This window comes from Bos grunniens, chromosome X, assembly GCF_055505025.1.
Source record: "Bos grunniens cultivar Pamir isolate PY7600 chromosome X, Bosgru_T2T1.0, whole genome shotgun sequence".
NCBI classification, from domain to species: domain Eukaryota; kingdom Metazoa; phylum Chordata; class Mammalia; order Artiodactyla; family Bovidae; genus Bos; species Bos grunniens.
This window is the reverse complement of record NC_141194.1, coordinates 93,442,245-93,514,333: the sequence shown is the minus strand read 5'-3', so window position 1 is coordinate 93,514,333 and position 72,089 is coordinate 93,442,245. Positions and strand designations below refer to the sequence as shown.

The following is a 72,089-nucleotide window of genomic DNA, read 5'->3' as shown; positions in this document are numbered from 1 at the left end:
ACGGGTGTAATTTTCAGTAGATACTCTAGATGGTAGCATTGTGTGTATTATTCTTTTACTTCCTTCTTTGGTTTTCTAATTCACCCTTTTATATATCAAGAAATCCAAATGTGTGGAGGGGTGATAGATGGTCAAATATTAACTCATTTTAATAGAAATCCATAATAATGTGAAAATTAATAATATAAAGTTTCCAAAATTCTATTGCTTTTCAAACCAGTTTCCCATCTCTTTTTTCCTCATTGTTCATATTCTCAGAGGGATTTCCTGGATGGCTCAGTGGTAAAGAATCCACCTGCAGTACAGGAAATGTAGAAGACATGAGTTTGATCCCTGGGTCAGGAAGATCCCCTGGAGTAGGAAATAGCAACCTACTCCAATATTCCTGCCTGAAAAATCCCATGGACAGAGGTGCCTGGTGGACCATGGAGTCACAAAGAGTTGGACACAATTGAGTGACTGATTCTCATAATTGAAGTTCAGACTATTCTCAATATTCTCAAATATTCTCATAATTGAAGTTCAGACTATTGACTCGACTGCCTCACCTCCCACTCACTTGCCAACCCTTTGCATCTGACTTTGCCCCCCTGCTTCCACACCCCTTTTAAAAATCATTTTTTTAAAGATTTCCAACGATCTTCTGTTCTATAGGGTTCATACCAATTCATTTCTCTGAAACATTTGCAACCTGATTACCCCATTCTTTTTTTTCCCACAATTTCCCCTACTTCTTTATCTTGAAAAATTTTGAGCCCACAAAAAGTTGAAAGAATACTACAATGAGCAGCCACATATCCTTCACTTAGCTTCACCAGTTAACATTTCACCACATTTCCTCCATCCCTTGGACCTCACCCTCTTTCCTCCCCTTTCTCCCTCCCTCCTCCTTTCTCTCTCCTCAGACTTCATGACATTCTAAATACTTTGGCATACATTTCTTAAGTTGCAGATACCATTACACTTGAAACCTAAGTTTTTCATCATGCATCTCTTAAGAATAAGAATATCCTCCTACAACACTCTTCTTAATACCTGAATGCACTTTGGTTCTTCTACCTCTGATCACACCTTTGTAGATGTGTAACACAGAGTGCAGGAGAGCACGAAGACTCTAGTCCTGGTTCTGCCACAAACTAGCTCTTTGCTTTGAAAGAAAAAGAAATTTCAGGAATTCCTAGGCAGTTAAGTGGTTAGTTCTCTGTGCTCTTAGTACCAAGGGCCCAGGTTCAATCCCATAAGCCAAGTAGTGCAGCCAAAAAAATAAAATCCCTTAATTATAAAAGTAATATATGCTCATTGTAGAAAACAGGAAAAATACAAAGTTAAAAGAAACTTAAAATAGAAAAGATACAGTATTCTATTTTTTAATTTAAAATTGAAACTATTATAAAAATTTCATAAAATCTTTTTATTGACTGTATATTATTCCACTGGGGCTTCCCTGGTGGCTCAAACAATAAAGAATCTGCCTGCAGTGCAGGAGACCCGGATTAAATCCCTGAGTGGGGAAGATCCCCTGGATAAGGGAATGGCTACCCACTCCAATATTCTTGCCTGGAGAATTCCATGGACAGAAGAGTCTGGCAGGCTACAGACAATGGGGTTGCAAAGAGTTGGACGCTACTGAGTGACTAACACACTTTGCACTGAATATATACAATACTGCACTGAGTATATTTGTTCTACTGGATATCTCTGGTAGCTCAGCTGGTAAAGAATCCTCTTGCAATGCAGGAGACCCCAGTTCTATTCTTGTAGGGAAGATCCCCTGGAGAAGGGTTTGGCTACCCACTCCAGTATTCTTAGGTTTTCTTGATGTCTCAGATGGTAAAGAATCTGCCTGCAATGTGGGAGACCTGAGTTCAATCCCTGAGTTGAGAAGATCCCTTGGAGGAGATCATGGCCACCCACTCCGGTATTCTTGTCTTGAGAATCCCCATGGACAGAAGAGCCTGGCAGACTAAAGTCTATGTGGTCGCAAAGAGTCGAACATTACTGAGTTACTAAGCAAGCGAGCAAATAGTCTTGAAGAAAAAGATAACACTTTCATTTTTAAAGGACCAAAGGACTTAAAACAAGCAATTAATAAAGGAATGTAAACAGCCAAAGGTCCATGAAAATGTGTTCAACTTAATTAGTAATCAAAAATAATTTTAGATTAAAATAAGATACCATTTTCAGCTACAAAACTAGCAAAGGTGTTTTAAGAAAAAATAATAACCAGAGTTGGGAAAAGATAAGGGAGACTAGGTACTCCACAAATGCTGTTGATTAGAGTACAAATAAGCATTTATTTTTTTAATAAAATTTAGCAGTATATAACACTAAAACTAAAAAAATGTACATTCATTCACTTTAATGAGTAAATACATTTGTAAGAATTTATTCTAACAAGATATTTGGACAATTGCATCACTGTGTGCACAAAGATACTCATAGCAAGGGGATTTATTAGAGATTGTTTCTAATTTAATACTAAATAGAAAATAATATGAAATTAACTCAGTAAATTATGATGGAGCCATACAGCAGATTACTAAGCAGCCATTAAATATATCATTGTAACTACTGTTAATAGAATTCTGAAGAAATAATAAGATTATGTGAACACTTTGATATTCTATATTAGACATTTCTATATTGTTTTTTTCAATGAATATCCATTACTTCTATAATTGATAGGAAATAAAGATTTTAAATATTGTAGAAATACATTAGCAAGAAATATATTAACAATAAATTTATAATTGAATAAAGTCACTATAGAAAGCATGTATTGTTTGATGCTATTTTAAAATTTTTATTTATTTCTTTTTGGTTGCATTGTCTTTGTTGCTGCACTTGTGCTTTCTCTAGTTGCAATGAGTGGGGGCTACTCTGGTTGCAGTGTCTGGGCTTCTGATTGTGGCACATGGGTTCCAGAACATGTGATCTTCAGTAATCATGGCGTTCAGCCTCAGTAGTTGCTCTGCATGGGTTCTAGAACACTGGCCCAGTAGTATCAGCACATGGGCTCAGTTGCCCAGCAGCATGTGGAATCGTCCTTAAGCAGGGATTGAACCCACATTCCCTGCACTGGCAGATGAACTTCCAACCACTAGACCACCAGGGAAGTCCATATGATAACATTTTTAGTAACAGTAATGAGATATAATTTACATGCCATAAAATTCACCCATTTAAAGTATACAACTCCATGTTTTTATATATTTACAGAGTTGTGCAACCATCACCATAATCTAATTTTAGTATATTTTTCATCAGTAATTTATTCCCTTTATGACTAAATAATATTTCATTGCATGGATATACCACATTTTGTTTATTCATTCATCAGCTGATGGACACCTGCCTTCTTTCCATTTTCTAGATATTATAAATAATGTTACTATAAATAATCATGTGCAAATTTTTGTGTAGACATGTTTTCATTTCTCTTGAGTAGCTAAGTAGCAGTGGAATTGCTGGATCATGGGGTTAAATATGTTTAACTTTTTGAAACACTGTCAAACTGTTTTTCATAAAAGTTGTGCCATTTTACTTACATATCAATAATATATGAGATTTTTATGATTTATTTTCTTCTACTAACTTTGGGGGGTTGTTCTTTTTCTGGTTGCTCTAAGTGTAAGGTTAAATTGTTTATTAGATGTTTTTCTATTTTCTTGAGGTGTACTTGTATTGCTATAAGCTTCCCTCTTAGAACTGCTTTTGCTGCATCCTGTAGGTTTTGGGTCATGGTGTTTTCATTGTTATTTGTTTCTAGGTATTTTTTAATTTCCTTTTTGATGTCTCCAGTGACCTGTTGGTTATTTAGAAGAGTGTTGTTTAGCCTCCATGTGTGTGTTTTTCACGGCTTTTTTTTTTTTTCCTGTAGTTGATATCTACTCTTAGAGCATTGTGGCCAGAAAAGATGCTTGATAAGATTTCAATTTTCTTGAATTTGCCAAGACTTGATTTGTGACCCACTGTACTAAAAAGTTACAGTACTCAAGGCTGTAAACTGGCACAAAAAGAGAAATATAGACCAATGGAACAAGATAGAAAGCCTAGAGATAAACCCACACACCTATGAGTACCTGATGTTTGAGAAAGGAGGCAAGAATATACAACAGAGCAAAGACAGCCTCTTCAGTAAGTGGTACTGGGAAAACTGGACAGCTACATGTAAAAGAATGAAACCAGAACACTTCTTAACACTGTAAAAAAAAAATAGACTCAAAATGGATTAAAGACCTAAATGTAAGGCTGCATACTATAAAACTCTTAGAGAAAAAGAAGCAGAACACTCTTGAAAGCTACCATGCTGCTAAGTCACTTCAGTCGTGTCGAACTCTGTGCGACCCCATAGACGGCAGCCCACCAGGCCCCGCCATCCCTGGGATTCTCCAAGCCAGAACCATATGATGCAGCAATCCCAATACTGGGCATATGCCCTGAGAAAATCATAATTCAAAAAGACTCATGTATCCCAATGTTCATAGCAGCACTATTTATAATAGCTAGGACATAGAAGCAACCTAGATGTCCATCAACAGATGAATGGATAAAGAAGTTGTGCTACATATATATAATGGAAAATTACCTATTCATAAAAAAGAACACATTTGAGTCAGTCCTAGTAAGGTGGATGAAACTAGAGCCTATTGCACAGTGTAAAGTAAGTCAGAAAGGGAAAAACAAATATATACTAACACATATATATGGAATATAGAAAGACGGTACTGATGAACCCAATTGCTGGGCAGCAATGGAGAGGAAGACATAGAGAACAGACTTGTGGACACAGTGAGGGAAAGAGAGGGTGGGATAAATTGAGAGAGTAACATGGAAACATATAAATTACCGTATGTAAAATAGCCAGTGGAAACTTGCTGTATGACACAAGAGGCTCACATCATGTGCTCTGTGACAATCTAAAGGGGTAGGATAGGGTGGGACATGGGAGGGAGGCTTCAGAGGGAGGGGACATATGTATACCTATGGCTGATTCATGTTGATGTATGGCAGACCAACACAATATTGTAACACAATTATCCACCAATTAAAATTTGAAAAAATAATGTATGAGAGTTCCAACTTCTCCACATCCTCACCAATACTTGTTGTTATCTATTTTTTTTATTATTATACCTAATAGCCATTCTACTGACTATGAAGTGACATCACTTTATAGTTTTGATTTGCATTATGCCTAATGATGTTGACCATCTTTTCATGTCTTTGTTAGCCATTCACAGATCTATTCTGGGAAAATGTTTATTCAAAATCTTTCCATATTTAAAAAATTTTTTTGGTTTTTTTTTTAATCATTGCATTTTAAGAGTTCATGTTCTGGATACCACTTCCTTGTCTTATGCAGTTGATCATTGAACAACATGAATTTGAATTGCATGGGTCCTCTTATACGTAGATTTTTTTCCAATAGTAAATACTATAGTACTACACAATCTGCAGTTGGTCAAATCCATGGATGTGGAATCACAGATATTGAGGAACTGCATAAACAGAGAACCAACAATGTTATACATGGAATTTTGACTACATAGAGGATGGGTGCCCCTCAGTTCAGTTCAGTTCAGTTCAGTCCCTCAGTCATGTCTGACATTTGCCAACCCATGAATCACAGCATGCCATGCCTCCCTGTCCAGCACTAACTCCCGGAGTTTACCCAAACTCATGTCCATCGAGTCGGTGATGCCATCCAACCATGTCATCCTCTGCCGTCCCCTTCTCCTCCTGCCCCCAGTCCCTCCCAGCATCAGGGTCTTTTCCAATGAGTCAACTCTTCTCACGAGGTGGCCAAAGTATTGGAGTTTCAGCATTAGCATCAGTCCTTCCAATGAACACCCAGGATTGATCTCCTTTAGGATGGACAGGTTGGATCTCCTTGCAGTCCAAGGGACTCTCAAGAGTCTTCTCCAACACCACAGTTCAAAAGCATCAATTCTTTGGCGCTCAGCTTTCTTCACCGCACAACTCTCACATCCATACATGACCACTGGAAAAACCATAGCCTTGACTAAATGGACTGTTGTTGGCAAAGTAATGTCTCTGCTTTTCAATATGTTATCTAAGTTGGTTATAACTTTCCTTCCAAGGTGTAAGCGTCTTTTAATTTCATGGCTGCAGTCACCATCTGCAGTGATTTTGGAGCCCAGAAAAATAAAGTCTGACACTGTTTCCCATTCTATTTCCCATGAAATGATGGGACCAGATGCCATGATCTTCGTTTTCTGAATGTTGAGTTTTAAGTCAACTTTTTCACTCTCCACTTTCACTTCATCAAGAGGCTTTTTAGTTCCTCTTCACTTTCTGCCATAAGGCTGGTGTCATCTGCGTATCTGAGGTTATTAATATTACTCATGGCAATCTTGATTCCAGCTTGTGCTTCTTCCAGCCCAGCGTTTCTCATGATGTACTCTGCATATAAGTTAAATAAGCAGGATGACAATATACAGCCTTGACGTTCTCCTTTTCCTATTTGGAACCAGTCTGTTGTTCCATGTCCAGTTCTAACTGTTGCTTCCTGATCTGCATATAGGTTTCTCAAGAGGCAGGTCAGGTGATCTGGTATTCCCATCTCCTTCAGAAATTGGCTGCTTCCCTGGTGGCTCAGAGGTTAAAGCATCTGCCTGCAATGCAGGAGACCTGGGCTCGATCCTTGGGTCAGGAAGATCCCCTGGAGAAGAAAATGGCAACCTACTCCAGTATTCTTGCCTGGAGAATCCCATGGGTGGAGGAGCCTGGTGGGCTACAGTCCATAAGGTCGCAAAGAGTCAGATACGACTGAGCGACTTCACTTTCTTTCACTTTCAGAATTTTCCAGAGTTTATTGTGATCCACACAGTCAAAGGCTTTGGCATAGTCAATAAAGCAGAAAGAGATGTTTTTCTGGAACTCTCTTGCTTTTTCGATGATCCAGTGGATGTTGGCAATTTGATCTCTGGTTCCTCTGCCTTTTCTAAAACCAGCTTGAACATCTGGAAGTTCACGGTTCACGTATTGCTGAAGCCTGGCTTGGAGAATTTTGAGCATTACTTCACTAGCGTGTGAGATGAGTGCAACTGTGTGGTAGTTTGAGCATTCTTTGGCATTGCCTTTCTTTGGGATTGGAATGAAAATTGACCTTTTCCAGTCCTCTACCCACTGCTGAGTTTGCTAAATTTGCTGGCTTATTGAGTGCAGCACTTTCACAGCATCATCTTTCAGCATTTGAAATAGCTCAACTGGAATTCCATCACCGCCACTAGCTTTGTTCATAGTGATGCTTTCTAAGGCCCACTTGACTTCACATTCCAGGATGTCTGGTTCTATGTGAGTGATCACACCATCGTGATTATCTGGTCGTGAAGATCTTTTTTGTACAGTTCTTCTGTGTATTCTTGCCACCTCTTCTTTATATCTTCAGCTTCTTTTAGGTCCATACCATTTCTATCCTTGATTGAGCCCATCTTTGCATGAAATGTTCCCTTGCTGCTGCTGCTGCTGCTGCTAAGTCGCTTCAGTCATGTCTGACTCTGTGCGACCCCATAGACAGCAGCCCACCAGGCTCCCCCGTCCCTGGGATTCTCCAGGCAAGAACACTGGAGTGGGTTGCCATTTCCTTCTCCAATGCATGAAAGTAAAAGTGAAAGTGAAGTCACTCAGTTGTGTCTGACTCTTAGCAACCCCATGGACTGCATCCTGCCAGGCTCTTCCATCCATGGGATTTTCCAGGCAAGAGTACTGGAGTGGGTTGCCATTGCTTTCTCTGAAATGTTCCCTTGGTATCTCTAATTCTCTTGAAGAGATCTCTAGTCTTTCCCATTCTGTTATTTTTCTCTATTTCTTTGCATTGGTTGCTGAGGAAGGCTTTCTTATCTCTTCTTGCTATTCTTTGGGACTCTGCATTCAAATAGGTATATCTTTCCTTTTCTTCTTTGCTTTTCACTTCTCTTCTTTTCACAGCTATTTGTAAGGCCTCCTCAGACAGGCATTTGCTTTTTTGCATTTCTTTTCCATGGAGATGGTCTTGATCCCTGTCTCCTATACAATGTCACGAACCTCCGTCCATAGTTCATCAGGCACTCTGTCTATCAGATCTAGTCCCTTAAATCTATTTCTCACTTCCACTGTATAATCATAAGGGATTTGATTTAGGTCATACCTGAATGGTCTAGTGGTTTTCCCTACTTTCTTCAATTTAAGTCTGAATTTGGCAATAAGGAGTTCATGATCTGAGCCACAGTCAGTTCCCCGTCTTGTTTTTGCTGACTGTATAGTTTCTCCATCTTTGGCTGCAAAGAATATAATCAATCTGATTTTGGTGTTGACCATCTGGTGGGTGCCCCTAACCCTCACTTTATTCAAGGGTCAACTGCCTATGGCTTTGCAAGTGTTTTCTTGCAGTCTTTGCGTTGTCTTTTTCTTTCACGGCTGGTGCTCTTGATATGATATCTAAGAAAAACGCTGACTAATCTGAGATCATGAAGATTTCTTCCTATGTCTTCTTGTAAGAGTTTTATATTCTTAGTCTTTATTACATTTAGGTCTATGATCCACTATGAGTTAATTTTTTTATGGGAGATAATGTAAACAATCCTAATTCATTCTTTTGTGTGTGGATAGCCAGTTGTCTCAACACTATTTGTTGAAAAGACTGCTCTTTGAGTGGACCCAGTGAATTGTCACTGCTTCTTTTTCAAAGTCAATTAATTACAAATATTAGGGCATATTTTTGGACTCTCAATTTTATTTAATTGATATATATATATATATATCCTATATCAGCACAACATTGAGTTATTATTTTTAACCATGTATACATATGAGGAGAAAAATAAGCAAAAAATAAATACATCAAATTATTTAAAATAAAATGTTCTATTGTATTGCTTACCATATGCATTTAAATATTTTCCTCTTGTTTGGCATTTTAAGCTGCTTCCACATTTCATTTATTATAATTAACACAAAATAATCTATTTCAAAGTATTCCTATCAGTGGACTTACTGAATCAAAAGTAAGAATATTTTTAAGATAGATGATAGATAGATATGAAAATAGGAAGGAGGAAAGGAAGAAGGAAGGAAGGAAAAGAGGAAGGAAATATAGATTTTGAAATTACTTTACATAAAACTTGTATTGATTTACATTCCCAGCAAGACTCATTATTTAGAGCAAGTCACTTATCTCATGTGTCAGGTTTCTTATTTGTCAAATAAGGTTAGCAAAGCAAGCCCTCCTCTGTTTATAAGGATACTGCAAGCATGAAATGAAATCCTTGATATAACAGAGCTTTAACAAGTTTTAAAAGTGCTACAGACATATAGCATAGTATTATTTCCATTTATTTTGTCCAATTATATTCAAAGAGAATTTACCTGCCTTCTATAGAGAACTATGAGAGACATATAAATAAAAGAAAAAGAAATTTTAAAAGTAAAGAAATATCTATTTTGGACTGTAAGCTGCTTGAAGGCAGAAACCATATCAGGAAGAGGATATTAAAAAATTATAGTATAAGAGAATGTGATAGATGCTATAATAAATGTTATAAAAATCCTTTTAATTCACAGGAGATGAGGAGGTTAATTTTAGAAGGGGGAAATGGAAAAGACTTCTCAAAAGAGGTAGTATTTGAGCTAGGAATGGAAAGAGGATTATTACGCTGGGTTTTCCTGCCCCACTAAGAAGGCAACATTTCTGCAGAGAAGTCTATTCTACCTCTGACTCTGTTTATAATTTGTATAGTAAAAGTTGTTTATTACACTTGTTTTATTGTAATAAGGAAACAATTGTTGTTGTTCAGTCACTAAGTCGTGTCCGATTCTTTGCAACCGCATGGACTACAGCATGCCTGGCTTCCCTGTCCTCCACTATCTGCTGGAATTTGCTCAAGTTCATGTCCACTGAATCGGTGATGCTATCTAATCATCTCATCCTCTGTTGCCCTTCTCTTCCTGCCTTCAATCTTTCCCAGCTTCAAGGTCTTTTCCAATGAGTCAGCTATTCACATCAAGTGGCCAAAGTGTTGGAGCTTCAGCTGAAAGGAAACAATATAAAAAGGTAAAAGTAAAATTTTACAATTTTTTAAAGTTACTCTCAATATGATTTGTTTTTATTATTCTTTTTTTCCCTCATTATTTTATTCATCTAACTAGAAAGTTAGGCTTACCATATCAGACCTGGAGTTGTTAAACACGTGTTAGTGGTCAAGTAGAATACAGAAGTTTGGATATGCCTTCCCCCACAAATCTATTCTAGCCTTTAATACAATTTGAAAGGGTCCATTTGTATGATTTGACTTCATCCATCATAAGAGGAACTGTCAAAATTATTGACTCTGATTGATCAGGTAAGTTCTCATTTTAACATATAGCTATCATAATCTTACAGAATTTTTACTACCATCATCAAAATACAGTTGTTCTGCAATACTATTGTCTTTGTACTGGAAGACAATTATGCATGAGTCTCTCACATTTCCACATGTCTTGCAAGCAGAGGCTCTTGCAAGAATGTTTATATAGCAAATATCCATGAAAGACAAAGATAGTATCCCCCTCTGGGGTAAAATTCAGATTTGTTTATTGTCCAGTATAATCACATCTTCCTAAAGAAACCTGGGGACACCTCATCCTCTTGATACCACAAAGCTTGCCTCCCACAGCCCCTGGTTGTTAACTGTGTTCCTGTATGCAATCCCGTGTGCCCTGCAGAGCAGGTCATGTTCTCCTACCCTGAGCTGTGAATGTGTGTGGCTAATAAAGTGCTATAGCTCTCCTCTGTGCAATGTTGGGTGTCACATTTGCTGTTGTTGTTGTTGTTCAGTCAAGTCGTGTCTGACTCTCTGCAACCCCATGGACTGCAGCACATGAGGCTTTCCTGTCCTTCGCCAATTCCCGGAGTTTACTCAAACTCATGTCCACTGAGTCAGTGATGCCATCCAACCATCTCATCCTCTGTTGCCCCTTCTCCTCCTGCCCTTAATCTTTCCCAGCATCAGGATCTTTTCAAATGACTCGGCTCTTCTCATCAGGTGGCCAAAAGTATTGGAGCTTCAGCTTCAGCATCAGTCCTTCCAATGAATATTCAGGACTGGTATCCTTTAAGATTGACTGGTTTGATCTCCTTGCAGTCCAAGGGTCTCTCAAGAGTCTTCTCCAGCATCACAATTCAAAAGCACCAATTCTTTGGTGCTCAGCCTTCTTTATGGTCCAACTCTCACATCCATACATGACTTCTGGAAAAACCATACAACAAAGTGATATCTCTGCTTTTTAAAATGCTGTATAGGTTTTTCATAACTTTTATTCCAAGCAGTAAGTGTCTTTTAATTTCATAACTGTAGTCACCATCCACAGTAATTTTGGAGCCCAAGAAAATAAAATCTGTCACTGTTTCCACTTTTTCCTCATTTATTTGCCATGAAGTGATGGACCCAGATGTCATGATTTTAGTTTTTAAATGTTGAATTTTAAGCAAATTTTTTCACTCTCCTCTTTCATCCTCATCAAAGTGTTAGTCACTCAACTGTGTCTGACTCTTTGCGACCCCATGGACTGTAGCCCACCAGGCTCCTCAGTCCATGGAATTCTCCAGGCAGGAATACTGGAGTGGGTTGCCATTCGCTCACCCTCATCAAGAGGCTCTCTAATACCTCTTCACTGATATTATCTGCATATCTGAGATTGTTGATATTTCTCCCCAGTTCAGTTGCTCAGTCATGTCTGACTCTTTACAACTTTATGGACTGCAGCACACCAGGCTTCCCTGTCATCACTAACTCCCAGAGCTTACTCAAACTCATGTCCATAGAGTTAGTGATGCCATCCAACCATCTCATCCTCTGTCATCCCCTTCTCCTCCTGCCTTCAATCTTTCCCAGCATCAGGGTCTTTTCCAATGAGTCAGCTCTTCACATCAGGTGGCCAAAGTATTGGAGTTTCAGCTTTAGCATCAGTCCTTCTTGTGAATATTCAGGACTGATTTCCTTTAGAATGGACTGGTTGGATCTCCTTGCAGTCCAAGGGACTCTCAAGTGTCTTCTCCAACACCACAGTTCAAAAGCATCAGTTCTTCAGCACTCAGCTTTCTTTATAATCCAACTCTCACATCCATACATGACAAATGGAAAAACCATAGCTTTTACTAGATGGACCTTTGTTGGCAATGTCTCTGCTTTTTAATATGCTGTTTAGGTTGGTCATAACTTTTCTTCCAAGGAGCAAGCGTCTTTTAATTTCATGGCTGCAGTCACCATCTGCAGTGATTTTGGAATTCCCCCAAAAATACCAAATGGATATTTCTCCTAAAAATCTTGATTTAAGCTTGTGAGTCATCCAGCCCGGCCTTTCACATGATGTGCTCTGCATAGAAGTTAAATAAGCAGGGTGACAATACACAGCCTTGATGTACTCTTTTCCCAATTTTGAACCAGCCCATTATTCCGTGTCTGGTTCTAACTGTTGTTTCTTGACCTGCCTACAAGTTTCTCAGGAGACAGGTAAGGTAATCTGGTATTCCCATCTCTGAGAATTTCCCAAAGTTTGTTGTGATCCATATAGTCAAAGGCTTTAGCATAGTCAGTGAAGCAGAAGTAGATGTTTTTCTGAAATTCCTTTGCTTTCTCTATGATCCAGCGTATGTTGGCCATTTGATCTCTGGTTCCTCTGCCTTTTCTAAATCCAGATTGTTTGGCCACATCCATAACTCTAGGGTGAACTCCCTCTCACCAATGGAGTGAAGAGGAGGTGATTAAAACTTCCAGGATAATAAACAATGTTTCCCTATAAAGTAAAAGTTGAACAGGTTAATGTGCAGCCAATTATGAATGACTCAATTTCCCTAAGCTCAGGGTTCCTTAGCTGTGATGCAAACCCACCGTGTGCACAGCTTTCACTAAGCCCCCTCTTCATCATCTTGAGGGAAGAGGAGTAGGTGTGGCAAGGGTGCTTGATATGAACATAAAGCTCATGTTGATTGCTGTGCAATAAGTAATGAAGTCCTCTGTTTCTGACCCAGGGGTTTCATATCTTCTGCCAATATCCTTGAAACTGGCATGCAAATAAGTCTCAGGGCCTTCAGAATTCTTGACATTTGTAAAGCCTGATATACCTACCTTGCAGTGCTTTCTTGAGTGTCTTTTCTTTTCAATCAACCAATGTAAGCCCATTTTGCAGCGTTTCTAGGTAGGACATAGTCTGGTTCATTTCAAGTTAAAGCGTTTGATCAGTCTGGTTCATTGATATCAGAAGTTTTCTTTCTCATACATTATTAAGACCTACAACACTGACTTCTATTGGTTTAAAAATATTGCTACCACTAGTACACTGAATAATAAATCAGTTTTTAAATCATAGATTGATGCTTATGGTAAAATAATCCTAATTAAATAAAGATGGAATTTATTGGATGTTCAGAAAGGTTCTTATTATCCAAGTGTTCATTATTTGAGTCTACACAGTAATTTCCTGCAGGGAGCAAAATTTTCCATAACACAAAAAATTTTCATCAATGTGTTGGTGCTAAGTTGCTTCAGTTGTGTCTGACTCTTTGCAACCCTATGGACTGTAGCCCACCAGGCTCCTCTGTCCATGGGATTCCCCAGGAAAGAATACTGGAGTGGATTGCCATTTCCTTCTCCAGGGGATCTTCCTGACCCAGGGATGGAATCCATGTCTCTTCAGTTCAGTTCAGTCGCTCAGTTGTGTCCAACTCTTTGCGACCCCATGGACTATACAGTCTGTGGAATTCTCTATGACAGAATACTGGAGTGGGTGGCCTTTCCCTTCTCCAGGGGATCTTCCCAACCCAGGGATTGAACCGGGGTATCCTACATTGCAGGCGGATTCTTTACCACTGAGCCACAAGGGAAAATGATAGGTATATATCACAAAAGTTACAACTATGACACATAAAGGACTCAGCTCAGATGATAAAGAATCTGCCTGAAATGCAGGAGACTCAGGTTCAGTCCTTGGGTTGGGAAGATCCCCTGGAGAAGGGAATGGCTACCCACTCCAGTATTCTTGCCTGGAGAATTCCTTGGACAGAGATTACAGTTCATGGTGTCACAAAGAGTTGGACATGATTGAGCGACTTTCACTTTTAACTTTCAAGGTATCAGACACAAGTGTCAGGCATCTTCAAAAGATGATATCCAATGGCCAAGGGTGTGTTGAACAACAGAGTCTCATATTAGTGATTGGACAGGACTTTTCACATTGTAATCATTAAAACAAGACCCAAGTATCCAGACACGTGTAAAACTTTCCTGAAACAATAGTTAAAAAAAAGTTAAGGACAGTTTTTTTTTTTTTTTTCCCCGTCTCTCTTCTCCCTTCTATGTATGTCACTGCATTTTTCTCTACTTTTAATCACCCTACACCCCCATCCCTCCACATTCTTACCCTTCTTAACTGAAGGCTTGACCCTATCACACTTTCTTACAGCTATTCAGTCTGGAGGTGCAGAGTACTTTAAAAGCTTCAGTACTGACCATCCCAAACATCAAGAAAGCAAAATGGCTCTCCCTCTAAGTGCAGACATGTGTGTGTGTGTGTGTGTATATTGTGGGAAATAGTATGCAGGAAGTCATGGTCATGGGCTTCTATCTTTATTTTCAGTTCAAATGCTTTTTCTAATAAATTAGTTCTTACATCAATTGTTGCAGGAAAGGGAAGCTCTGATGAAAACTTCACTAAGGCTTTTGAAACATTAATCAAGAATGTAGGGGGAAAACTTGATTTTAAAGCTTTACAATATAGTGCTTTCAAGTTTTCCAAACTTCAGTCATCTATCAACTCTCAGTTTTTGCTATGTCCAATTATCTGTGCTATAATTCACTTAATATTTTTCTTTAAATCAAGTAAATTTTCTTACTTTGCTTCACTGAAGCACGATACTTGTGAAATTATAGTTTTTTGCCCTAGTTACATCTTCTATACAATTTAAAATATATAATATCCAACATTTACTGAATGAGTACCATGAGACAGATACTGTTCTAAGTGCTAATATGTGCTATGTTAAGTCACTTCAGTTGTGTCCAACTTTGTGTGATCCAACTTTTTGCGACCCAACTTTTTGCAACCCTATGGACTGTAGCCCACCAGGCTCTGCTGTCTATGGGATTCTCCAGGCAAGAATCCTGGAGTGGGTCACCATTTCTTTCTCCAAGGGCTTTTCCCAACACAGGGATTGAACCCACATCTCTTAAGTCTCCTGCACTGGCAGACAGGAAGCCAAGTGCTTATATTAATTACTTCATATAATCTACACATCAAGCCTATGAATTAGATACTACCATTATTTTCATTTTACAGATGAGAAAACTAAGGCACAGAAGATTAAGTAACATGCTAAAGGCCACATAGCTGGAAGTCTGCAAGAACTAACAAATGAATTGCACGAAGTTACAAGAAAATCAACACAGAAAAAAATCAGTTGCTTTCCTATACATTAACAATGAATTATCTAAAAAGTAAGTCTACCCAAACCCATGTCCATAAAGTCAGTGATGCCATCCAACCATCTCATCCTCTGTCGTCCCCTTCTCCTCCTGCCCTCAATCTTTCCCAGCATCAGGGTCTTTTCAAATGAATCAGCTCTTCACATCAGGTGGCCAAAGTATTGGAGTTTCAGCTTCAACATCAGTCCTTCCAATGAACACCCAGGACTGATCTCCTTTAGCATAGGCTGGTTGGATCTCCTTGTAGTCCAAGGGATGCTCAAGAGTCTTCTCCAACACCACAGTTCAAAAGCATCAATTCTTCAGCTTCCATTAAAAAAAAAGAGACTTTTTAAAAGCTTACATTAATATCCCTAGAAAATTAAGAAATTATCATATCCATAGTACAAGAGCAGAATTCTTTGGAAAAAGAATAAAAAATAAGAAGATACTTTTGGAATTAAAAAAAATCAATTTCATTAAGATGTTAGAAGATAAAGTAGAGCAAATCTTCTGTTTAAAAAGCAAAACAGCCAAAAGTTACACAGGAACAAACACTCTATTTGAATAGCCATATACATATTAAAGAAATGGAATCAATAATTAATAACCTTCCAAACCAGACAGTACTATGCCCAGAGGTCACTGTTGAATTCTGCCAAACATTAAAGGAAGAAATTGTACCAATTCTATATGATCTCTTCTAGAAGATAGAAGCAGAAGGAATACTTCTTAACTCATTCTGTGAGACCAACAACATCCTAATACAAATACCAGACAAAGATATTACAAGAAAAGAAAGCTACAGACCAATATCTCTCATGAACATCAATTCAACCAATACAATATTGTAAAGTAAAATAATAATAATAAAATTTAAAAAAAAAATCCTCAACAAAATAGCAGCAAATTGAATCCAATAGAGAATTGAAATCCAATATAGAAAGGATTTTACACAATGGCCAAGTGGGATTTATCTTAGGTATGTAACACTGGTTCAACATTTGAAAATCAATTAATGTAACCCACCAACAAGCTAAAAAAGGAAAAATCAAACAAAATCAATAGACGTAGGAGGAAACCAGAATTGAAAGAGACACGTTTACCCCAATGTTCATCACAGCACTGTTTACAGAAGCTAGGACATGGAAGCAACCTAGATGTCCATTGGCAGACGAATGGATAAGAAAGCTGTGGTACATATACACAATGGAATATTACTCAGCTATTAAAAAGAATGCATTTGAATCAGTTCTAATGAGGTGGATGAAACTGGAGCCTATTATACAGAATGAAGTAAGTCAGAAAGAAAAACACCAATACAGTATATTAATGCATATATATGGAATTTAGAAAGGTGGTAATGATGACCCTATATGTGAGACAGCAAAAGAGACACAGATGTAAAGAACAGACTTTTGGACTCTGTGGGAGAAGGTGAGGGTGGGATGATTTGAGACAATAGCATTGGAACATATATATTACCATATATGAAATAGATCACCAGTCCAAGTTCAATGCATGAAACAGGGCACTAAAAGCTGGTGCACTGGGACAACCCTGAGGAATGGGATGGGGAGGGAGGTGGCGGGGGGTGTTCAGGATGGGGGCCATATGTACACCCATGGCTTGTTCATGTCAATGTATGGCAAAACCCACTACAATATTGTAAAGTAATTAACCTCCAATTAAAATAAATTAATTAATTTAAAAAATAGAGGTAGAAAAAGCATTTCACAAAATCCAAGAATCATTCATGATTAAAACTCTCAGCATAGTAGGACTATAGGGTGACTCAATAAAGAACATCTATAATAAACCTACAACTAACATCATATTTAATGGTAAGAAACTAGAATCTCTTCGGCTAAGATGAGGAACAAGACAAGGACATATGGTCATCACTTCTTTACAACATTGAACTGCAAATTCTATTGATCATTAATGCGATAAGACAATAAAAGGATCTAAAAGGTAAACTTATAGAGAAAGAAGTAAAACTTTCATTGTTTGCAGATGAAATGACAGTCTATGAAGAAAATCCAAAAAAATTGACCTAAAATTCCTGGAATTAATAAGTAATGATAGGGAAAATATAGGATACAAGATTCACATAGAGAGGTCAGCCACTTTCCTATATACCATCAATGAACAAGTTAAATTTGATATTAAAAACACAATACCATTTTTTAAAATCTCTTATGTTTTATTTTAGATTCCTCTGTTTTGATGATTTTCCCAACCCACCCACTGCTACTACTTCTTTTTTTAATTTATTTATTTTTAGTTGAAGGATAATTGCTTTACAGAATTTTGTTGTTTTCTGTCAAACCTCAACGTGAATCAGCTATAGGTATACATATATCCCTTCTCTTTTGAACCTCCCTCCTATCTCCCTCCCCATCTCACCCCACTAGGTTGATCAGAGTCCCTGTTTGAATTTCCTGAGCCATACAGCAAATTCCCATTGGCTATCTATTTTACATATGGTAATGTAAGTTTCCACGTTACTCTCAACATACATCTCACCCTCTCCTCCCCTCTCCTCACGTCCATAAGTCTATTCTCTATGTCTGTTTCTCCATTGCTGCCCTGCAAATAAATTCTTCAGTACCATTTTTCTAGATTTCGTATATATGCATTAGAATATGATATTTATTTTTCTCTTTCTGACTTACTTCACTCTGTATAAAAGACTCTAGGTTCATCCACCTCATTAGAACTGACTCAAATGCATTCCTTTTTAAAAACACAATACCATTTACATTAAAACCAAAAAATGAAATACTTAGATGTAAATCTGACAAAATATGTACAAGATATATATGAAGAAAATTACAAATCTTTCTAATGAAAGAAATCAATCAAGGACTAAATAAATGGAGAAATATTCCATGTTTATGGATAGGAAGACTCAAAATAGCCAAAATATTGGTTATTCTCAGCTTGATCTATAGATTCAATGCAACCCCAATCAAAACACCAGGACTTTATTTAGTGAATATTGACAAACTTACCCTACTGTTTTTACAGAGGGGCAAAAGACTCAGAATGACCAGAGAAATATTGAAGTAGAAGAACAAAGTTGGATGACTGAACCTATCCAACTTCAAGACTTACTGTAATCACGACAGTGTGGCACTGGCAAAAGAATAGACAAACAGATCAATGGAACAAAATAAAGAGCCCATAAACTGACCTAGATAAATACAGTTAACTGATATTTCATAAAGGAGGAAAGACAGTACAAGGGAGCAAAAACAGTCACTCCAAGAAATGGTGCTAGAGCAATCAGACATCCACATCCAAAGTAACATCTAGACACAGATCTTCCACTCTTCATAAAAAGTACTGCAAAATGCGTTATAAACTTCAATGTAAAACCACAGATTAAGATTAAATACTTGCAAAATACATTTGATAATGTTCTGTTATCTAAAATACACAGACTCTTAAGACACAACAATAAGAAAACAAACAAGATTTTAAAATGGGCCAACAACTTTAACAGACACTTCACCAAAGAAGATATACAGATGGGAAGTAAGTACATAAAAAGTTACTCACATCATATTTCACCAGGGAAATGAAAATTAAAACAACAATGAAATACCACTATACAACTATTAGAATGGCCAAAATCCAGAGCACCAACACCACCAAATGCTGACCAGGATGTATAGCAACAGGAGCTCTCATTTATTGCTGGTGGGAATACAACATGGCACAGCCACTTTGTAAGACAGATTGGTAGTTTCTCACAAAACTGAACATGCTCTTACCATACAATCCAGCACTCCTCATTATTTACTCAAAGGAGTTGAAAACTTATGTCCACACAGAAACCTGCACACAAATGTTTATAGCAGCTTTATTCAAGATTGTCAAAACTTGGAAGCAAGTAAGATATCCTTCAGTAGGTGAATGTACAAATAAACTGTGGTAGATTCAAACATTGAAATATTACTCACCACTAAATATAAATGAGCCATGAAGCCATGAAAAGACATGGAGGAATAGTAAATGCATATTATTAAGTGAAATAAGCCAATCTAAAATGCTACATATTATATGATTCCAACCATGGGACATTCTTGATAAAGCAAAACTATACGGACAGTGAAAGGTGGCTTCTAGGAGTTAGTGAAGAGGGAGAGATGAATAGGTGGAGCAGAGAGAATTTTTAGGGAAGTGAACCTATTCTGTATGATACCATAGTGGTAGACACATGTCATTGGCATTTTTCAAAACCCATAGTGTATACAACACCAAGCATGAACCCTAATGTAAAGTGTGGACTTCAGGTGATTATGATGTGTCCATGTAAGTTCGTCAACTGTCATAAGCGTACCATTCTGGTAGGGGATTTTGAGAGTGTGGGAGGCTATGCATGCATAAGGGCCAGGGGTACATGGGCAACCTCTGTACCTTCCATTCACTGATGCTCTTACCCTAAACTGCTCTAAAATATAAAGTGTATTTTTTTCAAAAAGCAAAACCAGAAGATAAAGAGGTAAAAAGAAGAGAAAGATAATAAAATTTGAGGGCCAGAGAGTATAATACCCACCTAATAAAAGTTCGGAAAGAGTGAAAATGAAGGGCATGAAATTATCTAATACTGCAAGAAAATTTTCCAAAATTGAGGGATACAAGTCCCTAGTATACTTGGTAAGTACCTGCTGAGCCCACCAAATGCCCAGCAACATCCATGAAAAGAGCTTGACCATTTGGAAGTGATTTGCCTATCATCAATTAAGCTTATGGAGGTTTCTTTTTTTGATTTATTTTTAATTGGAGGAAAATTGCTTGCCAATGTTGTGTTAGTTTCTTCCATACAACAATGCAAATCAGCCATAATTATACATATATCCCCGTCCTCTTGAGCTTCCCTCCCCTCCCCCATCCTACCCCTCTAGGTCATCACAGATCTTGTGTTATAAAAGATAATTGTTCTTTTTCAGTAGCTCCCACGTGGTACAGCGGTAAAGAATCTGCCTGCCAGTACAGGAGACACAAGAGACACAAGTTCAGTCCCTGGGTCAGGAAGATCCCCTGGAGCAGAGCATGGCAACCCACTCCAGTACTCTTGCCTCAAGAATCCCATGGACAGAGGAGCCTGGTGGGTTACAGTTCATAGGGTTGCACAGAGTAGGACACGACTGAGTGACTGAGCACGCACACACATAATATAAGGCTTTTGAATACATTACAGCCACTTCAGTGGAGTTTTCATTAGAATCAGTTAGCTGGATCAAAGTGCTAATGAGGCCCCAGTCATCGGCTAAAACCCTGGGTGGGCCATTCAATTAATTCTGTTCCATGCCCAGCCTCTTAACATTGAACACGAGGGAGGCAGTGTTAGTACAGATGGGTCAGTTCAAAACCCACCCCCAGTAAAGCATTCCAACTACCTGTCCTAGTGGAAGTTCTGTATCTTCATGTATAAAAGGCAGACCCCTAATTTTGGATAATCAAAATTTACTAATTATTTTATATAGTCAACTACTATCCATATACTGGGTTGGATCTGGGTCTTGAAATATTCTCTGGAGAAGGAAATAGTTGGATTCTCTGTATTTTTTGGTGGTTTCCTAGTTTTCTTTATTCATGTAAAAATTCAAGCAAGAGCCCAAAAGTTATTTTTCATGCTAGTATTTCCAAGCACACGAATTTTATATGCCAGTCAGATTTATTGTAATAGAAATAGAATGAATTAAGTCAGCTGCTTCTAGATGTTTGTGATTGATTTTCCAGAGCACCTTGGAGACTGCCCATTTATCTCCTACTGTTCTTAATTAAAAAAAAAAAAATACATCTTTGGTAAGGCCTATGCTATTTTCCATCTATCCTCCTTGGCACCTACTACTACATAGCACCACATGTTCTTTTCATGCGAGTTGCTTGATTTTACCACGTTTCTCTGAGGTTCTTTTTTTCTCCCTATGATCACTGTTTTTTTGTCAAATTCTCTTTGAATGATCGCTTTCTTTTCCTGTCTCTATTTCACGCTCACTTTTGAATGATACTTTTGGTAATATCCAAAAGGCTTATTTAGAAAGAAAAAGATCAGTAGGAAGAAAAACATTTTCTCTTACTCTAGGTTTTTCTCACATCTTAAAATATGATATTCTATTAATCTTGAAGATTTTTTAAAGTTTTCAAAAGTGAATATTAGTCAAGCCACAGTATAAGGCAATGCAGAGTCCGTTTACCTTTCTATGGCTCAATTTTATTCTTTGTAAAAGGCAGTCACTAATTTGTCCAGAGGTGATTCTCCTGGAATATAAGTAACTTCTTTCTTTTTTTTGTTACTTCTTTCTCACTGGTCTCTGCCTAAGCACTCTGAGCAGAGTCTGTCCTGTAAGATGAAGAAACTGAGGGACAGAGACCCATTGTGATTTGATGAAGGTCACATGGCTTGTCTGTGGCATTCAGAAATAGTTTGGTAAATTCAGTACACCAGTCTTCCCACTCAATTGTAAATCATTTAAACTCAGATTTAAGTATAATACCTTGCCTTGCTTACAGTGCCACAGCAGTCATTTTATTGTTACTGGCAGAGAAGGGGAGGGGGGGGATGAAAACTAATACAGTGGTTGAAAGTTAAATCTCTTTAACAGGCTAAGCTTAAAAACAAACTTACTGTTTTCCTTCAGTTCTTCGTTTTGCACCCTAGATTTGGTCTTTCTTGAAGAACATATGAAAAATTATTCCTTTGTCTTCTCTAGGGACAACTATCCCTGCTATAGTGAGAAGAGCCCTATAAAAGCCCTGATTCTAGATGGATCATTAGCTATGTTCCTTTGGGTAAGTTGTTTCATGACTGGCCTTCAGTTTTCTTGCCTTTAAAAATGAGGATTAGAGCAGAAAATTGCCAAGATCATTTTAGTCCCAACTTTTCTTCATGCTAAAATAAATAAAAGAAACCACACTCTGTGAGTGAGCACATGGAGTAAATAGAGAAGAAAGAAAAGAGACCAACCTTTGGTCAGGACTCTACACAAAGAAAAGTCCAAAGAGGTATGAAGCTGAGAAGTATGAGATGCTGTTAGCAACCTAGAAATGGATTTAGATATCATTTGGTATAGGTTCGTCATTTTACAGAGAACCTAAAGACTTGGATTAGATGGTCAAATTCCACCCCTAAGCTGTACTTTTTTGTTTATTGGTGTAGTTACCAATCAAAGGGAATATAGGATGAGCTGGAAGCAAGGACCTTAAGAAGTGAAGAGTATGGAAAGACAGAGTCTGACCATAATCTACAGAAAATGGACACCACTCTTTCAGCCAAACACTGATAACATCATTCGTAACATAACAGAATGTTTGACACTTGGCAAACATTCTGTGAGGCTATGCACCCATGAACACAGAGGCAGACAAATAAACTCATATTTCTCAAATTTAGGAATGCATGAGAATGATCTGAGGAAACTTGTTAAAACACAGATTCCAGGGTATGGCTCCTGGGATTGTGATTCAGTAGGTCTGTAATTACACCCACCAATCTGTATCTTTAAAAAAGTATTGCTGGTGATTCTAATGCAAGTCAGAACATACTGTAAGAAACTCTGGAGTAGAGAGAATAGATCAGACTGCTTCTATCTGGCACCCGTTCGTATATGGCCCATTAGAACAAGGTCTTCCAAGAAAAGAGTGCTCTACAGTGAGTTTTCTTTCACGTTAAAAAGTCAAAAGCAATACACAGAAAATTCAGGTATAATCCAAATCCAAGAATAGTATTTACTGACTGAAATAGATATAGGCTGCTAATTATCCCCTCTATCTTTAGCATCTTCATCATCACCTTTAATTATCTTTGCCCCTTGAGCATTTTAATCTACCATAGACATTATTTTACTAAACTTTACAGCAGCATTTGAAACATTTCGTATACTCTAAAGTAATGACCACCTCCACTTTTTTGAAATTCTTGCTTCACTTGACTTGCATGACATCAAGTTCTCAAGATTTAGCTCTTAATTTTCTGGCAGTGACTACTTAGTTTCCTTTGTGATACCTTCTTCCTATTCCCATTCCTGATAGGATGCTGATCTCCTCTGTTCTGGCCCTCTTCTCATTCTAAATTAGGAAAGAAAAGAAATAAATGGCAGCAGAAATGGAAAGAAAGAAAGTGAAATAAAACTGACAAATAAAGCTATTTGTAGATGACATGACCATATAACGGAGAAAAATCTAAATAAGCCACTAAAAAAACTATTGGAACTAATAAACAAGTTCAGCAAGGTTTCAGGATATAAGATCAATATACAAAAGCTAGTTGTATTTCTATACACTAGCAATGAATGATATAAAATGAAATTAAGAAAATAATTCCATTTACAATAGTATCAAAAAGAATAAAATCTTAGGATGTAATTTAACCCAAAAATGCAAGACTTGTACACTGGAAACTAGATAACATAATTGAAAGACATTAAGGAAGACCTAGATAAATGAAAAGACATCATTCTATGTTTATGGATTGGAAGAGTTAATACTGTTAAGAAGGCAGTACTGCACATAGGTCTACAGAGTCAAAAATAATCCCCATCAAAGTTATAACATTCTCTTTTGCAGAGACTTAAAGGCCAATCTTAAATTTTATATTGAAATTCAAGGGACACATAACATCCAAAACAATCTTGAAAAACAACAACAGAGATGAAGGAGTCACAATTTCTGATATAAAAACTTATTACAAAAGCTACAATAATCAAAACAATGTAAAACTGGCATAAGGATAGACCATTTAGATGACCATCCATCATATCCATGGATATGATATTCCATTTAGACCAATGGAATAGAATTACAATAAACCCAAACCTCTTTGGTAAGTTGATTTTTGACAAAGGTGCCAAGACCATTAAATGAGAAAGAACAATCTTTTCAGCAAATGGTGCTATATACACTGGATATCCACAGGCAAAAGAATGAATTTAGATCTGTACCTCACACCACATGCAAAAACTAATTCAAAATGAGTCAAAGACTTAAATAAAATGGCTAAAACTGTAAAACTCCTAGGAAAAAATCATAGGGATAAATTTTCTCACCTTGGATTTGGCAAGGTACTCTTAGATATGACATCAAAAGCATAAGCAACAGAAGAAAAATATGTAAGTTGAAAATTAAAACCTTTGTGAATCAAAGGACATTATCAATAACTATTAAGGTCATCCATAGAATGGGAGAAAATATTTGCAAATTGTATGCTTAACAAAGGATTGGTATCTATAATAGATCATAAAATCTCTTCTAACTCAAAAATAAAAAGACAAATAACACCATTTAAAATGATCAACGGATTTGAATAGACATTTAAAGGATATACAAATGGCTAATAAGCACATAAGTCTCCTTAGTTAAAGTCGCTCAGTTGAGCCCAACTTTTTGTGACTCCATGGACTATATAGTCCATGGAATTCTCCAGGACAGAATACTGGAGTGGGTAGCCTTTCCCTTCTCCAGGGGATCTTCCCAACCCAGGAAACAAACCTAGGTCTCCCACATTACAGACAGATTCTTTGCCAACTGAGCTATCAGAGAAGCCCTGACAGAAGCTTCTTCTTCTGACAGAAGCAGAAGATATTAAGAAGAGGTGGCGAGAATACACAGAAGAACTGTACAAAAAAGATCTTCATGACCCAGATAACCAAGATGGTGTGATCACTCACCTAGAGCCAGACATCCTGAAATGTGAAGTCAAGTGGGCCTTAGGAAGCATCACCACGAACAAGGCTAGTGGAGGTGATGGAATTCCAGTTGAGCTATTTCAAATCCTAAAAAATGATGCTGTGAAAGTGCTACACTCAATATGCCAACAAATTTGGAAAACTCAATAGTGGCCACAGGACTGGAAAAGGTCAGTTTTCATTCCAATCCCAAAGAAAGGCAATGCCAAAGAATGTTCAAACTACCACACAATTGCACTCATCTCACACGCTAGCAAAGTAATGCTCAAAATTCCCCAAGCCAGGCTTCAACAGTATGTTAACAGAGAAATTCCAGATGTACAAGCCTGATTTAGAAAAGACAGAGGAACCAGATATCAAATTGCCAACATCCGTTGCATCATCGAGAAAGCAAGAGCATTCCAGAAAAATATCTACCTCTGCTTTATTGACTAAATCAAAGCCTTTGACTATGTGGATCACAACAAACTATGGAAAATTCTTAAAGAGATGAGAATATCAGGCCACCTTACCTGCCTCCTGAGAAATCTGTATGCAGGTCAAGAAGTAACAGTTAGAACTGGACATGGAACAACAGACTGGTTCAAAATTGGAAAAGGAGTATGCCAAGGCTGTATGTTATCACCCTGCTTATTTAACTTATATGCAGAGTACATTATGAGAAATGCTGGGCTGTATGAAGCACAAGCTAGAATCAAGATTTCAGGGAGAAACATCCATAACCTCAGGTATGCAGATGACACCATCCTTATGGCAGAAAGCAAAGGCTCTATAAGAAGAGTCTCTTGATGAAAGTGAAAGAGGAGAGTGAAAAAGTTGGCTTAAAACGCAACGTTCAAAAAACTGAGATCATAGCATCTGGTCCCATCACTTTATGGCAAATAGATGGGGAAACAATGGAAACAGTGACAGAATTTATTTTCTTGGGCTCCACTATCACTGCAGATGGTGATTGCAGTTACGAAATTAAAAGACACTTGCTCCTTGGAAGAAAAGCTATGACCAACCTAGACAGCATATTAAAACACAGAAATATTACTTTGCCAACAAAGGTCTGTTTAGTCAAAGCTATGGTTTTTCCAGTAGTCATGTATGGATGTGAGAGTTGGACTATAAAGAAAGCTGAGTGCAGAAGAATTGATGCTTTTGAACTGTGGTGTTGGAGAAGACTCTTGAGAGTCTGTTGGACTACAGGGAGATCCAACCAGTCTATCCTCAAGGAAATCAGTCCTGAATATTCATTGGAAGGATTGATGTTGAAAACGAAACTCCAATACTTTGGCCATCTGATGTGAAGAACAGACTCACTGGAGAAGACCCTGATGCTGGGAAAGATTGAAGGCAGGAAGAGAAGGGAATGACAGAGGATGAGATGGTTGGATGGCATCACCGACTTGATGGACATGAGTTTGGGCAAACTCATGTCACTGCCCAAAAATGTTAGATGGTCCCTCAGAAACTTAAACATAAAATTATGAAATGGTCCAGCAATTCTCCTCCTAAGGACATACTCAAGAGAATTTTAAAACATATGTTCACACAAAAACTTTTACATGAATGTTCGTTCATAGCAACATTTGACTTCTTTTATTTAGGGTAATGTTTTCAAGATTCAGTCACGTTGTACCATGTAGAAGCATTTCATTCTTCTTTATTGCCTAACAATATTCCATTGCATGTCTATACTATATTTTACTTAATCATTCATCAGGTAGATGGAAATTTTTATTGCATTGTTTATGGAATGCTGTTCAATTGTCAATACGGTTCTTGTATTGAAAAGTAAGGATATCTGTGATATATTTTTAAATGGCAATTCACATAGAAGACAAATATGAATATTTTATAAGATGATATATTTTTCAGACTATTAATAAAGTATATATACACACATACATGTGTATGTGAGTGTGAATTTTCACTTGAAGAGTTCAGTTCAGTTCAGTCGCTCAGTTGTGTCCAACTCTTTGCAACCCCATGAATCGCAGCACGCCAGGCCTCCCTGTCCATCACCAACTCCCAGAATTCACTCAAACTCACGTCCATCGAGTCGGTGATGCCATCCAGCCATCTCATCCTCTGTCGTCCCCTTCTCCTCCTGCCCCCAATCCCTCCCAGCATCAGAGTCTTTTCCAATGAGTCAACTCTTCACATGAGGTGGCCAAAGTACTGGAGTTTCAGCTTTAGCATCATTCCTTCCAAAGAACACCCAGGACTGATCTCCTTTAGGATGGACTGGTTGGATCTCCTTGCAGTCCAAGGGACTCTCAAGAGTCTTCTCCAACACCGCAGTTCAAAAGCATCAATTATTCAGTGCTCAGCTTTCTTCACAGTCCAATTCTCACATTCATACATGACCACAGGAAAAACCATAGCCTTGACTAGACGGACCTTTGTTGGTAAAGTAATGTCTCTGCTTTTGAATATGCTATCTAGGTTAGTCATAACTTTCCTTCCAAGAAGTAAGCGTCTTTTAATTTCATGGCTGCGATCACCATCTGCAGTGATTTTGGAGCCCAAAAATATAAAGTCTGACACTGTTTCCCCGTCTATTCCCCATGAAGTGATGGGACCAGATGCCATGATCTTCGTTTTCTGAATGTTGAGCTTTAAGCCAACATTTTCACTCTCCTTTTCACTTTCATCAAGAGGCTTTTCAGTTCCTCTTCACTTTCTGCCATAAGGGTGGTGTCATCTGCATATCTGAGGTTATTGATATTTCCTCCCCGCAATCTTGATTCCAGCTTGTGCTTCTTCCAGCCCAGCATTTCTTGTGATGTACTCTGCATATAAGTTAAATAAGCAGGGTGACAATATACAGCCTTGACGTACTGAAGAGTAAAGGATATTAAAATAATACTCACTAAACTATTAATGGTTAATTTGTGGATTGTAGAGGTAAGGAATAAACTTTCATTTTTTTTTTTACTTCTTACTTTTGATTGATTATTTCCCAGTGAAGATGTACTTCTTTTGTAACAGAAAAAATTTTAAACACTCCTTCCACACTAAAATTCTTTCAGTTGCTCAAACGTTCCATTCTCTTTCACATTTTCAAGATTTTATCCATGATTTCCTTCTGCCTAAAACACTATTTCTCTTGATAGCTTTGCCTGCCTATTCATCTTGCAAGTTTTGATTTCTCCATCATTTTCTCCTGGAAGCCTGCCCTAAGTACCCTTCCCTTGAACTGAACTAAACCTCCCTGTAACCTTGCAGAGCAGGCTTTCCTCTGCATTCCAAAGCACCCCATACTGCCTTAAGATAGCACTTAGCACACACTGGGCTGTGATAGTTGCATTCCCTGTCTTCACCATTATACTGTTTTATATACTACAGCATTCTCAATAGATATTCAATATTTATTGAATTGATTTATTGATTTTTGGACAGGACATTACTGAAAATCCCATTTTTTTTTATTCCAAAAAATAAAGAAATATAGAAGACATTGACCATCCGGTCAAAGCTATGGTTTTTCCAGGAGTCATGTATAGACGTGAGAGTTGGACCATAAAAAAGACTGAGCACCAAAGAATTGATGCTTTTGAACTGTGGTGTTGGAGAAGACTCTTGAGTGTCCCTTGGACCACAAGGAGATCAAACCAGTTAATCCTAAAGGAAATCAATCCCAAATAATCATAATTGGGACTGATGCTGAAGCTGAAGTTCCAATATTTTGGCCACCTGATGCAAAGAGCTAACTCATTGAAAAAGACCCTAATGCTGGGAAAGTGGAAAAGACTGAAGGCAGGAAGAGAAGGGAATGATAGCAGATGAGACAGTTGGATGGCATCACCGATTCAATGGACATGAGTTTGAGCAAGCTCTGGGAGATGGTGAAGGACAGGGATGCCTGGTGTGCTGCAGTCCATGGGGTTGCAATGAGTCGGACAAGACTGAGCAATGGAAAAACAACAAATGGAAAACAACAATGGAAAAACAACAAAAAAAGACACTAAAGAAGGGAGCAAGAGAAAGCTAACTCAGAGATATCTTTCTTTAATCCAGATGAAGAGCTAGGTGGACAGGCAGAAGGAAAAAAAAAAAACAAAGCGGCCTGATAGAAAAAGAGATCTGGGCAACATGGTCTGTCATAACTTCATCTTTCCCCTGAAATCAATTTTCCACCCACAATGGACTACTCAGTACTCCCACAATCCAAACACATACTTATACACCTATAAAATTTTCATTTATTATTGCAGCCCCAAATGCTCTTCCACATTCTCTGTATCCACCCAAATCCTATTTTTGACAGGCTTTTGACCTTGTAGAGGCTTCTGACAGAATTCACTACTGCCATCTTTGTCAAACCTAACCTTCTCTTGGCTTTTGTGACACCTCAGTGTTTTCCTCCCTTTTTCTTGGCTACACTATTTCAATCTCATTTGACAGCTCCTCCTCCTCCATCATTTGACTCCTAACGCTGGAATTTCTGCAATGAAATCCATCCAGCCAATGGACGAACGGAAGAGGCCATGATGAAAAGACCAGTGTAGCCCACAGTGCCATAGACAGTGGAGTGATAATCAACAAACTCCCGAGGGAACCAAAGTGTGACCCAAGAATTTTCTATCCTATCAGTTTGCACTTCAACACACAGATATTCTCAAGCCTGCCAAAGTTCAAGAAATGCAACACTCATGAGGGCTGGTTTAAAAAAAATAACTAGCATCTTATAAAACCTAGACAACCAAGAGATACATGAAAACAAAGAACTCAGGAATAAAGAAGCTGTAATAAAAGGAGTAGTGTTAGGCACTGAATTCATTTAAACACAGAAGCAGGACCGAACAACTTAGAGAATTCTAGGTGGAGAACAGAATACAAATGTTATAAACTATGAGAAGGTAAAAATAATAATATAGCTAACAAAAATCATGAGATGGAAGGAAAAGTGTATTTCATCACATTATATAATGATAACTTATTTCCTCATATTTATAATAATAGTTCATTATGTACCAGGCACTGTGTCAAGTATTATGTATGTATTAACTCTTTTATTCTTTACAATCCAGTGAAGTAGGAAATTTTTTAACATTTTATTTTATATTGAAATATAGCCAAAATGTTGTGATAGTTTCAGATGGACAGCAAAGGGACTCAGCCATACATACACATGTATCCATTCTCCCCCTTATGAAGTAGGCACTTTTTAGTCTTCGTTCTAAAAACGAGAAAACTGAGGCAAATAGAGATTAAATTATTTGCCTACCTTATAGCTAGTAAGTTGCAGAACTGAGCTTAACCCAAGCAGGCTGTCTTCAGAACCCATATCCTTAATCAACTAGCCAGGGAATCAGTCTAACACTCTCAAGAACTGAAACATGGAGATAAAAATATAGTAACTATAACTTCTTTGTATTTTCCAAATCTTTAATCTTAACTTTAAAAGTCTTTCAGAGACTACTATTTCTTGAGAGGGAAGAAACATTTATCTGAAATTTGTCAGTTTCTTTACTTTCACTTTAATCTATTAGTCTTTTGTTCAACTTCTGACTTTTTGAAAGAGCATGTATATTATTTCTATTAAAATTTTATATCTATCCATTCCTTAATCCTTTATAATAAAAGTGATGTCCAGAATAATGTTCATTAATCTTAGTAATTAATGTTTATGAACTATTTACTATTTGCCAGATAGCAAAGTAAGCACTTCAAATGGATTATCTTATTATCACAGCAATCTTATAGTTACTATTTTTATCCTCTTTTATTCAGATAAGCAAATTAAGGCACATACTGATTAGTTCTATTTCCTGCAGGTTTCTGGAGGTATTTTTTCCCTCCTTTTTGTACTTCTCTATATTGCTGGCTTATTTTATAATGAATACTGCATGCATTTTTTAATAAAATGCAAAAACCATTCTAAAAGCATATTTTTAAATAAATAACTCTTGAAGATTCCCAGTGGTCAGCCTTAAGCCTTTCTCTCCTGTTCTGTACTCATTTTCTAAACCATGTCATCAACTCCCATAGTTTTGAATACCATTCACAGGTAAATGGCTCCCAAATCTCTATTTCTACTTCAGGGCCCGTCTTTTCAATTCCAGACACATATGTTCAACTGCCAACAAGATATCCCCTTTTTATGCTTCATAAGCACCTCAAATTCAACATGTCCAAAATCATACTCATCACCCCAATCTGGTCCTCCATGTTTCATAATCTAATAGATGATAGCACTCTCCATCCAAATGCATAATCCACAAACACATGAATCATTTTTTATTCCTCTCCTTCTCTCACCCTGTGGATCCAATTTCTCACCAAAAGCATGCTACCTCTACTTCTCTCTACTGTCTACTTATCTCCATCTCTACTACCACTTCCTTTATCCAAGGCATCATAAGCTCTTGCAATAACCTTCTAACTGGTCAACCTTTAAACCACTCTTGCCCCCCTTACAATTCATCCTTCTCACAACAGCCAAACAGATGCTAATCAACATAAAAGGAACTGTGTATCTCCCCTGCTTAAAACCCTTCAATGAATTCCCACTGTTTTTAGAATAAACTAAGAAATCCCACACACTTTGTGGTAGCAACTGCAAATTGCCTACCTAATGTGTTTTCCCCTTTTCTAATAAAACCAGTAGATTTTTTTAGGAGTAGTAATAGACTAAATTGAAAATGAAACCTCCTCATACTCTATTGTAGCTAAAGGTGGCCATCCAACCCAGTTCTATCTAATAGATAAATGGGGCTTCCAGGAAAACTTACTTTCCTGATGGAATGAGACAGACTTAGCTGTCATATGTTTGTTTGTTTGTTTTGTCCTTTGCATTCTTTCCTTTTGCTTCCTGTAAGTAGAACAGCAGGAAGCCTGAAGATAGAAGCCATGCTCACTGGATCATAGAACAAAAAGATAGATGCTTGAGTCCTGAAACTTATGAGTCCTGAACTGTTGACATTGAGGCTCCTTTATGTTAGAAAAATAAAGTTTTTATTTTGTTAAACCACCATAACTTGGTTTCTGTTACATGCAGCCTAAGAGTCCTAATAGATACAATCTTGTATGATATAGTCCCTGCCTACCTCTTCAGACTTATCTCAAGCAACTCTCCTCCACATTCACTATATTACCACCACACTGACTTTCCTTTTATTCTTCAAACACAATCTCTTTTCTGCTTCAAGGTATTTGGATTTGCTGACCCCTCTGCCTGGAATAATCTCTTTCCCACTCTTCACAGGCTAATTTCCACTCATTATTTAGATCTGAGCTTAAGGGACTTCTCTTTAGTGTGGGCTTCCCTGACCACCCCCTCCCAATCTAAATTAGGTGTTTTCATAATATTCCTTGAACTTTTCCTTCTTAGCCTGTTTTGTTATTTATATATTTTTTTTATTTGCAGGGTTTTCCCCCTTTAGTTTAACTTCTGTCTCCCTAAATAGCTTCTGAGCTCTATAATGTCAGGGACTGTGTTTGTCTTGTCCACTACTGAGTATGTATCTAGCCCCTACAACAGTGCTTGCCACATGGAGTGCTAGTAAGTGAACAACCTACTGAAATTTCAGGTGCTTTGTGTCATTTTCCCTGCTCTCCTGAATCAGGATTAATCATTCCTCTTTCTGTGCTTCTATGGCATATCAATTGGACCTTTATTTTATTTCATGTTTTAAAGGATCTCAAAGTCTACTCAGAAGAAAAATACAGAAACTACTTATAATACAGTGTAACAAGTGCAACATTTGAAGTATGAGCAAGATACAAAAATAGAGCAAGGGAAAGGCCTATGAACTCAGTGAAGTTGTAGAGATGAGATCAGTGAAGTCTGTCAGGAACTGGTAACATCTAGGCAGTGTTTTGAAGACTAAATGAGAATTTTCAGGTAGACAAGGGGAAGAAGGGAAACCCAAGCAAAGACTGTAGCCCAGCAATCACACTGCTGGGCATATACACAGAGGAAACCAGAATTGAAAGAGATGCGTGTACCCCAATGTTCATCGCAGCACTGTTTCTAATAGCCAGGACGTGGAAGCAACCTAGATGTCCATCAGCAGATGAATGGATAAGAAAACTGTAGTACATATACACAATGAAGTATTACTCAGCCATTAAAAAGAATACATTTGAATCAGTAATAATGAGGTGGATGAAACTGGAGCCTATTATACAGAGTGAAGTAAGCCAGAAAGAAAAACACCAATACAGTATACTAACGCATATATATGGAATTTAGAAAGATGGTAACGATAACCCTGTATGTGAGACAGCAAAAGAGACACAGATGTATAGAACAGTCTTTTGGACTCTGTGGGAGAGGGAGAGGGTGGGATGATTTGGGAGAATGGCATTGAAACATGTATAATATCATATGTGAAACGAATCACCAGTCCAGGTTCAATGCATGATACAGGATGCTCGGGGCTGGTGCACTGGGATGACCCAGAGGGATGGTATGGAGAGGGAGGTGGGAAGGGGGTTCAGGATGGGGAACACGTGTATACCCATGGCGGATTCATGTTGATGTATGGCAAAACCAATACAATATTGTAAAGTAAAAAAAAATAAAAAATAAATAAATGAAAAAAAAAAAAGAAAATGCATTGCAGGGTAAAAAAGCAAAGAGTGCTCAGAATCAATAAAGCACAAAGTGTAAGGAAGGTATTAGAAGCATAGTGTGAGTAACATTGTTGAGGGGGAAAAAAATCTAACACAATAAACATGGATTTCTTCATAAGACTGCTCTCATAGATTCATTTTGTTTTAAGTTTGGCCAAAGAATTGTAGAACAAATAGAACCATGATTGATATTTCATAACTTCCATAATCAATTCATGCGTGCTCATGTCTGCAACAAATTAGAAAAATATTTTCCTTTGAGACATTAGGATGTGGGTGAAGTCACACATATATATTCCATAGCTCTGCCCAGCTAAGACACCCAGTTGTCTCCATTTCTACAGAAGAAATTGTCCAAAAGCAAGGCTGGGGGTATTAGACACAGTCAAGACCTTGAAGTGCCTATGATGTCACCATAATGAGTTTTGATGTTTATAGACAATGAATAAACACAGAAAGGTTTTAATCATGGCAGAGATTATCCTCAAATCTGAGTCCTAGAAAAGACCATTGAAGGTAAGGGGACCAGTAAAGACTCTATTGCAACAATAAAAGCAACTATGAGAACCTCAACTAAGACAGTGGAACTTGAGGATGGAAGGAATAAAACTGGGAAGATAATTCAGAGGCAAAAATGACTGGATTTAATAATTCACTAGTTATGGAGGCCTAATTAGGCAAGAGAGGAAGAAATAAAGGATCATTTGGAGGTTTCCATTCTAGAAACTGATCATCATGCCATTTAGTGAGAGAGAGAATATAGAAAGAAAGGTATATTTGGAAGGAGAGATAATTAATTCAGTTTGAGACATGTGGGTCAGGAAGATCCCCTGGAGGAGGAAATGGCAACCTATTCCAGTATTCTTGACTGGGAAAAATCCCATGGATAGAGGAGTCTGGAGGGCTGCAGTCCATAGGGTTGCAACGAGTTGAAGATGACTGAGTGACTGAGCATGACACAGCAGAGGACATGTGGTATTTGAGGCATCTCTGAGATATCCAAGTGGGAATATCTAGCAGGTTAGATGGACCCATGAGTCTGGAGCCCTAAACAGACTGGATAAAAGATATGGATTTGAGATTTATCAGAGAAGAGGACAACCTAAACTAAGGCTTTAGAAGTCAATATAGGGAGAAAAGAATGGCCTTGATAGATTTACAAATTTAGAATAAGAAATACCTAGTCACTGATTGGATAAGGGAATGTGACAGAGAGGGAAGTCTAGGACAAACCATAGATTTTTGGTTTTAGAGCCTGAGTGAGTAATGGTTCCAGTGTTACAAACTAAATTGTGCCCCCGCCACCATCCAAATTCATATGTTAAAGCCCTAATATCCATTATTTTTTAATGTGATTGTATTTGAAGACAGGGCCTTTAAAGAGGTAATTAAGGAAAAATGAAGTTGGATGGCCTAATCCAATATGACTGGTGTCTTTATAAGAAGAGAAGATTAGGACATATATAGGCATAGAAGGGGAGTACCACGTGAACATGAAGGCCATCTACAAGTCAAGGAGGAGGCTTCAGAAGAAGCCAACTTTGCTGAGGCCCTGATCTTGGACTTCTAGCCTTCAGAGCTGTAGAAATATAAGTTTCTGTTGTCTAAGCCACACAGTCTGTGGTACTTTATTATGGCAGCTCTAGCAAACTAACGCAGCCACCAACTGAGATTAACATTGTGGGAAAAAAAGTAGGTTGGAAGAAAGTGGTGTTGAAAGGTTTTTTTTTATTTAAATTTATTTTAATTGGAGGCTAATTACTTTACAATATTGTAGTGGTTTTGCCATACATCAACATGAATCCGCCATGGGTGTACACGTGTTCCCCATCTGAACCCCCCTCCCACCTCCCTCCCCATACCATCCCTCTGGGTCATCCCAGTGCACCAGCCCCAAGCTTCCTGTATCCTGCATCAAAACTGGACTGGCGATTCATTTCACATATGATATTATACATGTTTCAATGCCATTCTCCCAAATCATCCCACCCTCTCCCTCTCCCACAGAGTCCAAAAGACTGTTCTATACATCAGTGTCTCTTTTGCTGTCTCACATAAAGGGTTATTGTTACCATCTTTCTAAATTCCATATATATGCGTTAGTATACTGTATTGGTGTTTTCCTTTCTGGCTTACTTCACTCTGTATAATAGGCTCCAGTTTCATCCACCTCATTATTACTGATTCAAATGTATTGTTTTTAATGGCTGAGTAGTACTCCATTGTGTATATGTACCACAGCTTTCTTATCCATTTATCTGCTGATGGACATCTAGGTTGCTTCCACGTCCTGGCTATTAGAAACAGTGCTGCGATGAACATTGGGGTACACACGTCTCTTTCAATTCTGGTTTCCTTGGTGTGTATGCCCAGCAGTGGGATTGCTGGGTCATAAGGCAGTTCTATTTCCAGTTTTTAAAGGAATCTCCATACTGTTCTCCATAGTGGCTATACTAGTTTGCATTCCCACCAACAGCGTAAGAGGGTTCCCTTTTCTCCACACCCTCTCCAGCATTCATTGCTTGTAGACTTTTGGATCGCAACCATTCTGACTGGCTCGAAGACCAGAAACGATAAAACTCCTAGAGGAGAACATAGGCAAAACACTCTCCAACATAAATCACAGCAGGATCCTCTATAACCCACCTCCCAGAATATTGGAAATAAAAGCAAAATAAACAAATGGGACCTAATTAAAATTAAAAGCTTCTGCACAACAAAAGAAACTATAAGCAAGGTGAAAAGACAGCCTTCAGAATGGGAGAAAATAAAAGCAAATGAAGCAACTGACAAACAACTAATCTCAAAAATATGCAAGCAACTCCTGCAGCTCAATTCCAGAAAAATAAACGACCCAATCAAAAAATGGGCCAAAGAACTAAATAGACATTCCTCCAAAGAAGACATACAAAAAAAAAAAAAAGAAGACATACAGATGGCCAACAAACACATGAAAAGATGCTCAACATCACTCATTATCAGAGAAATGAAAGAAGATTTTGATGTGGGACATGTTGCATTTTGAGATTCTTGAGATCCATCGAGGTAGAGATAGTCAAATGACTTTGAAATTCAAAAGACATATTGGAGTTGTAAGTATAGATTTAGAAATCATTGGTATGTAAGTTATATTTTAAACTGTAGAAGTGGATGAGATCATCTAAGAAGGGTATATATAGTGAGAGGATCATCAGTGATAGAATCATAAGGAATATCAACATTATGGAACAGACTAAGGAAGACAGTGTAGGAAAAGAAAATAATCAGAGAGACAGAATGAAAAGAGAGAGAAAACTTGTAATTAACCATTTAAATCTTGTTTTTAATTATAATTTGTTGACTACATATTGATCTTAGTCCTCAAAGAGCTTTAATATAGAGAAAAAGGCACTATCTTATTCATTTCTGAATCTCCTATACTAAGCACAGTGCTTGACATTTAATATCCTTGCAGTAAATATTTGTTAGATCAAATGGAATTGAAATTAGGTCTCCATTCTTTTCTTTGTTTTGTTTGCTTATTTCTGGAGTATGCAGCATGCATTGCCACTGATATTTTAAGTTCATAGTGAAAAATCATTTCAAAGTGTCCTAGGCTTGGTCCCCTTCCAAACCAACCCCCAGGACAATAGTTTTCATTATAACCTTCTGTCTTTGCCATTCTGGATGGAATTCTGTGCACAGAAGTTATATACATATATGGGTATATCGATGCAACAAATCGCAGCACAGGAGCCCCCTGGGCTCCCTCAGGCTCTGGTATGACATATTTGAGCCATATAAATTCAGCTTCTCCTCTGGCATCTGTTAGTCGACTCACTTGCAACTCCACCTCAGCAGTGGTCTCTCAGTCCTCTCAAAGCAGGGAAAGAGTGCTGTGTGCTGAGAGATCATGGCAAAGAATCCTCCAGAGAACTGTGAGGACTGTCACATTCTAAATGTAAGTTGATTCATATTTTTTCCCCTTTTGAGCAAAAGCATGGCTTTACAGAGATATCGTATTGCTATGTGAACATTAAAAAGTGAAATTAAAAGTGACTTTGAATTACGGCTTGCATTTTTAAGGGCTATTGTTTATTTTTTGTTGTTGTTCTCTTTGTATTTTGCTTAGGCAGAAGCTTTTAAATCCAAGAAGATATGTAAATTACTTAAGATTTGTGGATTGGTATTTGGTATCCTCGCCTTAACTCTAATTGTCCTGTTTTGGGGGAGTAAGCACTTCTGGCCTGAGACACCCAAAAAAGTAAGTAAATGAACACTATTATCCAAAGATTCTGTTTTGAGTTTATTGAATTTAATTAGTGGTTGACATGTATATTACTCTGAAAATGAAAGTCACTGTTTGTTTTACATTTATTTTTTGGTGACGTGAAAAACTGAACCAAGATTTCGGTTCACTCTTTTTCTGCCTAATTATTTTGGCAAAATGGAGAACAAAGTTTTCTCTGTATTTCAGTTAGTAATGATAAGATGTAGAATTATCCATTCTTTTTTAATGCTTGGTTTTAAGGAGTTAAAGTTCCTCCTAGAAGAAAAATTCTTACTGTAAGAAAAAATAGTTTTCATCTTTCTTTCAATTATCTGGGCAGAAACTGATGGAAAAGTAATTATGCTACCACATAAGAAGAAACCACCAGAAATGGCAGCAAAAGATTTTCAGGGATTACGTTTCTGACTTAATGCATCTCCTGTGAGGACAGGCAGCAAGCTCCTTTTCAGAAGGAGTAATTCTCGTACCTGAATTCACATTTATTTGTGACTCAAAAAAAAAAAAAAAAAACTAGAGCTTTTCAGCTTCTCACTACAGGTTAGTGTTATGTTAGGGTTTAGCCACAGTTGTTGCTGTCCCAGTGAGATAGTAATGCCACAAGGTAGAAAAGTGACACCAAGTCATTAATCACAGATGTCTCAGAATGCTTCTGATATTAGGGTTATTTAGTGAAGCTTAGCAGGCCACTGTAGTTGATATTAGTGTACCTTAGTGTTATTGTCACCCCTGGGCTCATACACAATGAGCAAGTTTAGCTGTGACTCAAAGGAAATCATAGCCCCTTCATGCCAACAATTTCCATTTGAAAGAGAATTAATAAATTTACAAGCTGTACAGTGTGAAGATGATTTTCTGGTTTTATCACATTTTTTTTCAGGGTGTAGGATGTTGCTGTTGTTACCACTGTTATTAATTATTTGCTAGCAGACATAGGAAGGGAAAGGCACACATCTAGGAGGCAGGATGAAATAATGGGGAAGGGAAGAAGAAAATAATGGGTTGTTATGAACCATTAGGGAGCTTCCCCAGTGACTAAGTGATAAAGAATCCACCTGCAATGCAGGAGAAACAGAAGGTGCAGGTTTGATCTCTGGGTCAGGAAGATTCCCTGGAGGAGGGCATAGCAATCCACTCCAGTATTCTTGTCTGAAAAATCCCATGGACAGAGGAGCCTGGCAGACTACAGTCCGTGGGGTCACAGAGTTGGACACAACTGAAGTGACTGAGCATGAACCATTAGGAGCCAAAGGAGTGATAGGAGCAAAGAGAAAATAATATGGATTAATAAGGAAGGACACTGGGGGTATAGAAAATAGAAAGTCAACTGGAAAGTGAAAGTCGTTCAGTCGTGTCCGACTCTTTGCGATCCCACTGACTATACATTCCATGGAATTCTCCAGGCCAGAATGCTGGAATGTGTAGCCTTTCCCTTCTCCAAGGGATCTTCCCAACCCAGGGATTGAACCCAGGTCTCCCACATTACAGGCGGATTCTTTACCAGCTGAGCCAGAAGTCAACTGGACAAATGTCTAAAAAAAAAAAAAAAACAGAGAAGTAAGACATAACACCCTTTGGATTCTTCACCTCTGCTGCCATACTGACTTTCATTTAGTCCCAGGGGCTACCTTATCAAGTTTAAACAGGAGAAAGAATAGTGAACTTTCTTTGCTTGTTTTTTTTTATACCTTGCTCCAGAAAGGATTTTTTGCATCATCCATTGCATATAGTTAGCCCTTTCTCTTATCATTCTCACTGTTCTCTGCTTCTCAACTACTTTCTGTTCACATGTTTTTCTAGAGAAGCCATCTAACGTTGAGGCTAGCAAAGTTGGCAAAGTAATTAAGATCAGGAAAGAAATAGTAAATAAATAAGAGTGCCAAGATACATTCTGATCCAATTTTGCTATTACATAACTCATTCCCAAGGTGACACGCTGCCCCACAAATTGAATCTTGGGTCCTCTTGACAATTACAGATGGGACAGAGAAGAATTGGTCTTCCCCAGTGGCTCAGAGGTAAAGAATCTGGCTGCAATTGCAGAGATGCAGGAGATACAGTTTCAGTCCCTGGGTAGAGAAGATCCCCTGGAGGAGGGCATGGCAACCCACTCCAGCATTCTTGCCTAAAGAATCCCATGGGCAGAGGAGCCTTGTGGGCTACAGTTCCTAGGGTCTCAAAGAGTTGGACACGACTAAAGTGATTGAGCACGAGCACAAGAGGAGAATAAACTGTTTGTCCTTCATGACCATAATGTACTTAACTGGGTGTAGTCAGTCACTAGCCCTTTCAGCCACCAATATGTATGTGCCTAAATATGGGGCTCTATGACTTTTCTGGTTTTATTGTAGCCATTGTAATTGCAAATCTTATTCTGAAAAATTTTGTATTTTCCTAAAACTGCAGTGCTATTTGTCTCAGTGTAATTATAAATGACTGTGTGGGGACCTCGCTTTTATCTAACAAGGTGTCAAGCTCACTAACAGAGCCCATGGTCACCTCTGCTTTTGTATTATATCATCTTTGCTTCTCACTCCAGTTTGCTTTTTAATGCAATCCTGTAATTTCCTCAAACCAAATGTCAAATCTTGTCACTGTGGGCAAAGAAGAGGTGGGGTATGTTAGTAAATAAAGTTTATCAGGAACCAAATCTCTCAAGAAGTAATCCATTTGAGTATGTAACTTTTTAGCAAAGGAATTCTCAGAAATGAACGCAAAGCAATCTGGTAAAAGATAATACATAGGTGTCTCCTGAGGTAACTTTTTTCTACTGTGAACAAAGGTTGTTTGTTCTTCATTCCAATGGGGAGTTGTGATTTATTGCCTTTGATATTGAAGTCCAGGCCTTGCCCCAGAAGACCAGGTTAGGTCCACTGCAAACCAAGGACCCAGTTGGAGATGTGGATGCTCCACTAAGTCCACTACCTTCAATTCCCAGACAAAGAGCCCCAGGGAACATCTAGGTTTCCGATGGCTAGGGCTGCTAATAAGGCTGCCTCAGAGAGGACTTAATAAATGCTGGGAAGTGAAGAGAAGTCAGACTAGTCTTGGAAGAAGATTTGCAGAGGAAAATGATCCAGGCATCTTGCACAAATTAAAGAGGCTCCCCTTAAGAGTATGGTCTGGCAAGAATCATCAGTTAGCAGATGAAAACCCAGGATCTTCTGGACTTTCCTTTACAAGACTGTGGGACCTATGGAGACTGTGGGGACCTTGGTGGAGAGAACTGGTGATGCTGTTATGCTCATGGATGACAGTGATGTGTTTGGCATCCCAGGACTCCCTCCAAGTTTTTAATGTTTGCTCCTCTAGCCTCCAACCACACCTCATTTTTATTTTGCTTTTTGACATTTGCTTATAATAAAGTGTTTATTTAACATTCCACATCTGGTGTTGACATTTCCATGCCAGTAAGTTCTCCCCTCCTCCTCCCATTACCTCCCACCTTGATGTGGACAAAAGATCCAGATTTTTGATCTGAAATGGGAAGTAAGCTATGATGGACTCCTTCTCTCCACACACCTCAGGCATGAGCACATGCACACAGAAAAGAGAGAGGAAGGGATGAAAATAAAGTGAAACAAGGAAGACTAACTTTGAGAGAACTGCTTCACTCCCTTACAGGCTACAGATCCCCAACCCACAGCCACGTATAGAAGCCACTCGAGCTGAATGAAAGCCAGTCCATTGAGTTCTATATGCAGCTTTCTTAAACCGAGCAGAGGGTACCTATTCAGTCCCAGAGGTTTCAAGAGGGCATCACAAGGCTCCACTTCCATGCAGTGACTGCCCAGTCATCTTTGAAGCAGATTCCCTAGAGATACATTCTTGCTTAAGGCTCCCTGTATCACACATAGAACTTGAAACAAGGAGAAATCAACTCTCCAGCTAATTTATTCAATATGGAGAAAACAAGGCAGAAAAATCCCAGCTTTTAAACCAACAGTTGATAGATATAGCACAGACCTTGTAGCCTATCCTCCCTCCAATCCTTTGTAGAATGAGGCAGAAGACTAATTAATTAAATAAATGAAAGGCTGCCCTTCCTGCCATATATAGGAACTGCCTGGTGATTTTAGGGCTATTTGGAAAGCCTAAGTCCTAAGACCCACATGGCAATCCGCAGATTCCTGGAGATGTCCCCTCAGCTCCTGCATATAAACAGGATGAAATGAGAATGGTTAGGATAGGTGGGCATCTGTCTGCCCTCCCCCTCACATCAACTGCAGATGACAATTCAAAGAGTTTCACTCAGGACTGCAAACACAACAGCATTCTAGCCTGAAAATCCTTTGCTCAGAAAAAGCACTTTCCTGATAAGTCAGGATCTGGCTTTTTTGAGGCTATTTCTCTAATACTAATATTGGCCAGGGCCAACTTTATTCATTCCCCTTGTAGGCACACAGGGGATACAACTTTCTTCCCTGAGTTCCCCGGGTTTTCCAGTTTGGTGGGTGAAATGTGGGTCTGGAGAAGCATTTCATCCTCTCAAGTGAAAGATGGAGCTGGAATCTATTTAGCAGGGGAACTGAACTTTACCAGATGGTGCCATGTCAGCATTTTAAAATTTTATTTTCCTCCCAAACCATGCAAAAGTGAAGTCCACCGTTGTCTAGAAACTCTCTTGAGTCAGCTCTTACTCTGTGTTGTTGAGGGTCCGCATCAATCACATAGGTTAGGACTCTGGCTCCTAGGAACACATTTGTATTCAGTCTCCTTATTCTCCTAAGGCAGCATTGCTGGCAAATCACATGGTACCAGCCAGAAAAACCCTAGGTCTTCAAAGGGAGCTATCCTTTAGTGGCTAAGAGAGGGGCTGTGGCTACTGTAAGGAAGTAGCTCAGGAATCAACAGGTAGTAGTAGTTCAACAGTTCAACTTGACCTCTGTCTATCAAATCTGAAAAGAATTCATTTTGCCAAACTACTGTATATAAAATAGATTAACAACACGAACCTACTGTATGCATAGGGATATATTCTATATCTTGTATATATATATTCTATATCTTGTAATAATCTATGATGGAAAAGAATCTGAAAAGCTGAATCACTTTCCTGCACACCTGAAACTAACACAACATTGTTAGTCGTAGCTACCAGTCTATCAGTCGGTGGCTCAGTCGTTGTCTTCGACTCTTTGTGACCCCATGGACTGTAGCCCACCAGACTCCTCTGTCCATGGAATTTTTCAGGCAAAAATAATGGAGCAGGTTGCCATTTCCTACCCTAGAGGATAAAATCAACTATACTTCAATTTAGAAAGACAATTAATTTTGTCAACTATTCAACATTGCATATGGCAAGGGGTGAGAGATAAAGATGGGACCCAAGCCTCCAGAGACATCTGGTGACTTGTCCAAAGTCACACAGCTTGTAAGTGGCAGAGTTGAGGCTAGGACTAGAAACTGGTCTAGAGATTTTTTCCACTATTCTTCATCTGCATTTAAGAATAAGGAGTGGTAAGGGTAGTGGGTAGGAAAAACTTCCAAGTCAGCTTGAATCTCTAGATGAAAGAAATGTGGGTTTTTTTTTTTTTTTTTTTTTTCTTTTTGAAAAAGAGGAATGTCTGTGCTGCCTAGTCAATTTTTTTTCCAGGGGTGAGAACTGGTGATTGAAGATACAGAAGTCCAACTTTGCATAAGAAACAATGTGTCTGCTCTGTGTTAGTTAAGGAAATACCCAGAGGCCCTTTAATTCCCACAAGCTAGTTCGGTAATAATACGGCACAATACATTCCCTTCCCTTCCTTCCAGCCTAACATCTGCTAGCCAGCTATTCTGAGCATGTATTTCACCTTTGGAGGGTGTATGTACCTCATAAACAGACAGTAAAGAAGGACGGTGGAGAGAAGAACAGCTAGATTAATCACAGGCTTCAAAAAACAAACCTAAGCCAAATGTGCTCAAATACTTTTTCAGGACAAGCTAAAGCTACTTGCCCCCAAACAGATCTATCACACTGAGGTCTCAGGCAGCTTCACTCTTTATAAAAAGCTTTTTTTTTTTCTTATCTCAGAGATTGTCACAAATGGAGGCTTGAAAGCACAGCAAACTGTGAAAGAGGGATGTTAGGGCTCATTTGCTGCCTGAGTGGAGGATTTAACTGCACTGAGGAAAGAATTCCTGGGCAAGGAAGAGAAATGAGTCTGTGTTTTCTCCATGTTTTATCAGTGCACTCCTCTTATATCTCTCACTCCTTGGACTTCACCACATATATATCTCACTTTACTTCTGAGTCATATCTCATCCCATTGGTTTACCTGTCCCACTCCAGTGTTCTGGTCCTTGGTATTTGAGATCAGCCTTACCTGTGGATGGAGCTGGAGCCCATTTGAGTGGTGCAGGAAAGATGCCCTTAAAATATCTCTTATTCTTGTTGCCATTGTGTTTAAAATCCACCAGTAGTAATTCTTTCCTTTGAGTTAAGTATCAAACTCAATTTTTTAAACAAATGCCCATCACTAATATCTTAGTGTGAAATCATTTGCCAGATAGATTTCTTTGATATAAAGTATCAGAAAAATCACGAAATTCCTAGATGTCTAGACAGGAGACAGAGGAATAGAGGGAGATGGGAAGAGGAGGAAGGCATAGAAAGGCGCAAAAGGAACAGGATATAAAAAGTACAGAAAAGGGAAACTAGAAGCACCAAAGATTAACTTGCCCTAATTTGCCAGTTTGGCAGAAGTGTTCTTATCATACTCTGACCCTGCTCTGTCCTTCCTGGAATAAAGCTGACTTAGAGGCAGTCTGAAATGAGGTATGAGGAGCCCACTCACACTTCTCTCAGACAAGTCATCCTGTCTCTGCTTTAGTTTACACCCAGAGTGGACAAAATCATTTATTCCTTCATCTCCAGAAAGACCCTTAGCCCCTTAGCCAGTGAGCTTAGTAGAAAGAAAAGTACTTCTAAAGCCAGAGGCATGAGCTCAGTCTTCATATGGGCCAGTTAAGCAATGTGCTCCATGGGGACTCGGACAAGACAGCATGTCTGGATTTGCTCAAACTCATCCCTAAGCAGTCCAAAGTGGGCCACCAGCATCATCTTCTAGACAAAGTTTGTTCCAAAAGGACACCTTTGATAATGGAATTCCATCTGAGTGAATATATAGCCCCCACCTCCCACCCAGAATTCACATACAAATGAAGTCATTCTGATCCCACTATCATTATTAACAAAAAGGCAACATGCTGGTTAATAATTACAATCAGAATGGATGCCTCCTCCCCCAACAACAACAACAAAACTCTTTGAAAGAATGCTGAAAATAATCAGGATCTGCTGAGCGTGGCAGTTTCCAATAGTTTTCATCTAGCAAGGTGTCCAAGTGAAGTGCATTGCCAACAGTGCAGGAAAATTCATTCCACAGAAGTACACTGAAATCCTAAATGTCACCAGTATGGTTCCATAGTCTTCTCCCAATGATTGAAAATACAGCCTGTATTTTCTCTTTTGCCCAGGTAGGCAGCGTTCCAACAGCCCCTAGTCTCTAACCTCATTTTTCCGTGCAATAATCCATCAGTTGTGCTACTGATGAAACAAACACCCCACCCCACCCCCAGTGACTGGTGGTGTCGACATTTGTCTCAGCAATGGATAGTATTTCTAAAGAAATTCCACCCTGTTGAGAGATCTGACAAGGCTGAATCTGCATTAGATGCCTCTCTCCTCTACTTAGGTCAGGCCCACTGAGAGCTCAATTTGTTGCCATAAGGTAGAAGTTTCTCAGGCTGGCCGCAGAGCTGCAACTCAGAACAAATTTATAACTAGAAGCAAATAACAAGTCTAAGGGAATTTGCTACCTGTCACAAACCAACTCAGACTCACTGTGTTAACTCTGCAGTTGCTGGAAAGTTCTAAATAGTGTTTTCCTTCCCCTTTTAAAATGTTGTCTCTTAAAAGACCTTGCCAATGCTCAAATTTCTTTAGGAAGCCAAGAATTTGCCATTGGTGATAAAAATGTATTCAACAATTATTTCAGCTCTGACCATGTCTAAGTTACTGTAGGGCAGCAAAGAGGTCAATATCATTGTCTCTTGCTTTCCTATTCAGTAACTAAATCAACTTTTCACACTTGAGGTAACAGTGCTTCTACAAGCCCTTCCAACGTGTTTTTCTACTTGAGGTGGGGAAAATTTGACCAGGTTAATCTAACATTCAGTCACAGACACTGGCAGACATTAAAAAACAACCCAACCCAGTGCAAGCTCTAAAAGACTGCCACTGGGAACAGAATCATTAGAAAGCAATGTTGGCTCTGTGGATGACTTGCTTTTCCAGGCTTTCAGTTTACCAAATGCTTTTCATAAAGAAAAATGAATATGAAGAAACGTGATAGCAAAAGGCCTCCTAACAACAGGGATAAGATAGACTTCCACATGACACCATCAGGGCTGCCCTGGTTTGTGATAGCAAATTCCTTCGGGTTTTTCTTATGCTTCTAGCTGTAAACACATCTGGCTTCCCTGGTGGCTCAGCAATAAAGAATCGGCCTGCAGTGCAGGAGACCCAGGTTTGATCCCAGGGTTGGAAAGATCCCCTGGAAAAGGAAACGGCAACCTACTCCAGGATTCGTGCTTAGAGGATTCCATGGACAGAGGAGCCTGGCGGGCTACAGTCCACAGGTTCTCACAGAGTCAGACACGACATAGAAACTAAACAACAACAACGTAACACGTCCTCAATTATAAGCAATGGGCTTGTTAATAGACTGGGATATTCTACGGGCCTTAGAAAGAGGACAGTCTCTTTTAGAGGTTAGCAGAGAGTCTGGGGTTTTGTTTCAACCATTCAGGAGTAACCTGATATTTAGCTTTGCCAAGGCGCTCTTCTTGGAAGATACCATATTACATAGTGCATATTACAATTCATGGTTATTAAATTCTGTATGCAGGAGAACCTGAAGACTTAAAGTCAGCTGAATCGAGTTTGGAAAAGAGAATTCAGTAATAAACTGAATAGATTTTGTTAGCCCATAACAGAGAAGGTTAGGGGAAGGCAGTAAATGTTTCCTGGAGTTTAAAGGGCAAAAGGAAGCAGTTGAGGTCGGGGTAAGACTCTTACTTGATATTCGCCAAAGACAATGGTCTTCAGTGCTTAAAAAGGACATATCCAAGACTGGTAAGGCAATATTAAATCTCTTGGTAGATAAGGAGATAAAGAGCATTCTAAATCTGTTCAAATCTCTTTCTCAGCCCTACTGAATTTCACAGGAAGAAAGTGGGTGACCTTTGAGTACTTAGAAAGGGAAGTGGCAGTTTAAAGAAGCAGTAGAGGTCTTTGGCAGTTCCTTTTCTTACCATAAGGGAAAAACACCTTATAGACTGCTTTGCAAAATATCATTTGCTATTTAGTCAAGGCTGCCAAGAAAAACTGTTGGAATTCTTAGTAATTAGTTCAACAACTTGGCTTGAATACAAAATACTAACTCTGAAGGGATCCCCGTATCAGCTCTAGTGCCAAAAAACACCTCACTTTAATCTCAAGTCTCAGAGAATTCCCAACAGCAAGCTGCTGAGACAGCACCTCTCTACAAAGGCTCTGGAAAAAGAATGTGCCCCAGATATTACCCAATTAAAGTGTCTTATGAACAAACATGCTTCCCTAGTGGCTCAGTGGTAAGGAATCTGACTGCAATGCAGGAGACCATCCCTGGATGGGGAAGATCCCCTGGAGGAGGAAATGGCCACCCACTCCAGTATTCTTGCCTGGAGAATCCCATTGACAGAGGAGACTGGCAGGCTAGAGTCCATGGGATTGCAAGAGTCAGACACAACTTAGCTACTAAACCACCATCACCATGAACAGACATCTGTGTGTGTGTGCTAAGTTGCTTCAGTTGTGTCCGATTCCTTGTTACCCTGTGGACTGCAGCCTGCCAGCTTCCTCTGTCCATGGGATTCTCCAGGCAAGAATTCTGGAGTGAGTAGCCATTCACTCCTCCAGGGGATCTTCCTGACCCAGGGATCAAACCCATGTTTCTTACATCTACCTGCATTGGTGGTCATACTGAGTATCTTACAGCTTGTTTTCCTTTGTTCTCCCAGACATATGACATGGAGCACACTTTCTACAGCAATGGAGAGAAGAAGAAGATTTACATGGAAATTGATCCCATTACCAAAACTGAAATATTCAGAAGTGGAAATGGCACTGATGAAACATTGGAAGTACATGACTTTAAAAATGTAAGTTGGATGTTTTCTCCCTAAGGCTTCCCACTTAAAATATTAGAACACTTGAGTCAAGTTAAAAATAACCTGTAGCCTCCATTTAATTTATAAGAGAAAGCTTTCCTTTTGAATTCAAATTTTGCCAGCCTGGGGCCCTAACAAATCATGACACTCATTAATTGTGGCTACTTCAGAAAGTTTTCTTATTTTTTTGTCTGTTTTATAGGGATACACTGGCATTTACTTTGTAGGTCTTCAAAAATGCTTCATCAAAACTCAGATTAAAGTGATTCCTGAATTTTCTGAACCAGAGGAAGAAATAGATGAGGTATGTAAGAATGACAGTAGTAGTAAAAGCCATAATTTGTTGGGGACTAATTATGTGTCAGACTTTGTACTAAATGCTTTACTCTTATTTGATTCTCACAATGATCCTATAGACAGGTACTATTATTGTCCCCATTTTCAGATGTGAACCAAAAAGTAACTTGCCCAGTGTTACACAGTTAGAGAAGAGCAGATTGGGATCTTGAACTCAGACCTTTCAAAAACTAAAGTTGATGCTTTTAGGTCCAACATTGTACTTTTCTTTTTTTTTTAGTTTTAGTTTTTTTTTTAACTTTTTATTTTATGTTGTAGTACAGTTGATTAACAGTGTTGTGTAGTTTCAGGTGTACAACAAAGTGATTCAGTTATATATATACATATAACTATTCTTTTTAAATTATTTTCGCAATTAGGTTGTTACAGAATATTGAGCAGAGTTCCTTGTGCTATAGAGTAAGTCCTTGTTGGTTTTCCATTTTAAATATAGCAGTGTGTACATGGCAATCCCAAAGTCCCTAACTGTTCCATGCCCCCTGGTAAACATAAATTCATTCTCTAAGTCTGAATCTGTTTCTATTTTGAAAATAAGTTTATTTGTATCATTTTTTTAGATTCCTCATATAAGTGATGCCATGATATTTCTCTTTCTCTGTCTGATTTACTTCACTAAGTAAATGCTCTAGGTCCATCCATGTTGCTGCAAATGGCATTATTTCATTTTTAATGACTGAATAATATTCCACTGTATATATGTACCACATCTTCTCCATCCATTCATCTGTTGATGGACATTTAGGTCGCTTCCATGTCTTGGCTATTGTAAATAGTGCTGCTATGAACATAAGGGTGTATACTCATATATCTTATAACAACTTTTATATATATATATATATATATATATATATATATATATATATATATATCTGATTCACTTTGCTGTACACCTGAAACTAACACAACATTGTAAATCAACTATACTTCAATAAAAATTAAAAATTAACTTAAGGATAGCAGCCATTAACATGGCTTATGTGCATTTGCTTCCAAACCAAAGATTTCTGGTAAGAGTGGTGAGCTAGAAGAACAAAATCAATCCTGCCAAAACAAAAGCCCCAGGGCCACTCGGGATCCTTGCTGCTTTTGTCACACTTTGACATTCGCCTATTCTAAAGATTTTAATTCAACACTACTATACACAAAATAGATACCAACAAGGACATACTGTATAGCACATAGAACTCTTCTGAGTATTATATGGCAGCCTGAATGGGAAGGAAGTTTTGGGGAGAATGGATACATGTATATATGTGGCTGAGTCCCTGTGCTGTTCACCTAAAACTATTACAGCATTGTCAATCAACTGTACCCCAATGCAAATTATAAAAGTTTAAAATAAGAAATAAAGATTTTAGTTCAACACTACCATATATAAAATAGACAACCAACTGCATAGCACAGAGAACTATACTCAATATCTTGTGATAACTTAAATATATAGCTGAATCACTTTACTGTACACCTGAAAGTAACACAACATTGTAAATCATCTATATTGCTATTGCTTGTGCACTCAGTCATGTCCAACTCTCTGTGACCACATGGACTGTAGCCCTGCCAGGCTCTTCTGTCCATGGGATTTCCCAGGCAAAAATACTGGAGAGGGTTGCCATTGCCTTCTCCAGAGGATCTTCCTGACCCAGGGACTGAACCCACATCTCTTGTGTCTCCTGCATTGGCAGGTGGGTTCTTTATGATTAAGCCACAAGGGAAGCCCAAAATCAACTATACTTCAATAAAAAAATTAAAATTAAGGGACTTCCCTGGTGGCTTGGATGGTAAAGAATCTACCTGCAATGTGGGAATCCCAGGTTGGATCCCTGGGTTGGGAAGATCCCCTGGAGTAGGAAATGGCAACCCACTCCAGTATCCTTGCCTGGAGAACTCCATGGACTGAGGAGCCTGGCAGGCTACAGTCCATGGAGTTGCAAAGAGAGGGACACAACTGAGCAACTAACACTGGTGGCCTAGTGGCTAAGACTCCACACTTCCAATTCAAGGGGCCTGAGTTCCATCCTTGGTCAGGCAGCTAGATCCCACATGCCACTACTAAGACCCAGCACATCCAGGTAAATAAATATTTTTAAAAATTTAAAAAATATTTCAGTTCATTCATCTTACCATTTTATGCTGGGATGCTAATGGAATAATCTATCCTTAATATCACTAAGAAAAGAAAAAGCAAAGAAGGTTAGAAGTACAGTGTAATACAAATTCTCTGAAAGCACACCCCTAGGTCAGGGTAAGATAACCTAGTGCATCAGGGCAACAGCTTAGTGGCCCTTGTAGGCCTAGTGGGAGATGGAGGATTATTGCTTAAAATACAGCCATCAATAAAGCCCAGGAGACTCTTCATTTTTCCATGATATTCTGACAATAATTATGGTATGTTGCTGTCAGTGGAGGAAGGAGGGGAACCTTAGCTAAGGATGTATTGTGACTATAGCCAGAAGAAACAAATGGGTTGGGTTGGTTTTCTTAGTGCTTAACTGGCAAATCTAAAATGAAATTATCCCAATAGCACAGAGACCGCTCTATGTACTATAAATACCTCTTTCTTTTTCTTCTCTCTTTCCTAGGTTCTTTTACATTTTTCTCTTGCCCAACTCTCTCCATCTTAATTCTCATCTACCCATTTACCTTTTTCTTTTACTTTTATTTATTATTTGCAGGGATGGGGTGGTGTGGGGATCATTTTTACTTTCCATTATCCAAGTCTCATGGCTGTCGCTGGTTCCCACAGAACCAGTAACTTCCAGAGAAGTTACAGACTCTTACAGAAGTTACAGAAGTTCCTAGAATTTCCAAGAAAAGGATTTCCCCCAAAGACGATGCTCTGCTCCCAAGGTCTATGGCAAGTGAAAAGTTTGGGAGTCTTTTTTTTTTTTTTTTAAATAAGCCTATTTTGGATGCTTCCCTAGTGGCTTAGACGGTAAAGAATCTGCCTGCAATGCAAGACACCCAGGTTCAATCCCTGGATCGGGAGGATCCCCTGGAGAAGGGGATGGCAACCCACTCCAGTATTCTTGCCTGGAAAATCCCATGGACAGAGGATCCTGGCGTGCCCCAATTCATGAGGTTACAAAAAGTCGGACATGACTGAGTTAATAACACACACTCAATTTGGATGCATCCGAGGAACAGAGCAACTTCTAGGATATTAGAGACTACTATAGGAGGCAAGAATAAGATGAAAGGAGAATGAATAAGATTAAAAGCTATTATATCCAGTATCACATACTGCTTTTTACAGAAAATAATGTAAGACTTTGAGTTGGGCCAGCCAACAATGACATTCCAAACTGACATGACAAGATTTCTTTTCTGAAAAAGTTAAAGGCAGGGACTTCCCTGGTAGTCCAGTGGTTAAGACTCTGCACTTCCACTGAAAGGGGCATGGGTTCAATCCCTAGTCAGGGAACCAAGTTTCCACATGTGGTGCTGCCCCCCAGAAAGATCAGATCAGATCAGTCGCTTACTCGTGTCCAACTCTTTGCGACCCCATGAGTCACAGCACGCCAGGCCTCCATCTCCATCACCAGCTCCCAGAGTTCACTCAGACTCACGTCCATCGAGTCAGTGATGCCATCCAGCCATCTCATCCTCTGTCATCCCCTTCTCCTCTTGCCCCCAATCCCTCCCAGCATCAGAGTCTTTTCCAATGAGGCAATTCTTCGCATGAGGTGGCCAAAGTACTGGAGTTTCAGCTTTAGCATCATTCCTTCCAAAGAAATCCCAGGGCTGATCTCCTTCAGAATGGACTGCTTGGATCTCCTTGCAGTCCAAGGGACTCTCAAGGGTCTTCTCCAACACCACAGTTCAAAAGCATCAATTCTTCGGCATTCAGCCTTCTTCACAGTCCAACTCTCACATCCATACATGACCACAGGAAAAACCATAGCCTTGACTAGACGAACCTTTGTTGTCAAAGTAATGTCTCTGCTTTTCAATATGCTATCTAGGTTGTTCATAATTTTCCTTCCAAGGAGTTAAGCGTCTTTTAATTTCATGGCTGCAGTCACCATCTGCAGTGATTTGGGAGCCCCCTCAAATAAAGTCTGACACTGTTTCCTCTGTTTCCCCATCTATTTCCCATGAAGTGATGGGACCAGATGCCATGATCTTCGTTTTCTGAATGTTGAGCTTTAAGTCAACTTTTTCACTCTCCACTTTCACTTTCATCAAGAGGCTTTTTAGTCCCTCTTCACTTTCTGCCATAAGGGTGGTGTCATCTGCATATCTGAGGTTACTGATATTTCTCCCAGCAATCTTGATTCCAGCTTGTGTTTCTTCCAGTCCAGCGTTTCTCATGATGTACTCTGCATATAAGTTAAATAAACAGGGTGACAATATACAGCCTTGACGAACTCCTTTTCCTATTTGGAACCAGTCTGTTGTTCCATGTCCAGTTCTAACTGTTGCTTCCTAACCTGAATACATATTTCTCAAGAGGCAGGCCAGGTGGTCTGGTATTCCCATCTCTTTCAGAATTTTTCACAGTTTATTGTTTTCCACACAGTCAAAGGCTTTGGCATAGTCAATAAAGCAGAAATAGATGTTTTTCTGGAACTCTCTTGCTTTTTCGATGATCCAGCGGATGTTGGCAATTTGATCTCTGGTTCCTCTGCATTTTCTAAAACCAGCTTGAACATCAGGAAGTTCACAGTTCACATATTGCTGAAGCCTGTCTTGGAGAATTGTGAGCATTACTTTACTAGTGTGTGAGATGAGTGCAATTGTGCAGTAGTTTGAGCATTCTTTGGCATTGCCTTTCTTTGGGACTGGAATGAAAACTGACCTTTTCCAGTCCTGTGGCCACTGTTGAGTTTTCCAAATTTGTTGGCATATTGAGTGCAGCACTTTCACAGCATCATCTTTCAGGATTTGAAATAGCTCAACTGTAATTCCATCACCTCCACTAGCTTTGTTCGTAGTGATTCTTTCCAAGGCCCACTTGATTTCACATTCCAGGATGTCTGGCTCTAGGTCAGTGATCACACCATCGTGATTATCTGGGTCGTGAAGATCTTTTTTGTACAGTTCTTCTGTGTATTCTTGCCATCTCTTCTTAATATCTTCTGCTTCTGTTAGGTCCATTCCATTTCTGTCCTTTATCGAGCCCATCTTGGCATGAAATGTTCCTTTGGTATCTCTGATTTTCTTGAAGAGATCTCTAGTCTTTCCCATTCTTTTGTTTTCCTCTATTTCTTTGCATTGATTGCTGAGGAAGGCTTTCTTATCTCTTCTTGCTATTTGGAACTCTGCATTCAGATGTTTATATCTTTCCTTTTCTCCTTTGCTTTTCACTTCTCTTCTTTTCACAGCTATTTGTAAGGCCTCCCCAGACAGCCATTTTGCTTTTTTGCATTTCTTTTGCATGGAGATGGTCTTGATCCCTATCTCCTGTACAATGTCACGAACCTCATTCCATAGTTCATCAGGCACTCTATCTATCAGATCTAGGCCCTTAAATCTATTTCTCACTTCCACTGTATAATCGTAAGGGATTTGATTTAGGTCATACCTGAATGGTTTAGTGGTTGTCCCTACTTTCCTCCATTTCAGTCTGAATTTGGCAATAAGGAGTTCATGGTCTGAGCCACAGTCAGCTCCTGGTCTTGTTTTTGCTGACTGTATAGAGCTTCTCCATCTTTGGCTGCAAAGAATATAATCAATCTGATTTCGGTGTTGACCATCTGGTGATGTCCTTGTATAGAGTCTTCTCTTGTGTTGTTGGAAGAGGGTGTTTGTGATGACCAGTGCATTTTCTTGGCAAAATTATATTAGTCTCTGCCCTGCTTCATTCCGTATTCCAAGGCCAAATTTGCCTCTTACTCCAGGTGTTTCTTGACTTCCTACTTTTGCATTCCAGTCCCCTATAATGAAAAGGACATCTTTTTTAGGTGTTAGTTCTTAAAGGTCTTGTAGGTCTTCATAGAACCGTTCAACTTCAGCTTCTTCAGCGTTACTGGTTGGGGCATAGATTTGGATTACTGTGATATTGAATGGTTTGCCTTGGAAACAAACAGAGATCATTCTGTCATTTTTGAGATTGCAAGGCCCACAATGTCTCATTTTGGCCATAATTTATTTTTCAGTTAATTTTGCCAGATTGTCTAAATAACATTAAGTATTCATCTCATGATAGTGAAATTGCTTTATCTTCAAGAAAATCCTATTTGTTTGTACTTAGGCTACAGATTTTTTTATGAGACAAAGTTGTGATCCTGAATGACAAAAACTTTTTATTCTGTACTTCCCTCACCATTGCATCCATAGTTTGCACATGTTAACATGCAGAACAGTTATATAAATAGCCCTGATTTTTCTAACAAAGCTAGTCAGTGTACCAACCTCATTCTATACAGTCCCTTTCAGTGCATACCAAGGTCTTTACAGACTCCTGAACAAAGGAGCTAAGATGAAGAGTTTTAAATGACTAGGAGAAAAATTACACATAGCCATATTTCAAAGAATAAAAACAGTGAAACCATAAAACTAGAGAGAAACAAAAGAGAAAAGGAAAAACCTAATTAAGAGTACTGGGTAAATTGTCAAAGCCCAGGAGATTAAGAGATAAGTATACCGGACTTCCCTGGTGGTGCAGTGGCTAAGACTGCACACTCCCAATGCAGGGGCATAGAGTTCGATCCCTGGTCAGGGAACTAGATCCCACCCACATGTTTCAACTAACAGTTTTCATGCCTCAAAGAGGATCAAAGATCTCGTGTGACATAACTAAGACCTGATGCAGCCAAACAAGTAAATTTAAAAATATATATATGTTTAAAAAGAGCTAGGTATACACGACAACTACTTCCAACATTATAAACAGAAAAGTAGGTAGTGCTCTTGACAATAAAAAAGAAAGATTGCCTAAATAAAAACCATTCTGTCAGACAAACTCCAAGCATCTAGAATGAAAGGAGTAAAACAGTAGTCAGGGCATTGTAGTCACAAGTTAGAGACTTGACTTCAAAACAAACAAATAAAAAATAAAGACATCTTTGGTACTACAACTATACCATTAACAGGCAATCTTGAAAGCCAAAATATTAGGTCCTGGTGCTACTTAACTGATTTCACCAATTTGGATTATAGGAGTGTTTTTCAGCTTGTGATCAAATTAAACTTGCAATCCTAATCATAAGCCTAAAATAAGGCAGGCACTCACAACACCAAGGGGTTCCCCCATGGGTCAACAGGTACAGAATCTGCCTGCAATGCAAGCAACACAGGACATGCAGGTTCAGTCCCTGGATCAGGAAGATTCCCTGGAGGAAGGCATGACAACCCGCTCCAGAATTCCTGCCTGAAGAATTCCATGACAGAGGAGCCTGGTGGGATACAGTCCATGTGGTCATAAAGAGTTAGACATGACCCAAGTGACTGAGCATGCACACACAACATCCATTTAAAAGAAAACAAACATAAGTCACTCAAGGTTCCAGAAGGCCAAATTAAAACATACTTGGCCCAGTGAGAGACCTAGAAAATGACAGAGAGCCTTCCTGACTTTAAGAGAAATTAAGCAGAGAAGGCTGCTGTTTCAGTGAGCAGACTTACAGTTAGAGGGGAGAAGGAGGAACCAGTTGCTAACTCTCCCAAAGGCACCTACTGTATGCATGGCACAGAGCTACTTCACAGGAAGCTCTGGGACTATAATTATTATTCAGACTTGAAATATGGTGTTTTCCAGTATCCCATAATTTCTCACTCACTTTATTAATTTCTCTGCCTATCCCTACCCTGAACAACTTTCTTCTCTCAGAATGAAGAAATTACCACAACTTTCTTTGAACAGTCAGTGATTTGGGTCCCAGCAGAAAAACCTATTGAAAACCGAGACTTTCTTAAAAATTCCAAAATTCTGGAGATTTGTGATAATGTGACCATGTATTGGATCAATCCCACTCTAATAGCAGGTATGGCTTCACCCTCCTCCTCTTTCTCCTCCTCCTCTTCATCCTCTGCTTTCCAAAATCAGTAACGGGTTAATGTTACCAGCATTCAGAGACTACATTTCTAGGAAAACAAATGATAAGCTTGTATCTTCTTAGATGAAACTGTATATGCTGACAGCCAGTGAGGAGGAGATTTTTCACAGCCAAGTTATAAATCAGATAAATTAATGCTGACAGGCTATTAAATATCCCATCAAAGGTAACGCCACCCCAATGTTTGCAGTGATAGCAAAAAGCTAATCTGTCTCTCTTTGTACATCTATATTCATTGCAGTCGAGCTACCAAACTATGGCTCAAACCACTATGTGCCCAACCCAAGAACAGAGGAGAGAAGAGCCAAAATAATGCCCTATTGTCTCAAGAAGGATTTTCTATGTCAAATGGTGGCATTCTCCTCAGAAGAAAGGACGGTCACTGCAATACCAATTTCTTTGTGACTATTTTAGGAATCAGTATAAAAGCAATTGGATGCTAAAGGTAGAGTTAAAGACTCCAGATCTCAACTTCCAGTCAGCCCACAGAGAGGGCAAATGTCCTTGGACATCTTATTCTGCCTAACTAGCATAAAATTTGGCCTCCCTCATTCTGGACAGCATAGATCACTATATTGCCCAAGAGAGAAGGATCTAATCAATGCGGGCATCTATTGGTACTCTTTGGCCTTAAAAAAAAAGCAATTGTGGTTTCCTGGATTGGACACTACAACTTCTGCTTCAACATCCTTCTCTTAAATGACATTAGTGGAGATAATGATGAAATTTGAGTAAAGTTTGTAGTTTAGTTAATTTTATTGTACCTATAAAGGGCTTCCCTGGTGGCTCAGTGGTAAAGAATCTGCCTGCCAATGCCTGCAATACAAGAGACATGGGTTCAATCCCTGGGTCAGGAAGATCCCCTGGAGAAGGGCATGGCAACCCACCCCAGTATTTTTGCTTGGGAAATCCCATGGACAGAGGAGCCTGGTGGGCTAAAGTCCATGGGATCACGAAGAGTCAAACATGACTTAGTGACTAAACAACAACAACCTATTGTACCAATACTAATTTCTTAGTTTTGCTCATTGTACTGTGGTTATATAAAATGTTAACCTTAGGGGAAATTGGGTGAAAAGATATACAGATACTCTGTACCGCCTTAGCAACTCTTCTATAAATCTAAGATAATTTCTAAATACAAAGTTTAATAAAAAAGCATTTAACACAGAAAAGAGAAGGGATGAGGAAGGAGGACAGAGGACACTATATCAAATCAGGCAACCAAAAATATTTACTGAGCACCGACCATGAGTAAAATCATTGTGGGAGACACCAAAGTCTCCTGCCCTCAATTTTTAATTTAACATGCTAATAAGGCAAAACAGTAAGTGTCTGATGCCAAATGAGCAAAGGTGTCTGTGTACATAGGAATGGTCAGATCTCTTTTGGAAGACCTTAAAATGTCAGCTACAGAACCCTGGAAAAGTGGTTCATGCATACCTAAATGAGGACAGTGAGAAGACACAATGAAAATCTCTATCCCCCAATGCTAGTCCCCCAAGCAAAGTGGTTGCATCACAACTTTGTGTGTATTACCTTAGTTTCAGAGTTACAGGACTTTGAGGAGGATGGTGAAGACCTTCACTTTCCTACCAGTGAAAAAAAAGGCATTGAACAAAACGAGCAGTGGGTGGTCCCTCAAGTGAAGGTGGAGAAGACCCGTCACGCCAGACAAGCAGCAAGTGAGGAAGAACTCCCAATCAATGACTATGTGAGTTCTGTGCACATTATTCTTGTTTAGAGGAAAAAGACAAAGAGCCTTCACAAATCTCACTATTTTTCAGATCAAAGTCACTGAAAGGAGACTGGTCATTGTTTTAACAACAACAAAAAAAGTATTTAAGAAACTTGGAATACCTAAAAGGCTCATTCAAAATCAATCTTGTCAATATTTCACAATAAATGATAATGGAAAGGAATATGAAAAAGAATATATATAAATATATGTATAATTGAATCACTTTGCTGTACAGAAAAAAATTAACACAACATTGTAAGTCAACTCTATTTCAATAAAACTAAGTTTTTTAAAAAATTTTTAAATTAAGAAAACTAAAATCAATCTTGATCTAGTCCATTGATATATCTCCAAGATCAGGCTCAGGAACTTAATTACTCACCAGGCCCCAACTTCTATAGTTTCATATTCCTCCCCTGCTTGGCAGACCTCTTCCCCTCCAACACTGGTTTCTTCTTCTTTCAGACTGAAAATGGAATAGAATTCGACTCCATGTTGGATGAGAGAGGTTACTGTTGTATTTACTGCCGTCGAGGCAACCGCTACTGTCGCCGCGTCTGTGAACCTTTACTAGGTTACTACCCGTATCCATATTGCTACCAAGGAGGGCGGGTTATCTGTCGTGTCATCATGCCTTGCAACTGGTGGGTGGCCCGCATGCTAGGGAGGGTTTAATAGCAAGTCTGAGCTCGAGTGCTTAAACTTCTGGCACCCAACATATAACAAATGCATGCTATTCAATGAATTTCTGCCTATGAGGCATTTGGCTCCTGGTAGCCAATACTCCGGAATTGCTTGTAGGTAATTCTTCTCTTCATGTTCTAATAAATTTCTACATCATCATCAATGGCCTGATTGCTGCTGAACACACTGGGTAAGTGTTTGCTAAGAATATTTCCTGCAATGAATGGAGCAGATCTGCCTCATGTGGAAGATGATGAAAACTTGCACTTCATCAGGTTTGGGGTGTAAGAAAGGGCAAAGCATAAAGATTCTCAAATATTGTATTTTACTGGGCTGCATTGAGAAAGTGGAAATAGGGGCTGATGATAAAATGGCCCCATAACTAATGCCTAAAACCATGTCCTTTTGTGCATATCCCAGTGTTTCATTATCTGAGATACCTATTGTGGACTTAGTTAAGCATCTCTTAAGCCACTGGACAGGCAGTGAGTCACAGCAGGCCAACACTAAAATATTCCAAGTGCTCAGACTCAGCAAAGGAGAAAGCTAACCTAGCAAAAATGGTCCCAGGCTCTCCTCCTGTGAATAAGAGCTCAATTTTGGACAAATTCAACACTTTATAACTTTCAGCGTCTGATTATGTAACTTCCAAGGCAATAAGCCTGGAAAATGGGGACCCATAAATATCATTCACAGAAACAGGCATTATAGGACATTACTGAGGTGAGGAGTCCAATAGAATGCTGTTTTTCCTCCCAAACCACAAGAAACTAGCAGTATGGCACTTTCTTAAAGGAGGGGTAAGGCCTAATTTCTAATCATTTGATACTCTGCTTGGGAATGGGAAAAGGGCCAAAATGGAGAGAAGAAGTGGTTAGAGGGTCATGTTAAACTTGGAGTCCCAGCCATTTCTAGTTTCAAAATTCCTGTTCTACTCATCTGCCACCCCTTCTAGTTTCACTGGCAGGTAGTCCTTTCACTGTGTGTATGCTCAGTTGTGTCCGACTCTGCAACCCTATGGACTGTAGCCCTCCAGGCTCCTCTGTCCATGGGATTTTCCAGGCCCATAATACTTCAGTTTGTTGCCATGCCCTCCTCCAGGGGATTTTCTCAACTCGGGGATAGAACCCCCATCTTCTGCATCTCCTGCATTGGCAGGTGGGTTCTGCCACCGGGGAAGCCCATAGTCCCATCATTGCCAAACTTCAAAGTTATTGTGTCATGAAATACCTGTCTGGCACATTCTATTTTAAAAGAGTAAAATCTTCATCTGGATGCCTGTGAGCCAGCAGTCATTTTCCCCCATTTAACAGCTGAGGAAGCACATAGAAGCAGATTTGCCCAAGGTTGAGTTAAGATTAATCAGTCATTAATTCATAATTAGCATACATACCATACTTAGATTACCAATTTTCACAGGATGAGAGCATAGTAAAACATATCTGACAATGCAACATCACTAAAAGTATTTTACTGTTTTATTAATGATTTAGAAGTCATCTGAGAATTTTGGAATACTTCAATTATCATAATAGGCATTAATTTGTAGTTGAAATAGAAAAATATAAAAGATATAAAATTAATCTGAGGTTGTATGGACTTTACAACATTCTCTATCATTTTTTAATAAAATTTTTGTTTTTAAGATTGACCTATAATTTTAAATTCCTAAGATGCTCTATTCGATGCAATATACATTATTTTATATATATACACACACACACACTATGTTCTGTGGGGGATACAAAGGAAGTAGAAGGCATACTCCTTATTGTCCAAGAAAAATAAGACATGCCAAATATACAAGCCCATATACAGAAACTTATGCACAACTAACTACAGTTGTATATGACATGCTAAATGTGTGTGCAGACACACATACACACACAAGAAGTGCTGGAGAGGGTGTGGAGAAAAGGGAACACTCTTACACTGTTGGTGGGAATGCAAACTGGTACAGCCACTATGGAGAACAGTGTGAAGATTCTTTAAAAAACTGGAAATAGAACTGCCATATGACCCAGCAATCCTACTGCTGGGCATACACACTGAGGAAACCAGAATTGAAAGTGACATGTGCCCAGTGTTCATTGCAGCACTGTTTACAATGGCCAGGACATGGAAGCAACCTAGATGTCCATCGACAGACGAATGGATAAGAAAGCTATGGTACATATACACAATGGAATATTACTCAGCCATTAAAAAGAATGCATTTGAATCAGTTCTAATAAGGTGGATAAAACTGGAGTCTATTATACAGAGTGAAGTAAGTCAGAAAGAAAAACACCAATACTGTATACTAACACATATATATGGAATTTAGAAAGATGGTAACAATGACCCTATATGTGAGAACAGCAAAAGAGACACAGATGTAAAGACCAGTCTTTTGGACTCTGGGAGAAGACAAGGGTGTGATGATTTGAGAAGGTAGCATTGAAACGTGTATATTATCATATGTGGAGCGGATTGCCAGTCCAGGTTCTATACATGAGACAGGGTGCTCAGTGCTGGTGCACTGGGATGACCCTGGGGATGGGATGGGGAAGGAGGTGGGAGGGGGGTTCTGGATCGGGGACACATGTGCTTCTGTGGCTGATTCATGTCAATGTATGGCAAAAACCACTATAATATTGTAAAGTAACTAGCCTCATATTAAAATAAATTAATTAATTTTTTAAAAGAAGTTTTCATATCATATGTGAGAGCTAAGAGTTCCTACTCACATTATTTTAATTCAGGAAGCATTTCTTGTTCAAATGCGATACCTAGACTTCACATGTTTCACACTGAGATAACTTCATACTGAGAACATGTGGATCCCCTTAATGAAGCAGATCACGAATTTTAAAGGAAAATACAAGGACATGCTGGAAAAAAGCACCCAAATCATCTCATGCTTAGGAAAACACAAACCAAAATAGCAAACAGACCCAAATACATAAGTCTACCACTCACATAGGCCTAAGTCATATTAAACAGGAAGAAAGTATGGTATCACTCTCCCATCATAGATTTTTACCCCTTGCAAGGCATGAATACAGTGGGGGTGACAAATAAATTGAAGAGATTGGATCTGGTAGACAGAGTGCCTGAAGAACTATGAACAGAGGTTTGTAACATTGTACAGGAAGTGGTGACCAAAACTATCCCCAAGAAAAAGAAATGCAAGAAAGCAAAATGTTTGTCTGAGTAGACCTTACAAATAGCTTAAAAAAGAAGAGAAGTGAAAGGCAAAGGAGAAAGGGAAAGATATACCCATCTGAATACAGAGTTCCAGAGAATAGCAAGGAGAGATAAGATAACCTTCTTAAGTGAACAACACAAAGAATGGGAAAGATTAGAAATCTCTTTAAAAAAATTAGAGATATCAAGGGAACATTTCATGCAAAGATGGGCACAATAAAAGATAGAAACAGCAAGGACCTAACAGAAGCAAAAGATATTAAGAAGAGGTGGCAGGAATACACAGAACTATACCAAAAAAGACTTAATGACCCAGATAACCATGATGGTGTGGTCACTCACCTAGAGCTGGACATCCTGGAATGTGAAGTCAAGTTAGCCTGAGGAAGCTTTACTATGAACAAATCTAGTGGAAGTGATGGAACTCCAGTTGACTGACTTAAAATCTTAAAAGATGATGCTGTTAAAGTGTTGTACTCAATATGCCAGCAAATTTGGAAAACTCAGCAATGGCTACAGGACTGGAAAAGGTCAATTTTCATTCCAATCTCAAAGAAAGGAAAAGCCAAAGAATGTTCAAACTACTGTCCAATTGTACTCATTTCACATGCTAGCAAGGTAATCCTCAAAATTCTTTAAGCTGGGCTTCAACAGTACATGAACCAAGAACTTACAGATATACAAACTGTATTTAAAAAAGGCAGAGGAACCAGAGATCGAATTGTCAACATCTGTTGGATCACAGAGAAAACAAGTGAATTAAAAAAAAAAAAAACTACTTCTGCTTCATTGACTATGCCAAAGCCATTGACTGTGTGGATCACAACAAACTGTGAAAAGTTTTTAAAGAGGTGGGATTACCAGACCACCTTCCCTGCTTCCTGAGGAACCCATATGCAGTTCAAGAAGCAACAGCTAGAACTAGACATGGAACAATGGACTAGTTCAGTCTTGGGAAAGGAGTATGTCAAGGCTGTATGTGGTCACCCTGCTTCTTTAACTTCTGTGCAGAGTGCATCATGTGAAATGCTGTGCTGGTTTGATCACAATTTGTAATCAAGATTATCAGGAGAAATATCAACAACCTCAGATATGCAGATGATACCATTCTAAAGCAGAAAGCAAGGAGGAACTAAAGAGCCTTTTGATGAGGGCAAAAGAGGAGAGTGAAAAGGCTGGCTTAAAAATCAACATTCAAGAAACTAAAATCATGTCAGTGTTCCCATCACTTCATGGCAAATACATGGGGGAAAAGTGGAAACAGTGGAAATTTTTATTTTCTTAGGCTGCAAAACTGAAGTCAGTTCAGTTCAGTTCATTTCAGTCACTCAGTCATGTTCGACTCTTTGCTACCCCATGAATTGCAGCACACCAGGCTTCCCTGTCCATCACCAACTCCCAGAGTTCACTCAAACTCATGTCCATCGAGTTGGTGATGCCATCCAGCCATCTCATCCTATCTCGTCCCCTTCTCCTCCTGCCCCCAATTGCTCCCTGCATCAGGGTCTTTTCCAATGAGTCAACTCTTTGCATGAGGTGGCCAAAGTATTGGAGTTTCAGCTTTAGCATCAGTTATTCCAATGAACACCCAGGACTGACCTCCTTTAGGATGGACTGGTTGGACCTCGATGCAGTCCAAGGGACTCTCAAGAGTCTTCTCCAACACCACGGTTCAAAAACATCAATTCTTCGGTGCTCAGCTTTCTTCACAGTCCAACTCTCACATCCATACATGACCACTGGAAAAACCATAGCCTTGACTAGATGGACCTTTGTTGGCAAAGTAATGTCTCTGCTTTTCAATATGCTATCTAGGTTGGTCATAACTTTCCTTCCAGGGAGTAAGCGTCTTTTAATTTCATGGCTGCGGTCACCATCTGCAGTGATTTGGGAGCCCCCTCAAACAAAGTCTGACACTGTTTTCACTGTTTCCCCATCTATTTCCCATGAAGTGATGGGACCAGATGCCGTGATCTTCATTTTCTGAATGTTGAGCTTTAAGCCAACTTTTTCACTCTCCTCTTTTACTTTCATCAAGAGGCTTTTTAGTTCCTCTTCACTTTCTGCCATAAGGGTGGTGTCATCTGCATATCTGAGGTTATTTATATTTCTCCTGGCAATCTTGATTCCAGCTTTTGCTTCATCCAGCCCAGCATTTCTCATGATGTACTGTGCATATAAGATAAATAAGCAGGGTGACGATATACAGCCTTGATGTACTGCTTTTCCTGTTTGGAACCAGTCCGTTGTTCCATGTCCAGTTCTAACTGTTGCTTCCTGACCTGAATATAGGTATCTCGAGAGGCAGGTCAGGTGCTCTGGTATTCCCATCTCTTTCAGAATTTTCCACAGTTTATTGTGACCCACACAGTCAAAGGCTTTGGCATAGTCAATAAAGCAGAAAGAGATGTTTTTCTGGAACTCTTGCTTTTTCGATGATCCAGTGGATGTTGGCTATTTGATCTCTGGTTCCCCTCCCTTTGCTAAAACCAGCTTGAACATCTGGAAGTTCACGGTTCACGTATTGCTGAAGCCTGGCTTGGATAATTTTGAGCATTACTTTACTAGCATGTGAGAAGAGTGCAACTGTGTGGTAGTTTGAGCATTCTTTGGCATTGCCTTTCTTTGGGATTGGAATGAACACTGGCCTTTTCCAGTCCTGTGGCCACTGCTGAGTTTTCCAAATTTCCTGGCATATTGAGTGCAGCATTTTCACAGCATCATCTTTCAGGATTTGAAATAGCTCAACTGGAGTTCCATCACCTCCACTAGCTTTGTTTGTAGTGATGCTTTCTAAGGCCCACTTGACTTCACATTCCAGGATGTCTGGCTCTAGGTCGGTGATCACACCATCATGATATCTACGTCGTGAAGATCTTTTTTGTACAGTTCTTCTGTGTATTCTTGCCACCTCTTCTTAATATCTTCAGCTTCTGTTAGATCCATACCTATCTTCAGCTTCTGTTAGGTCCATACCACTTCTGTCCTTTATCGAGCCCATCTTTGCATGAAATATTCCCTTGGTATCTCTAATTTTCTTGAAGAGATCTCTAGTCTTTCCCATTCTGTTGTTTTCCTCTATTTCTTTGCATTGATCGCTGAGGAAGGCTTTCTTATCTCTCCTTGCTATTCTTTGGAACTCTGCATTCAAATGGGAATATCTTTCCTTTTCTCCTTTGCTTTTTGCTTCTTTCCACAACTATTTGTAAGGCCTCCTCAGACAGCCATTTTGCTTGTTTGCATTTCTTTTCCATGGGGATGGTCTTGATCCCTGTCTCCTGTACAATGTCATGAACTTCCATTCGTTGCTCATTAGGCACTGTGTCTATCAGATCTAGTCCCTTATATCTATTTCTCACTTCTACTGTATAATTATAAGGGATTTGATTTAGGTCATACCTGAATGGTCTAGTGGTTTTCCGTACTTTCTTCAATTTAAGTCTGAATTTGGCAATAAGGAGTTCATGATCTGAGCCACAGTCAGCTCCCCGTCTTGTTTTTTCTGACTGTATAGAGCTTCTCCATCTTTGGCTGCAAAGAATATAATCAATCTGATTTCAGTGTTGACCATCTGGTGGTGTCCCTGTGTAGAGTCTTCTCTTGTGTTGTTGGAAGAGGGTGTTTGCTATGACCAGTGCGTTCTCTTGGCAAAACTCTATTAGTCTTTGCCCTGCTTCATTCCGTATTCCAAGGCCAAATTTGCCTCTTACTCCAGGTGTTTCTTGACTTTCTACTTTTGCATTCCAGTCCCCTATAATAAAAAGAACATTTTTTGTGTGTGTTAGTTCTAAAAGGTCTTGTAGGTCTTCATAGAACCGTTCAACTTCAGCTTCTTCAGCATTACTGGTTGGGGCATAGACTTGGATTACTGTGATATTGAGTGGTTTGCCTTGGAAACGAACAGAGATCATTCTGTCATTTTTGAGATTGCATCCAAGTAATGTATTTTGGACTCTTTTGTTGACATCATGGCTACTCCATTTCTTCTAAGGGATTCCTGCCCGCAGTAGTAGATGTAATGGTCATCTGAGTTAAATTCACCCATTCCAGTCCATTTTAGTTCGCTGATTCCTAGAATGTTGACGTTCACTCTTGGCATCTCCTGTTTGACCACTTCCAATTTGCCTTGATTCATGGACCTAACATTCCAAGTTCCTATACAATATTGCTCTTTACAGCATCGGACCTTGCTTCTATCACCAGTCACATCCACAACCGGGTATTGTTTTTGCTTTGGCTCCATCCCTTCATTCTTTCTGGAGTTATTTCTCCACTGATCTCCAGTAGCATATTGGGCACCTACCAACCTGGGCAGGTCCTCTTTCAGTATCCTATCATTTTGCTTTTTCATACTGTTCATGGGATTCTCAGGGCAAGAATACTGAAGTGGTTTGCCATTCCCTTCTCCAGTGGACCACATTCTATCAGACCTCTCCACCCTGACTCGTCCATCTTGGGTGGCCCCGCAGGGCATGGCTTAGTTTCATTGTGTTAGACAAGGCTGTTGTCTGTGTGATCAGAATGGCTAGTTTTCTGTGATTATGGTTTCAGTGTGTCTGCCCTCTGATGCCCTCTTGCAGCACCTACCATCTTACTTAGGTTTCTCTTACCTTGAGCGTGGGGTATCTCTTCACGGCTGCTCCAGAAAAGTGCAAAACTGAAGTCAGAAAGAGTTAAAAGATGCTTGCTCCTTGGCAAAAAAGCTATGACAAACCTAGACAGTGTATTTAAAAGCAGATACATCACTTCATCGACAAAGGTTCATATAGTCAAAGCTATGATTTTTCCAGTAGTCATATATGGATGTGAGAGCTGGACCATAAAGAAGGCTGATGCTTTCAAATTGTGGTGCTGGAGAAGACTCTTGAGAGTTCCTTGGACAGCAAGGAGATCAAACTAGTCAATCCTAAGGGAAATCAACCCTGAATATTCATTGGAAGGACTGATGCTGAAGCAAGGCTCCAATACTTTGGCCACCTGATGTGAAGAGCTGACTCATTGAAAAACACCCTGGTGCTGGGAAAGATTGAGGGAAGGAGGAGAAGGGGGTGACAGAGGATTAATGGTTGGATGGCATCACTGACTCAAGAGACATGAGTTTGAGCAAACTTCAGGAGATGGTGGAGGACAGAGAAGCCTGATGTGCTGCAGTTCAAGGGGTTACAAAGAGTCATATATGACTGAGCCCCTGAACAACAACAAGGCATGAACAGATAGACTTCTTATATCATGCCTTGTACTTCACTCAGACCAACCTCACTGAAGCTAGAGTTGCCTCTGTTTCTTCCACCACCCTTCCTTCCCATCACAAGAAGTGACCTTATATTTGTTTTAATGTATCCCTATCCTCTACTCCAGTAGCTCACCAAATACTTTCAGCTTATCCTCCTAAACCACTCCTCAATTACGCTCTAGTCCAGGCCATAGGTTATTTCTTCACATAGCTGTTACAACCTCCTCCTTGCTCAAGTTCCCAGGCTACAGACTGAAACAAGAATAAATGCTTTTACACAAAGTGGATTTTTCACTTATAGATTTTATAAATGCCATTTCCTTTCCTGAAAGTTGATAATAGTACTTACTATATTAAAGATCGGGCCTAACTTGTATTCAAATAATCCTCCTCAAACCATCTTTAACCACCATCTCACATCACTTTTATCTTCCCATTATCCTCCCTTCCCCTTTTGCTTATCGCAGGTACATTGGCTTCATGCTCTATTTGTGCAGTCAACCCACTTCCTTTATAGAGCTTCCTCTTACTAATTGGAAGATATTTTAAAATCCCATTTTCCTTTTACCCAAACATGAAACTTCAGTCTTCTCTATTTTATTCTATGCCTGTTTAGGTTAATATATCATTCAGGGCACATACTGTTTACACATGAGTTTACCCTGAAAATTCTTTTTTTAAAAAACAGCCCATACCCTCTCCCATTTTTCTCTGTTCAGAACCCAGTACAGTATCAAAAGCATACAAGTGGCCTTTGAATTTTAATTGAGAGCAAGAAAGAAGAGAGAGAAGAAGGTAGAAGAAAAAGAGGAATTTCCAAAAGACCACAGCTATAAGGCTCTTCAGAATGTCAATACAAAAACTTGGATTTGAGTTCTGTTGAAATTTAGGATGAAATTTCTTATCTTACTTAAATCCATATTTGCACTTCTTATCTTTTGACACAGTCTGGTTCTACAAGTATGAAGAATTCCTCTAATCCCAGAATGATCAAAAGCATTGTTGATGGCCCACAGCTCAATTATCTCTTTCCTTCATACAAATGCAGGCTATTTGCATTTTCTTCTCAATTTTCAATGATTCCATGCATAAAAAGGAAAAAAGGCAAAAAGCACATCTGCTGTGAAATCATGAAGACTGTATCGCCTTTCAGATTCTTTCGGAATCTAGATCCCAGTCAAAAGGGGTCAGGTGAAGCAGGGCTACCCACCGCCCTACTCAGCAGAGGGCACTATGCACCAGTGTGCTCAGCGCCTTCCTGTGCACCTAAAATGGCTCTTTGGCAGGACTAGGGGCAAAGGAAATCTATTTTGAGTCTTTATATATAAGGCTTACTGTCTGCTGAGTCCAAAACTGTCACTTTGGCTCCTAAAGTCTAACGCTGAAAGCTTACTGAGATAAATATGGACCTTCTCATTCACACTGTCAGGAAATGTGTGTAACTATTTTATTTATACCCTTAAAAATGATTTCATTTTGGCTTTCTTTTTTTGAAGAAGTTTCATTCCAGGACTTAATTTTGCTGACAACATGCTGTTCCCTAACAAGACAGAAAAGTGGCTCCATATTTAAAACCAGGTATGAAAGTATACGCAAAAAATATTGTTTGTGGTTCATTCCAAAGTCCTGCTTCCAAGTCTCCTCTGGTATCTTTAACTAACTTGTATGAAAACTACTTACCCAAGGACTGCAATTCAGATTAATGGTCACTTCTGGCATTTGTAGCTTAATGAGTGAATAGCCACTTGAATACTTACTGCTTTGATATTTAGCTCCCATTTGTCTGGCTTCTCTGGTGGCTCAGAGAGTAAAGAAACTGCCTGCAGTGCAGGAGACTTGGGTTCGATCCCCTGGAGATCCCCCTTGGGTTAGGAAGATCCCCTGGAGAAGAGAATGGCTACCACTCCAGTATTTTTGCCTGGAGAATTCCATTTACAGAGGAGACTGGTGGGCCACAGTCCATGGGGTAGTAAAAAGTTGGACACAACTGAGCGACTAACACACACACACACACACCCATATGCCTATTTTTTCTTTTAATCACTTATTTGACACTGGGACCTATTGTCCTTGCTAAAAAGGCTGAGAGGGAGAAAAGCACATTGAACCAAGGGAAAACAGCCAAACCAAAATAAATCCCTCAACCCAAACAAGTAAACAAATGAAAATCAGCGAGTCTATAGTGCTGAGATGAGCTCTGTCTAATAGTGATATGAATATATTATTTATATTTATCCTTCCCCGCTGTTGCTATCATTTGCCATTCTGAATTTTCCACTGACAGCAGTATTTCCGCTGGTCTTACAGAGATGTTGGCTACTGAAATACAATTCAGGCTCATACCCACATCAGTCGTCAGTGGGCCAAGAATAAGACACTTACCAAAGGTAAGGGATTTAGGGTCCAGGCCCTAGCTAGGTTTGAGTTGCCAAAGTAGACAGTAAAAAACAGCAATGTGGCTAGCTACAAATAAAACACAGGGATTTGAGCTTGTTTATTTTGCAAAGGGGCCCATGTGGCATGCTGACCAAAAATTCACTGTGTCCACTGAAATCTATCCCTTGGGGCAGGGTTGCTTCTTCACAGAAATGTTGCTCTAGCCCTGTGTGTCTGTCTGATGTACCACTGTGATTTAAACCCCCATGTTCCCACTAATAGCTTTTGATGTTTTGGTTATGCTAAATCAAGGGCTTCCTTGATAGCTCAGTTGGTAAATAATCCGCCTACAATGCAAGAGACCCCGGTTTAATTCCTGGGTTGGGAAGATCCCCTGGAGAAGGGAAAGGCTACCCACTCCAGTATTCTGGCCTGAAGAATTACATGGACTGTATAGTCCATGGGGTCGCAAAGAGTCAGACACAACTGAGTAACTTTCACTCAGTTTATGCTAAATCACATTCTCTTCAAATCAAAATAGTTTGAGGTTGGTCTTTTACATTTCCTGTTCCTCCAGACTACTTCCCTCTTTGAGAGTGTCTCTGTATCAGGGCATGTCAGTTTAGGGTAACTGCTAAACCAATATGATTAACAAAATATGAAGAACCCAGTATTTCACTCTGCTAGACAGTGTAGCATGGCAGATAGGTTATCCTCTTTGCTCTCTAGTCATTCATAATACATTTGGCATGATAAGACCTATGCCTTCTGAACAGTTAGGAAAGTATAAGACAGATTTTTTTCAGAAGGATTCAGGAGAGCAACAGTTCTCCACATGCTCTTTCAAAAGCCAACAACGACAGTTTTCTCAGAATTAACCTACCAATTTTGCTGAGATACCACAAAGTCTTGATTTCCAAAAGATATTTGTCATTTGTCTCTTTCAAATCAAGTTCAGTTGCACATAACAGAAAATTCCAAAATGACATAACTTTAAAAAGGTAGAGGACTTCCAAGGTGGTGCTAGTGGTAAAGAACCCACCTGCCAATGCAGGAAATGAGATGATGGTTCAATCCCTGGTTTGGGAAGATTCCCTGGAGGAGGGCATGGCAACCCACTCTAGTATTCTTGCCTGGAGAATCCCATGGACAGAGGATCCCGGCAGGCTACAGTCCTCAGGGTGACAAAGACATGACCAAAGTGACTTAGCACAGCACACAGCACAAACAAGGCAGACGTAGGTAATCCATGTAGTCCAGTCAACTGTACCTACCTTTCTGCTCCACCATCCTCAGTATATGGTTTCTATCCTCAAGGATAGCTGATGATTACCACTAACTCCAGTTCTAGTCATCATGTTTACATTCTAGATTGGCATCACAAAGAAGCTGGTTAGGACAAAAGTGAAAGTCTCTCAGTCATGTCCAACTCTTTGTGACCTCATGGACTATACAGTCAGCAAAAACAAGACAGGGAGCTGACTATGGCTCAGATCATGAACTCCTTATTGCTAAATTCAGGCTTAAATTGAAAACTTAAATTGAAAAAATTAGGGGACACCACTAGACCATTCTGGTAAGACCTAAATCAAATCCTTTGTGATTATTCAGTAGAAGTCAGAAATAGATTTAAGGGACTAGATCTGATAGACACAGTGCCTGATGAACTATGGACAGAGGTTCATGACATTGTATAGGAGACAGGGATCAAGACCATCACCAAGAAAAAGAAATGCAAACAAGCAAAATGGCTGTCTGAGGAGGCCTTACAAATAGCTGAGAAAAGAAGAAAAGTTAAAATCAAAGGAAAAAAGGAAAGATATACCCATTTGAATGCAGAATTCCAAAGAATAGCAAGGAGAGATAAGAAAGCCTTCCTCAGCGATCAATGCAAAGAAATAGAGGAAAACAACAGAATGGGAAAGACTAGAGATCTCTTCAAGAAAATTAGAGATACCAAGGGAATATTTCATGCAAAGATGGGCTTGACAAAGGACAGAAATGATATGGACCTAACAGAAGCAGAAGATATTAAGAAGAGGTGGCAAGAATACACAGAAGAACTGTACAAAAAAGATCTTCATGATCCAGATAATCATGATGGTGTGATCACTCACCTAGAGCCAGACATTCTGGAATGTGAAGTAAAGTGGGCCTTAGAAAGCATCACTACAAGCAAAGCTAGTGGAGGTGATGGAATTCCAGTTGAGCTATTTCAAGTCCAAAAAGATGATGCTGTCAAAGTGCTGCACACAACATGCCAGGAAATTTGGAAAACTCAGCAGTGGCCACAGGACTGGAAAAGGCCAGTGTTCATTCCAATCCCAAAGAAA

At 39.1% G+C, this 72,089-nt stretch overlaps 1 protein-coding gene across 1 annotated transcript; it reads left to right on the top strand.

Moving 5' to 3' along the window:
- The first annotated feature begins 37,473 nt into the window (after window positions 1–37,473).
- On the top strand, window positions 37,474–59,117 carry TNMD (tenomodulin). Its single transcript, XM_086388781.1, has 7 exons — window positions 37,474–37,652; window positions 37,824–37,955; window positions 48,027–48,167; window positions 48,379–48,480; window positions 56,308–56,461; window positions 58,078–58,247; window positions 58,740–59,117. The coding sequence occupies exons 1-7, from the start codon at window positions 37,605–37,607 to the stop codon at window positions 58,947–58,949; spliced, it is 957 nt and encodes a 318-aa protein (XP_086244907.1). The 5' UTR covers window positions 37,474–37,604; the 3' UTR covers window positions 58,950–59,117.
- The last annotated feature ends 12,972 nt before the right edge of the window (window positions 59,118–72,089 follow it).

Coding starts and splice junctions, on each gene's coding strand:
- TNMD (XM_086388781.1), top strand. CDS start 37,605: ATGGCAAAGAATCCTCCAGAGAACTGTGAGGACTGTCACATTCTAAAT. Junction 37,653..37,823: donor AGGACTGTCACATTCTAAAT/GTAAGTTGATTC, acceptor TATTTTGCTTAG/GCAGAAGCTTTTAAATCCAA. Junction 37,956..48,026: donor GGCCTGAGACACCCAAAAAA/GTAAGTAAATGA, acceptor TTGTTCTCCCAG/ACATATGACATGGAGCACAC.